General features: G+C 30.4%; 1 protein-coding gene across 1 annotated transcript; it reads right to left on the reverse strand.

Moving 5' to 3' along the window:
* Nucleotides 1–13,282: 13,282 nt before the first annotated feature.
* On the reverse strand, nucleotides 13,283–48,782 carry LOC135132819 (runt-related transcription factor 3-like). The gene is made up of 4 exons (XM_064061020.1): nucleotides 48,351–48,782; nucleotides 35,918–36,118; nucleotides 14,488–14,661; nucleotides 13,283–13,895 (listed from the first exon to the last, which is right to left on the reverse strand). The coding sequence occupies exons 1-4, from the start codon at nucleotides 48,709–48,711 to the stop codon at nucleotides 13,318–13,320; spliced, it is 1,314 nt and encodes a 437-aa protein (XP_063917090.1). The 5' UTR covers nucleotides 48,712–48,782; the 3' UTR covers nucleotides 13,283–13,317.
* Nucleotides 48,783–72,089: the final 23,307 nt, after the last annotated feature.

Raw genomic sequence — 72,089 nt, forward strand, 5'->3', positions numbered from 1 at the left:
ATCGAAACATCGAAAATTCGAGAACGCGAAATATGGATGCTTAAAAAACGAAAAAATCGAAAGGTGGAAAAGTCTAAGAATAAAGAAAAAATCGAAAAATCGAAAAGCCGAGGAATCGAGAAATGAAAAAATCCAAAAATCGAAAATTTTGGTAAAATGAATAATTGAAAAATCGAGTAATCGAAAATTCGAGAAATCCAGACATCAAAAATTCGGGAAATCGTGAATGGGAAATTCAAATAACTGAAAAATCTAAAAGTCCAAGAATTGAAAAATCAAAAAAAACAAACGAGATATTAAAAAATTGTGTATTCGAAAAATTGAAAATTGAAAAAAATCGAAAAATTGAGGAAACAAAAACATGAAAAATGGAAAAATCGAAAAATTGAAGAGTTGATAAAAAAAGTCAAGAAATCTAGATGTCAAGAAATAGAAGCATCGAAAATTCGAGGAATCAAAATTTTGATAATTTAAAAAACTGAAAAATCGAAGAGTCGAAAGGTCTAAAAATCAAGAAATCTAAAAGTCGAAAAATCGAAAAAACGACAAATTGAAAAATCGAAAAATTAAAAATTTAGGAACACCGAAAAATGAATAATTATAAAATAGAGACATTGAAAAATGAATAATTAAAAATTCGGGAAATCGTGAATGGAATATTCAAAAAACTGAAAAATCGAGCAATCGAAAAATCAAAAATTTAGAAACGCCAAAAATTGCAAAATTGTAAAATTGAGAAATTACATAATCAAAAAAAGCAAAGATCAAAAAAATAAATATACGAAAAATTGAAATTTGAAAAAATCGAAAAATTGAAGAAATAAAAACCTGAAAAATGGGAAAATCGAATAATTGGAGAATTGAAAAAAAGTCAAGAAATCTAGATGTCCAGAAATCCAAATATCGAAAATTCGAGAAATCGAAGTATGGATAATTTAAAAAATCGAAAAATCGACAAGTCTAAGAATCCAGAAACCTAAAAGCCGAAAAATAAAAAAGTGACTAATCAAAAAACGAAATATTAAAAACTTGAAAATTAAAAATTGAAAAACTGACAAATTGAAAAATCGAAACATTGAAGAATCGAAAAACTGAAAATCCTAAATAAAGTTAGAAAAAATTTGATTTTTCCTTCATAAGCGACAAATTCAAGATTGTTACTTTTTAACATTCAAATAACATTTATTTGACAACATTCCATTGTTTTTCCCAATTTTGGTTACAATACTTTCTTAGCTTACGCTCGACAAGTGAAAATACCTACCATGTGGATGAACTGGTCTTTGGTCCTTCGTCATTTTATCAATTAATTTTTAGAAAACGATCTTTGTATCTTAATCTATACATATAAAATTGTTTGTCCTGACTGACTGATTCATCAACGCAGAGCCTAAACTACTGCAGCTAGAAACATGAAATTTGGACAATAGTTTGCTTTTGTGATGTAAACACCCACTAAGAAAGGAACTTGGGAAATTCCACCCCTAAAAGGGTGAAAAGGGGTGGTAAAGTTTGTACAGGAAGACTATTTCCTAACCATTTCTGTTGTAAATATTTACATGAAACTTGGTATTAATGCTTTTCAACACAAATAACGAAACACGTATTTCACCATTTTTCGAAATTCAACCCCTAAGGGGGTAAAAAGTGGTGGATAAGTTTGTACGGGAAAACTACTTCTGTTGCACATTTTCACGTGTAACTTGGTATTAGTGCTCTTCAACACATATAATGACACACGTATTTCAGCATTTTCCGAGATTCAACCCCTAAGGGGGTAAAAAGTGGTAACTAATTGTGTATGGGAAAAATATTTCTATTGTAAATTTTTGCTTGGAACTTAATATTAATGCTTTTCAACACAAACAATGTAATGCGTATTTCAGCTGTTTTTGAGATTCTACCCCTAAGAAGATCAAATGAGGTGACAAAGTTTATATGAGAAAAAATATTTGTATGGCGATGTTTACTTGAAATGTTGTATTAATACCCTCCAACACATTTGTTACTTGAAATTTGGTAATCATGTAAAATTGTTTGTCTTGACTGTCTTTAAATTTTTTTTTTTTGATATTCATCCCCAACGGAATATAATTTGGGTGGAAATGTGAGAAACAGGAGAAGTTAAGTATTAATCCAAAAGTGGTTAAAAATCAAAGTTTAAAATAGTTAAATATGTTTTTCGCATATTAGAGGCAGTAGGATTATTGGAAAAATCAGTCCTAAGCGTTTGAAATTTAAGAAGTTGTATGGAAATAGGGAGGGCGCGACGTCACCGAGTAAGCGACTGCGAAGCGAACGAGGTCTGCGGTCGGACGCGTGAGGCCAAAACGGCATTGACGGTTGTGTTTTATGTCACGAATTGTATGAGTATTTCTCATATAAGTATTCTAATTTTGTGTTTCCGTGTATAAAATGAGGTAACTATACCAAAAAATATCCTTGAATTCTCCTGAAAGAAAAAATCTAATAAATATATATGCAAATGTGTTAATAAAGGATCCAACCAGGATTATTTGCTCTTGAAAATCACATTGATGAGGTCAAATTATATGAAAGTGGTCGATATATTAGCAGCTGGAGAATCTTGGCCTTTCCTATACATGAACAATTTCCAGCGGTTTTTCATCTCGCAGTGCACTTGGAAAATGGCCTGCTGTCTATTTTAATCCTAACGACTTTAATAATGTAACTGAAAAGGTAAATAATTCACAGAAAACTACTCCTCTATCATTTTTTGAGCTTTGCAAAGTGGATACTTTTGCAAAAATCTTTCTTTATGTTGAAGTACCTTAATACTATGTGTGGAAAAGTACCAAATTTGAGAGATGAAAAAGTGGAAACAATGTTGATGGTTCGCCGGGAGTCAAAAGAGATCAAGCTTTGACCGGAGTGTACACCGTTCACCCTAATAACGCGGAATGTTTCTACCTTGATCCTCTTCTTCATGCGATGAGAGGGCCAACATAATTCTCGGATTTAAAAACTGTTGGTAGTGTCGTTTATTTCACATACCAGTCATTATGCAAAGCTGTGGGTTTGTCAAGTTAAGTCAGACTGTCAAGAGAGTGTTCAGATTATAAATGAAGTGTACAACAAGTGTCTGATTTCCATTAAAGACACGGTGCTGTCTTTAGGAAGACAATGTTGAGAGTACTATGGTTTGCCTGTAAGACGTGAAGAAGTCATACAAAACAGAGACTATCTCAGAGAGATTAGCTATGACATACTTTTATAGGCACAACGAAACTTTATTAACAACAGAATAATATCAAATTTACAACCAAGTTAGATAGGTCAGGTAAATGTTTGTTTTTACATAGCTGCCTACAACTATTAGCGACAAAAATATCCAAATATTTTAAATCTTTACTCAAACATATGTTAACATGGGGTATAAAATTTAACATGGGAATCCTTATGGCCACTTATAAAAAAAAGATGTATTGTATTATACTCCTATGTTATAGAATAACTTTGTTTCACCCCCCCCCCCCCCCCTCCGTCGTATTTAAAAATTCACGGGACTCTAACTCCAAACTTTCAGTCCTTATTTCATACACCTAGGGGTAATGGATATTACGAAAGGAACCTTCTGTCCAAATTTCGTGTTTCTATAGCTCCAGTAGTTATGTTGATTTGTCAAGCGGAGGATAAACACTTTTATATATTGTTATTAATGAAGACTGCACAAACTTAAAAAGTAATAAAATTGAAATCAAAAAATAAATCAGGGGATGAAAAATAATGTGCCCTAATTGCAAAATCCACGCAAGCGGAGCTGCGGGTAACAGCTAGTAATGTATAAATCAAGTAGCTGCAACCCCTATAGCATATCAATAAAATATCAATATTGCCCCACCACATGGATAAACTTGTCATTTATGAGGGCTCAAAATACTTACACATAATTTACATACTAAATTATACTGACTTTATACAAGAGGGCACATTGTGTCTCTATTAAAAATTTAAACTTGCTAGAGCCAAATTAAACCAACAAATCAGACCTCTAATGAACTTCGTTACAGTTAATCAAAACAATTTTAATAAAAATACGTTCGACTTGAAACGTACAAAAGCGACGTGGAGAAACCCAGAAGCAGCTATTTTTCCACAACTCCCTCCCCTCCCCCCTTGCGCCCTCCCCACGTCTTCCCGTCGTAAACAAATTTATTTTAATTAATGATCGACTACCCCCGTTTATAATGAGCCCTGTAGGTGGCCGTATTTCTCGTTCCTGCCATATAATTGTAACTTGGGGTCTTCATTGTGATGTCACCTAGGTGATCCGGCGAGGTGAAAGGTTGCCATAGAGGTGCTCTCTCAGTCGTAAAGTGGATGTCGCCAGATGCCTCTAAATATCATTAGGAGCACTGATCCGAAAAAGAGTCCGACTCGGCTCAAATAAAGTCTCGAATTAATTTTTCCTTGGAAATCCTCAAGGACGAGGACCCATGTGCGAGTGTGACTCTAATTTGCTTAGCTGGGCAGCGATCATTTGTTCAAATTACGCAGGGACGAGGGTGGAAGGACCCCAAACTCGGAATTAATGATGGCTTTTATTGAATGTTCAATTTCTTGATTAGAAGAGAGACGGGTTTTGTACAACAAGTTTATTGGTATTTACAAACGAAACGGTTTACAGCAAGTAAAAAGTGGTAAAAACTAAGTAGACTCTGAATGTACATAGAGGTGTGTATGTACAAGGGGTGGGTGACATGTAATCGTGGAACTATATGATATCCATTCACTAGATTATGTACATAGAGATTTACCATAGAACCATGATGGGTGCGTTCGGGATGTGGATGACGAAAATTTGAGAAAGGGGCTTACTTGACCACATTTTTTTACGATTAATTTTTTTTTTTTTCTTCTACTTACTTGAACTTTTTTAAATATTTTAGCCAATTTGGGAAATAAAAAAATACCACAGTTGTTTTTCTTTTAAATCATGTATCTATAACTGACCTTTCAACCTTGCTTGACTACGTTTCGCAGAATTTTTATTTTTTAGTAAAATTAAGACTATTTTATTATTTTCCAACAACTTCAATTATGATTTAAAAAAAAGTAGAGAACTCAAAACACGATTTCACTAAATATTTTATGTCATAATTTTTTGACATTTGAATATTCTTGTCGAGTTATACATACATTTTTATTTTCTTCATCTTTTCTTTTAACATTTTTTTTATCTTGTATTTTCAATATTAATCGGAATATTTATATTGTTTTGTAATTGGAGTTCTTTTATTTTGATTTTTTCATTTTCACGTTAATTTTCTTGTTTAATTCAACTGTCAAAATGGAACTTTTTTCAATTTTTTTGGCCATTTTGGAAAATAAAAAATTACCACAGTTGTAACAACGAATTAACAAACTCAAAAAAAAAAATCACAAGGAAACTACTTAAATTCCATTTTTTTTTTTTTGAAAAACGTGTCTATATTGAAAAAAGTCCATCTGAATGTATTTCTTAAACACATACCTGACAATTAATTTCCATAGGTCAAAAGGTGATAAAACTGTTTTCAAAAAGCGGTCTTACATAAGCGCTCTCATAAAACGAATTTCAACCTTGCTTGACTACGTTTCGCAGAATTTTTATTTTTTAGTAAAATTAAGACTATTTTGTTATTTTCCATCAAATTCAAGTATGATTTAAAAAAAAGTAGAAAACTCAAAACACGATTTCACTAAATATTTTATGTCAAAATTTTTTGACATTTGAATATTCTTGTCGAGTTATACATACATTTTTATTTTCTTCATCTTTTCTTTTAACATTTTTTTTATCTTGTATTTTCAATAGTAATCGGAATATTTATTTTGTTTTGTAATTGGAGTTCTTTTATTTTGATTTTTTCATTTTCACGTTAATTTTCTTGTTTAATTCAACTGTCAAAATGGAACTTTTTTCAATTTTTTGGCCATTTTGGAAAATAAAAAATTGCCACAGTTGTAACAACGATTTAACAAATTCAAAAAAAAAAAAAATTCACAAGGAAACTACTTAAATTCCATTTTTTTTTTAAACGTGTCTATATTGAAAAAAGTCCATCTGAATGTATTTTTTAAACACATACCTGACAATTAATTTCCATAGGTCAAAAGGTGATAAAACTGTTTTCAAAAAGCGGTCTTACATAAGCGCTCTCATAAAACGAATTTCAAGCTTGCTTGACTACGTTTCGCAGAATTTTTATTTTTTAGTAAAATTAAGACTATTTTGTTATTTTCCAACAATTTCAATTATGATTTAAAAAAAAGTAGAGGACTCAAAACACGATTTCACTAAATATTTTATGTCAAAATTTTTTGACATTTGAATATTCTTGTCGAGTTATACATACATTTTTATTTTCTTCATCTTTTCTTTTAACATTTTTTTTTATATTGTATTTTCAATATTAATCGGAATATTTATTTTGTTTTGTAATTGGAGTTCTTTTATTTTGATTTTTTCATTTTCACGTTAATTTTCTTGTTTAATTCAACTGTCAAAATGGAACTTTTTTCAATTTTTTTGGCCATTTTGGAAAATAAAAAATTACCACAGTTGTAACAACGAATTAACAAACTCAAAAAAAAAAATCACAAGGAAACTACTTAAATTCCATTTTTTTTTTTTTGAAAAACGTGTCTATATTGAAAAAAGTCCATCTGAATGTATTTCTTAAACACATACCTGACAATTAATTTCCATAGGTCAAAAGGTGATAAAACTGTTTTCAAAAAGCGGTCTTACATAAGCGCTCTCATAAAACGAATTTCAACCTTGCTTGACTACGTTTCGCAGAATTTTTATTTTTTAGTAAAATTAAGACTATTTTGTTATTTTCCATCAAATTCAAGTATGATTTAAAAAAAAGTAGAAAACTCAAAACACGATTTCACTAAATATTTTATGTCAAAATTTTTTGACATTTGAATATTCTTGTCGAGTTATACATACATTTTTATTTTCTTCATCTTTTCTTTTAACATTTTTTTTATCTTGTATTTTCAATAGTAATCGGAATATTTATTTTGTTTTGTAATTGGAGTTCTTTTATTTTGATTTTTTCATTTTCACGTTAATTTTCTTGTTTAATTCAACTGTCAAAATGGAACTTTTTTCAATTTTTTGGCCATTTTGGAAAATAAAAAATTGCCACAGTTGTAACAACGATTTAACAAATTCAAAAAAAAAAAAAATTCACAAGGAAACTACTTAAATTCCATTTTTTTTTTAAACGTGTCTATATTGAAAAAAGTCCATCTGAATGTATTTTTTAAACACATACCTGACAATTAATTTCCATAGGTCAAAAGGTGATAAAACTGTTTTCAAAAAGCGGTCTTACATAAGCGCTCTCATAAAACGAATTTCAAGCTTGCTTGACTACGTTTCGCAGAATTTTTATTTTTTAGTAAAATTAAGACTATTTTGTTATTTTCCAACAATTTCAATTATGATTTAAAAAAAAGTAGAGGACTCAAAACACGATTTCACTAAATATTTTATGTCAAAATTTTTTGACATTTGAATATTCTTGTCGAGTTATACATACATTTTTATTTTCTTCATCTTTTCTTTTAACATTTTTTTTTATATTGTATTTTCAATATTAATCGGAATATTTATTTTGTTTTGTAATTGGAGTTCTTTTATTTTGATTTTTTCATTTTCACGTTAATTTTCTTGTTTAATTCAACTGTCAAAATGGAACTTTTTTCAATTTTTTTGGCCATTTTGGAAAATAAAAAATTACCACAGTTGTAACAACGAATTAACAAACTCAAAAAAAAAAATCACAAGGAAACTACTTAAATTCCATTTTTTTTTTTTTTGAAAAACGTGTCTATATTGAAAAAAGTCCATCTGAATGTATTTCTTAAACACATACCTGACAATTAATTTCCATAGGTCAAAAGGTGATAAAACTGTTTTCAAAAAGCGGTCTTACATAAGCGCTCTCATAAAACGAATTTCAACCTTGCTTGACTACGTTTCGCAGAATTTTTATTTTTTAGTAAAATTAAGACTATTTTGTTATTTTCCATCAAATTCAAGTATGATTTAAAAAAAAGTAGAAAACTCAAAACACGATTACACTAAATATTTTATGTCAAAATTTTTTGACATTTGAATATTCTTGTCGAGTTATACATACATTTTTATTTTCTTCATCTTTTCTTTTAACATTTCTTTTATCTTGTATTTTCAATACTAATCGGAATATTTATATTGTTTTGTAATTGGAGTTTTTTTATTTTGATTTTTTCATTTTCACGTTAATTTTCTTGTTTAATTCAACTGTCAAAATAGAACTTTTTTCAATTTTTTTGGCCATTTTGGGAAATAAAAAATTACCACAGTTGTAACAACGAATTAACGAACTCAAAAAAAAAATTCACAAAGAAACTACTTAAATTCGATTTTTTTTTTTTTTGAAAAACGTGTCTATGTTGAAAAAAGTCCATCTGAATGTATTTTTTAAACACATACCTGACAATTAATTTCCATAGGTCAAAAGGTCAGAAAACGAATTTCAACCTTGCTTGGCCATGTTTCGCAGAATTTTTATTTTTTAGTAAAATTAAGACTATTTTGTTATTTTCCAACAATTTCAATTATGATTTAAAAAAAAGTAGAAAACTCAAAGCACGATTTCACTAAATATTTTTTGTCAAAATTTTTTGACATTTGAATATTCTTGTCGAGTTATACATACATTTTTATTTTCTTCATCTTTTCTTTTAACATTTTTTTTGTCTTGTATTTTCAATATTAATCGGAATATTTATATTGTGTTGTAATTGGAGTTCTTTTATTTCGATTTTTTCATTTTCACGTTAATTTTCTTGTTTAATTCAACTGTCAAAATGGAACTTTTTTCAATTTTTTTGGCCATTTTGGAAAATAAAAAATTACCACAGTTGTAACAACGAATTAACAAACTCAAAAAAAAAACTCACAAGGAAACTACTTAAATTTCATTTTTTTTTTTTGAAAAACGTGTCTATATTGAAAAAAGTCCATCTGAATGTATTTTTTAAACACATACCTGACAATGTTTTCAAAAAGCGGTCTTACATAAGCGCTCTCATAAAACGAATTTCAACCTTGCTTGAATACGTTTCGTAGAATTTTTATTTTTTAGTAAAATTAAGACTATTTTGTTATTTTCCAACAATTTCAATTATGATTTAAAAAAAAGTAGAGAACTCAAAACACGATTTCACTAAATATTTTATGTCAAAATTTTTTGACATTTGAATATTCTTGTCGAGTTATACATACATTTTTATTTTCTTCATCTTTTCTTTTAACATTTTTTTTATCTTGTATTTTCAATATTAATCGGAATATTTATTTTGTTTTGTAATTGTAGTTCTTTTATTTTGATTTTTTCATTTTCACGTTAATTTACTTGTTTAATTCAACTGTCAAAATGGAACTTTTTTCAATTTTTTTGGCCATTTTGGAAAATAAAAAATTACCACAGTTGTAACAACGAATTAACAAATTAAAAAAAAAAATCACAAGGAAACTACTTAAATTCAATTTTTTTTTTTGAAAAACGTGTCTGTATTGAAAAAACTCCATCTGAATGTATTTTTTAAACACATACCTGACAATTAATTTCCATAGGTCAAAAGGTGATAAAACTGTTTTCAAAAATCGGTCTTACATAAGCGCTCTCATAAAACGAATTTCAACCTTGCTTGACTACGTTTCGCAGAATTTTTATTTTTTAGTAAAATTAAGACTATTTTGTTATTTTCCAACAATTTCAATTATGATTTAAAAAAAAGTAGAAAACTCAAAGCACGATTTCACTAAATATTTTATGCCAAAATTTTTTGACATTTGAATAATCTTGTCGAGTTATACATACATTTTTATTTTCTTCATCTTTTCTTTTAACATTTTTTTTATCTTGTATTTTCAATATTAATCGGAATATTTATATTGTTTTGTAATTGGAGTTCTTCTATTTTGATTTTTTCATTTTCACGTTAATTTTCTTGTTTAATTTAACTGTCAAAATGGAACTTTTTTCAATTTTTTTGGCCATTTTGGAAAATAAAAAATTACCACAGTTGTAACAACGAATTAACAAACTCAAAAAAAAAAATCACAAGGAAACTACTTAAATTCCATTTTTTTTTTTTGAAAAACGTGTCTATATTGAACAAAGTCCATCTGAATGTATTTTTTAAACACATACCTGGCAATTAATTTCCATTGGTCAAAAGGTGATAAAACTGTTTTCAAAAAGCGGTCTTACATAAGCGCTCTAATAAAACGAATTTCAACCTTGCTTGACTACGTTTCGCAGAATTTTTATTTTTTAGTAAAATTAAGACTATTTTGTTATTTTCCAACAATTTCAATTATGATTTAAAAAAAAGTAGAGAACTCAAAACACGAATTCACTAAATATTTTATGTCAAAATTTTTTGACATTTGAATATTCTTGTCGAGTTATACATACATTTTTATTTTCTTCATCTTTTCTTTTAACATTTTTTTTATCTTGTATTTTCAATATTAATCGGAATATTTATTTTGTTTTGTAATTGGAGTTCTTTTATTTTGATTTTTTCATTTTCACGTTAATTTTCTTGTTTAATTCAACTGTCAAAATGGAACTTTTTTCAATTTTTTTGGCCATTTTGGAAAATAAAAAATTACCACAGTTGTAACAACGAATTAACCAACTCAAAAAAAACATTCACAACGAAACTACTTAAATTCCATTTTTTTTTTTTGAAAAACGTGTCTATATTGAAAAAAGTCCATCTGAATGTATTTTTTAAACACATACCTGAGAATTAATTTCCATAGGTCAAAAGGTGATAAAACTGTTTTCAAAAAGCGGTCTTACATAAGCGCTCTCATAAAACGAATTTCAACCTTGCTTGACTCAGTTTCGCAGAATTTTTATTTTTTAGTAAAATTAAGACTATTTTGTTATTTTCCAACAATTTCAATTATGATTTTAAAAAAAGGAGAAAACTCAAAGCACGATTTCACTAAATATTTTATGCCAAAATTTTTTGACATTTGAATAATCTTGTCGAGTTATACATACATTTTTATTTTCTTCATCTTTTCTTTTAACATTTTTTTTATCTTGTATTTTCAATATTAATCGGAATATTTATATTGTTTTGTAATTGGAGTTCTTCTATTTTGATTTTTTCATTTTCACGTTAATTTTCTTGTTTAATTCAACTGTCAAAATGGAACTTTTTTCAATTTTTTTGGCCATTTTGGAAAATAAAAAATTACCACAGTTGTAACAACGAATTAACAAACTCAAAAAAAAAAATTCACAAGGAAACTACTTAAATTCAATTTTTTTTTTTTTGAAAAACGTGTCTATATTGAAAAAAGTCCATCTGAATGTATTTTTTAAACACATACCTGACAATTAATTTCCATAGGTCAAAAGGTGATAAAACTGTTTTCAAAAAGCGGTCTTACATAAGCGCTCTCATAAAACGAATTTCAACCTTGCTTGACTACGTTTCGCAGAATTTTTATTTTTTAGTAAAATTAAGACTATTTTGTTATTTTCCAACAATTTCAATTATGATTTAAAAAAAAGTAGAAAACCCAAAGCACGATTTCACTAAATATTTTATGCCAAAATTGTTTGACATTTGAATAATCTTGTCGAGTTATACATACATTTTTATTTTCTTCATCTTTTCTTTTAACATTTTTTTTATCTTGTATTTTCAATATTAATCGGAATATTTATATTGTTTTGTAATTGGAGTTCTTTTACTTTGATTTTTTCATTTTCACGTTAATTTTCTTGTTTAATTCAACTGTCAAAATGGAACTTTGTTCAATTTTTTTGGCCATTTTGGAAAATAAAAAATTACCACAGTTGTAACGATGAATTAACAAACTCAAAAAATAAAAATTCACAAGGAAACTACTTAAATTCCATTTTTTTTTAACGTGTCTATATTGAAAAAAGTCCATCTGTATGTATTTTTTAAACACACACCTGACAATTAATTTCCATGGGTCAAAAGGTGATAAAACTGTTTTCAAAAAGCGGTCTTACATAAGCGCTCTTATAAAACGAATTTCAACCTGGCTTGACTACGTTTCGCAGAATTTTTATTTTTTAGTAAAATTAAGACTATTTTATTATTTTCCAACAACTTCAATTATGATTTAAAAAAAAGTAGAGAACTCGAAACACGATTTCACTAAATATTTTATGTCATAATTTTTTGACATTTGAATATTCTTGTCGAGTTATACATACATTTTTATTTTCTTCATCTTTTCTTTTAACATTTTTTTTATCTTGTATTTTCAATATTAATCGGAATATTTATTTTGTTTTTTAATTGGAGTCCTTTTATTTTGATTTTTTCATTTTCACGTTAATTTTCTTGTTTAATTCAACTGTCAAAATGGAACTGTTTTCAATTTTTTTGGCCATTGTGGAAAATAAAAAATTACCACAGTTGTAACAACGAATTAACAAACTCAAAAAAAAAAAAATTCACAAGGAAACTACTTAAATTCAATTTTTTTTTTTTTTTTGAAAAACGTGTCTATATTGAAAAAAGTCCATCTGAATGTATTTTTTAAACACATACCTGACAATTAATTTCCATAGGTCAAAAGGTGATAAAACTGTTTTCAAAAAGCGGTCTTACATAAGCGCTCTCATAAAACGAATTTCAACCTTGCTTGACTACGTTTCGCAGAATTTTTATTTTTTAGTAAAATTAAGACTATTTTGTTATTTTCCAACAATTTCAATTATGATTTAAAAAAAGTAGATAACTCAAAACACGATTTCACTAAATATTTTATGTCAAAATTTTTTGACATTTGAATATTCTTGTCGAGTTATATATACATTTTTATTTTCTTCATCTTTTCTTTTAACATTTTTTTTATCTTTTATTTTCAATATTAATAATTAATCGCAATATTTGTTTTGTTTTGTAATTTGAGCTCTTTTCCTTTGATTTTTTTATTTTTACTTTAATTTTCTTGTTTAAATCAACTGTCAAAATTTTTGACCATTTTTTTTTTAAACATGTGTCTATACTGAAAAAAGTCCCTCTGAATGTATTTTTTAAACACATACCTGCCAATTAATTTCCATAAGTCAAAACGTGATCAAGTGTTTTCAAAAATCGTTCTTACAAAAACATCTTCAAAACCCCCTCCTCTCCTCAAATTTTCGCCACCCTTCCCCCTTTCTCTCCACCCCCAATTCGGCGAAAGGACTACCATGAACCTCAAACACCTCTAAAAAAATCTACTCCTACCCCTAACTAATACGGCCTCCACACATCCCCCAGCCTGTTGCACTTCAGGTCCTTATCACTCGAACTGACTTCCTCCTTCTGCCGCACCAGCGTGACCGCCGCTCTCCTGCACTTATTCAGCGACAGGTTCATCCCTTCGTCCTTGTCCTTCGCCTCCTTCTCGTCGTCGTCCACCGCCTCCGACCTCCCGGAGCTGTCCGGGTTCTGGGCCGCCTCCTGCGGCGAGCCTCTCGGCAGCAGCGAGTGCTGCCGCAGGTTCATCCAGGCCCAGTCGTGGGGGTAGAACTGCGAGTAGAACCACTGGCCCGGGGGCGGCAGCAGGGGGGCGTTCAGGAACAGGCTGGCGGCCAGCGCGTTATTGAACAATTGATTGCTCTGAATGGGGGGCGGCGGCGCCCCGGGGAACGCCGGCGGTGGCTGCGGGGACGGAGTCGGCGACGCCGTTACGGATATGTCATCTTCAGGTGGCGACAGGGGCGCCGTCGTCAGCAGGCCGACCTGGCCGGGGGAGGTCTTGGGGGAGGTGGTGCTGTGGGCGGTGGTGCAGTTGATGGAGATGGGGCCCAGAGAGGTAGATGAGGGCTCTGGAAGAACACAAAAATGGCTATCTAAATACATTTTTGGATTGTCTGAAATCAAGGTTAATATTTTAGTGGTTTGTTTGGACAAGACCGCACAATTCGTACAGGAAAATCGTATTTTACAAGTTATAACAAATTTATGGGAATGGAGCTCTGCACGAGTTTATTAATTCTGTATCGTTGTATTTTCATCATGAATACATTATTGACATTTTGGTTATAATTAACAATTAATTGTTGTCGATTGAAATGGGGGTTGTTAACAATGTAATGAAGAATTCAACGTTTTGGTTTAATTGAGTGAACTGAATGTTAAGCACTCTATGTGAGTTGGGTCATATAATATAGTGCGAAGATTTTTCTCGAAGTGATTGATTATTTTGATAATTATTTCAAACCAAAATTTTCTTATTTCTTCAGAAACTGTGTCATTTATGAATGAAATCAATCATAACCTCACTTCTTCAAACTTTTTCACAATTTTTGCTCTTGACAGATAGGCAACCAATAATTTAGCTCGAATGATAGATTGCTATCGGTTTTTTTAATTGTTTTTGCGCTTTTTCACAGGTAACTTGACGGAAACTAAACTTACCGTTTGCTATTCGCGGTGATGTATTTACTGGACGGTCAAGCGCTGCAAACATATGATGTGGAAAATGGGGGTGGTGGTGGGGCACGAAGGGGCCCGGGGGGTAGGGGTGGCGACCTCCCAACATCGCCCAGTCGGGTGGAGGTCCCGGAAGTCCAGCCAAATGGTGGGCTATACCTGAAAAAATACACATCCTGTATATAGTGCAATCGTTTAAAACTTATATATCTAGATATTTTTGCTAGACATTTTAAAGTCTCTAGAAATATTTTACAACAAAAAAGGACACTATTTCCTCTCTATTTAGTCTTCCAGGAAATGTATAATGTATATCATATACAAACTTAAGTTAAGTTAAGTCAGGTCAGGTAGGTTCAGGTCAGTTAAGGTCAGGTCAGGTCAGATCGTTATTTTAGCAACTTCTAGCCCCATCTATCCGCCTTATATTTCCTTATGGGTATAAGTCATTTACCAAAATTCGTCTTATCTTAGTAAGTACTAGCCCTGCCCACCCATCCGTTTTTAGAGGATATGTACTTACCAAAATTAGTTAAGTCCTTAGCAAATACTAGCCCCACCCACCCACCCTTTATTTTTGTAAAGGATTTGCATTTACCAAATTCAGTGTTATGTTAGCAAATTTTTTTCCAAAAATCTATAGACATTTAAAATCTTTTTAACGAAAGGTTTATCTGTAGAAAAAACCAAAATTGACCACATTCTTAAAAATTAGTGGTTTAGATGGCAACTTATATATCTAGATATTTTTGCTGGACGTTTTAAAATCTCTAGAAATATTTTACAACAAAAAAGGACACTCTTTCCCCTCTGTTTAGTCTTCCAGGAAATATATAGTGTATTTCATAGACAAATTTTAGTTAAGTCATTACATGTACTTGCTAAGATAAGACTGATTGTGGCACATAACATAATCTGTAACAAATAGAGGGCGGGTGGGCGGGGCTAGTATTTGCTAAGATAAAACTGATTGTGGCAAATAACATAACCTCTAACAAAAGAGAGGGCGGGTGGGCGGGGCTAGTAGTTACTAAGGTAGGACTAATTTTGGTAGATGACTTACCTTCTAAGGAAATAGAAGGCGGATAGATGGAGCTAGAAGTTGTTAGAATAACGACCTGACCTAACCTGACTTGATGTGACCTGACCTGAACTGATCTGACCTGAACTGACCTGAACCGACCTAACCTGACTTATCTTATCTAAGTAGTACAAGCCCCGCCCACCCGCCCTCTATTTTGTTAGAGGTTATGTTATTTGCCACAATCAGTCTTATCTTAGCAAGCACAAGGTCCGCCCACCCACCCGTTTTTTAAAGGATATGTATTTACCAAAATTAGTCAAGTCCTTAGCAAATACTAGCCCCACCCACCCACCCTTTAGTTTTGTAAAGGATTTGCATTTACCAAATTCAGTGTTATCTTAGCAGATTTTTTTTCCAAAAATCTATAGACGTTTAAAATCTTTTTAACGAAAGGTTTTTCTGTGGAAAAAACCAAAATTGACCGTATTCTTAAAAATTAGTGGATTAGTTGACAACTTGTATATCTAGATATTTTTGCTAGACGTTTTAAAATCTCTAGAAATTTTTTACAACAAAAAAGGACACTCTTTCCTCTCTGTTTAGTCTTCCGGGAAATGTATAGTGTATTTCATAGACAAATCTTAGTTAAGTCATTACATGTACTTGCTAAGATAAGACTAATTGTGGCACATAACATAATCTGTAACAAATAGAGGGCGGGTGGGCGGGGCTAGTATTTGCTAAGATAAAACTGATTGTGGCAAATAACATAACCTCTAACAAAAGAGAGGGCGGGTGGGCGGGGCTAGTAGTTACTAAGATAAGACTAATTTTGGTAGATGACTTACCTTTTAAGGAAATAGAAGGCGGATAGGTGGAGCTAGAAGTTGCTAGAATAACGACCTGACCTAACCTGACTTGATGTGACCTGACCTGAACTGACCTGAACTGACCTAACCTGACTTATCTTATCTAAGTAGTACAAGCCCCGCCCACCCGCCCTCTATTTTGTTAGACGTTGTTATTTGCCACAATCAGTTTTATCTTAGGAAATACTAGCCCCACCCACCCGCCCTCTATTTTGTTAGAGCTTATGTTATTTGCCACAATCAGTCTTATTTTAGCAAGTACAAACCCCGCCCATCCACCCTTTTTTTTAGAGGATATGTATTTACCAAAGTCAGTCAAGTCCTTATCAAATACTAGCCCCGCCCACCCACCCTTTATTTTTGTAAAGAATTTGCATTTACCAAATTCAGTGTTATCTTAACAGATTTTTTCCAAAAATTTATAGAAGTTTAAATTTTTTTAACGAAACGTTTGTCTTTAGAAAAAACCAAAATTGACCGCAATTCTTAAAAATTAGTGAAACAGTTGACAACTTATATATATCTAGATATTTTGCTAGACGTTTTAAAAACTCTAGAAATATTTTACAAGAAAATGGACACTCCTTTTTCTCTATTTAGTATTCCGGGAAATGTATAATGTATTTCATACACAAATATTAGTTAACTCAGGTCAGGTCAGGTTAGGTCGTTATTTTAGCAACTTCTAGCACCACCTATCCGCCTTCTATTTCCTTAAAGGGAATAAAATCATTAACCAAAATTAATCTTATCTTAGTAGGTACTAGCCCTGCCCATCCGCCCTTTATTTTGTTAGAGTTTATCTTATTTGCCACAATCAGCTTATTCTTAACAAATACAAGCCCCGCCCACCCACCCTTTATTTTTTTAGAGGGTTTGCATTTACCAAATTCAGTCTTATCTTGGCAGATTGTTTTCAAAAACCTATAGATGTTTAAACATTTTTTAAAGAAACGTTTATCTTCAGAAAAACCAAAATTGACCGCATTCTTAAAAATTAGTGGAAGAGTTCACAACTTGTATATCTAGATATTTTTGCTAGACGTTTTAAAATCTCTAGAAATATTTTATAATGAAAAAGGACACTGTTTCCTCCCTATTTAGTCTTCCAGGGAATGTATAGTGTGTTTCATAGAAAAATTTTAGTAAAGTCAAGTTTAGTTAGGTCAGGTCAGCTTAAGACGTATCAGGTTAGGACAGCTCAAGTCAAGTTAGATCAGATCAGATCGAAAAGTTGCATATTTTGACTTAAGGTGTGGCTGTGACGATAAAACACAAGTGTAGAATAAAATTTATGTGCCAAAATTTTTAAATGACGTCATCATGATTTAAGAGGGGATAAACAAATCAATTGTTTTCAGTGATTTTTAAAACGTTTCAAGGATTTTAGAGCACTCGGTTTTGTAATTTCTAACGGAGTTTTCATTTGTTTTGTACTATATCGATTTTTTTCCAAAAATCTATAGACGTTTAAAAGATAGACAGACGGAAACGGGGAAGCGACACTTTCGTGTCGGAGAAAACATGAAATGAGTGTTTCTCAGAGTCGGACTTAGTTTGGCTTTATTTTAAGCTTCACTCGACAGGATCTTAATCCTGATTTGTCAAACAAAGTCCGAAATCGCTTAACCGAATTGCTTGGAAGTAGTCAGGACACAAAAAGGGTGTTTTTCTCCGTCCGTCTTGTCGGTTCTCTTTTGAGATTTTCTCTTCGGCTTCCTCGTAGGTGAGTTGTGGGTGTTGTCCGTGCTAAGGCGAAGATTTACGAAGCGGTCGGCCTTAGCCTGCACCCCTTTAATACGACTCCGGCATTAGTCTTGCTCCATTTTAAAGGGTTTGAATAATCGCGGCCCCAACACCTAGCTAAACCCTTGCAAGATAAATGTCATTCCGCCCCTCATTACGGCGGCAATCAAGTGAACCGGGAATCTATCCGAGCCTCGGTAAAAATCCCCCGTATTGTTAACACCGAGTCCGGGCTAACGAAGTTTTTCCTTGAAGGGATCCTAACGAAGTTTTTCGCTTGTAAAGGGATGTTTTTTACGCGCCGAGCTTATCTTTAAGGGCTGTTTTAATTCGTCGCCCCTGCCTTCGAATTGCCGTATTTACTCCTCGCTAAGCCGCTTCTTTTCGGAATTAGCCGTTACTCGGCCGGCAGTCGATTTTTAATTAAGGCCGGATTTTTCCGGTCGATGGCGGGGCACAAACAAGACGTTACCGTAAGTGGAGACGTAAACCGAACGCAAAGCCGCCTGAAACTGTAACCTCGAACGTATCGCATGATATTGCAGCGGACCAGCGGAGTTGCGGTGGCGGCGGTGAGGCAAGATTGCTAATGAGGGAAAGGGTTGATTCCAAGACGCCTCATTGGTCGGGCGGGGCTGCCTCAGACCTCATTGGTGCGCCGCAGGACTGCTGCTAACCTTTAGTATCAAGATCTATACCGAGATCCTGGTCGCTGCCTTCTCCCAGGATTCTAGTTCGCAACTTATTGTTTGCAGGAAATATGGGATTACGAGGGTATTATTGAATACGGCGCGAGAGGATGATGCCGGTTTTTCCTGGAAGCGCAGGAAGCCGACGGAAAAACGAGATTTATGGACAGGGAAAAAATCAAGCGGTTTTTAAACAGGTGTCACGGAATTAAAAAAAATCAGGAATCGTCGGACACGCTTAAAAATAAAAAAAAAACACTTTTTCTCAGCTTGTCGTAATAGTTTTTGCTTATATTAAATTGTTTAGCTAGAAAATATGCTACTTTAATAAAAAATTATCGTCAACTTTACAGAACCGAAAGAAAATTGAAGAAAAATAAATGGAATTAAAACATTTATCACACGATCTGTAGCCACTCGTGAACTGAAACTTAATATTTTTAGTATAATTTCATGTTTGATTCATTAAATAGAGAGTGAAAATGTAATAAAAGCGATGATTTTGCCAGAAGTCTGGTAGCTCCTTCTGATTTTACCTTAAATCGAAGACTATATTTAAAGTAGCCATCAAATGGCGTGTTCTACTTCTAAAAAACTCTAATTTTAATAGGATTTTCGTCACCCTTTGTATTTTTTATCAGAAATTTCAAGTTTTTACAAGATTAACAGGGCCAACTTCAGTTTTATCTTAACAAGTACTAGTCCCACCCACCCGCCCCCTATGCTCTCAAAAGATCTGTCATCTGCCAAAACAAGACTTATATGTTAGCAAGTTCTATATCCGCCCACCCACCCTTTACTTAGAGAGTAATACTTGTTGCTACTTGCTAAGATAAGTCTTACTTTGGCAAACGACAAATCCCCTAAGAAAATAGGGGCGGGTGGGCGGGGCTAATACTTGCTCAGATAAGACTGATTTTGGCAAACCTATATCCTCTGAGAAAAAAACGGGTGGGTGGGCGGGCGGGGCTAGTCCTTGCTAAGATAAGACTGATTTTGGCAAACCCATATCCTCTGAGAAAATAACGGGTGGGTGGGCGGGGCTAGTCCTTGCCAAAATAAGACTGATTTTGGCAAATGCCATGCCCTCTGAGAATTGAAAACTTGATATTTTTATTACAATTTCATGCTTGGCTCATTAAATAGACAGTGAAAATATGGAAAAAGTAATATTTTATGCCCGACGATTGGTAACTCCTTCTGATTTTACCTTAAATCTAAGACTATGCTTAAAGTAGCCATCATATGGCATGTACTACTTTTAAGAAACTCAAATTTTAATTGAATTTTCGTCACGTTTTTGTATTTTTTATTAGAAACTGCTTCCTTCAAGAAATTATTTTATGATTTCAAAATGATTTGTTTCAAATACAAAAGAAAAACAGGATAAATCCACTATTTCAAATTTAGAGTTATATCAGCTTATAGATTTCATATGAGCTCACCTTAAGAAAAATAAATGAAAATAAAGGATTCATCACACGATCTGTAGGCGACTCACTCATGAACTGAAAACTTGATATTCTTATTACAATTTCACGTTTCGCTCATTAAATATACAGTGAAAATGTGAAAAACGTAATATTTTTTGCCCGACGATTGGTAACTTCTTCTGATTTTACCTTAAATCGAAGACTATGCTTAAAGTAGCCATCATACGGCGTGTACAACTTTCAAGAAACTCAAATTTTAATTGAATTTTCGTCACATTTTTGTATTTTTTATTAGAAAATGCTTCCTTCAAGAAATTATTTTATGATTTCAAAATTATTTGTTTCAAATACAAAAAAAAAACAAGATAAATCCACTATTTCAAATTTACGGTTATATCAGCTTGTAGATTCCGTATGAGCCCACCTTAAGAAATATAAATGAAAATAAAGGATTCATCACACGATCTGTAGGCGACTCGTGAACTGAAAACTTGATATTTTATTATAATTTCAGGTTTCGCTCATTAAATAGACAGTGAAAATGTGAAAAAAATAATATTTTTTGCCCTACGATTGGTAACTCCTTCTGATTTTACCTTAAATCAACGACTATGCTTAAAGTAGCCATCATACGGCGTGTACTACTTTTAAGAAACTCAAATTTCAATTGAATTTTCGTCACATTTTTGTATTTTTTATTAGAAACTGCTTCCTCCAAGAAATTAATTTATGATTTCAAAATGATTTCTTTCAAATACAAAAAAAAAACAGGATAAATCCACTATTTCAAATTTACGGTTATATCAGTTTGTAGATTTCGTATGAGCCCACCTTAAGAAAAATAAATGAAAATAAAGGATTCATCACACGATCTGTAGACGACTCGTGAACTGATAACTTGATATTTTTATTACAATTTCATGTTTTGCTCATTAAATAGATGGTGAAAATGTGAAAAAAGTAATATTTTTTGCCCGACGATTGGTAACTCCTTCTGATTTTACCTTAAATCGACGACTATGCTTAAAGTAGCCATCATACGGCGTGTACTACTTTTAAGAAACTCAAATTTTAATTGAATTTTCGTCACACTTTTGTATTTTTTATTAGAAACTGCTTCCTTCAAGAAATTAAATTATGATTTCAAAATGATTTGTTTCAAATACAAAAAAAGAACAGGATAAATCCACCATTTCAAATTTACGGTTATATCAACTTGTAGATTCCGTATGAGGCAACCTTAAGAAAAATAAATGAAAATAAAGGATTCATCACACGATTTGTAGACGACTCATGAACTGAAAACTTGACAATTTCATCTCTAACTCATTAAATAGAGAGTGAAAATGTAATAAAAGTGATGTTTTTTGCCAGAAGTCTGGTAGCTCCTTCTGATTTCACCTTAAATCGAAGACTATATTTAAAGTAGGCATCAAATGGCGTGTTCCTCTTCTAAAAAACTCTAATTTTAACAGGATTCTCGTCACCCTTTGTATTTTTTATCAGAAATTTCAAGTTTTTACAAGATTAGTAGGGGCAAATTCAGTTTTATCTTAACAAGTACTAGCCCCGCCCACCCACCCTTACTTTCTTAGAGGGTATATAATTTGCCAAAATCAGTCTTTTCTTACCAAGTACTAGTCCCACCCACCCGCCACCTATGCTCTTAGAAGATTTGTCATCTGCCAAAACAAGCCTTATGTTAGCAAATTGTAGCCTCGCCCACTCACCCTTTATTTCCTCAGAGAGTAGTACTTGTTGATACTTGCGAAGATAAGTCTTATTTTGGCATATAACAAATCCCCTGAGAAAATAGGGGCGGGTGGGCGGGGCTACTACTTGCTCAAATAAGACTGATTTTGGTAAACCCATATCCTCTGAGAAAAAAACGGGTGGGTGGGCGGGCTAGTCCTTGCTAAGATAAGACTGATTTTGGCAAACCCATATCCTCTGAGAAAATAACGGGTGGGTGGGCGGGGCTAGTCCTTGCTAAGATAAGACTGACTTTGGCAAATGCCATGCCCTCTGAGAATTGAAAACTTGATATAATTATTACAATTTCATGCTTGTCTCATTAAATAGACAATGAAAATATGGAAAAAGTAATATTTTTTGCCCGACGGTTGGTAACTCCTTCTGATTTTACCTTAAATCGAAGACCATGCTTAAAGGAGCCATCATACGGCATGTACTACTTTTAAGAAACTCAAATTTTAATTGAATTTTCGTCACATTTTTGTATTTTTTATTAGAAAATGCTTCCTTCAAGAAATTATTTTATGAATTCAAAATGATTTCTTTTAAATACAAAAAAAAAAACAGGATAAATCCACTATTTTAAATTGACGGTTATATCAGCTTATAGATTCCGTATGAGCCCACCTTAAGAAAAATAAATGAAAATAAAGGATTCATCACACGATCTGTAGACGACTCGTGAACTGAAAACTTGATATTTTATTATAATTTCAGGTTTCGCTCATTAAATAGACAGTGAAAATGTGAAAAAAGTAATATTTTTTACCCCACGATTGGTAACTCCTTCTGATTTTACCTTAAATCGAAGACTATGCTTAAAGTGGCCATCATACGGCGTGTACTACTTTTAAGAAACTCAAATTTTAATTGAATTATCGTCGCATTTATGTATTTTTTATTAGAAACTGTTTCATTCAAGAAACTATTTTATGATTTCAAAGTGAATTGTTTCAAATACAAAAAAAACAGGATAAATCCACCATTTCAGATTTACGGTTATATCAGCTTATAGATTCCGTATGAGCGCACCTTAATAAAAATAAATGACAATAAAGGATTCATCACACGATCTGTAGACGACTCGTGAACTGATAACTTGATATTTTTATTACAATTTCATGTTTTGCTCATTAAATAGATGGTGAAAATGTGAAAAAAGTAATATTTTTTGCCCGACGATTGGTAACTCCTTCTGATTTTACCTTAAATCGACGACTATGCTGAAAGGAGCCATCATACGGCGTGTACTACTTTTAAGAAAATCAAATTTTAATTGAATTTTCGTCACACTTTTGTATTTTTTATTAGAAACTGCTTCCTTCAAGAAATTAAATTATGATTTCAAAATGATTTGTTTCAAATACAAAAAAAGAACAGGATAAATCCACCATTTCAAATTAACGGTTATATCAACTTGTAGATTCCGTATGAGCCCACCTTAAGAAAAATAAATGAAAATAAAGGATTCATCACACGATCTGTAGACGACTCGTGAACTGAAAGCTTGATATTTTTATTACAATTTCATGTTTCGCTCATTAAATATACAGTGAAAATGTGAAAAAAGTAATATTTTTGCCCGACGATTGGTAACTCCTGATTTTACCTTAAATCGACGACTATGCTTAAAGTAGCCATCATACGGCGTGTACAACTTTCAAGAAACTCAAATTTTAATTGAATTTTCGTCACATTTTTGTATTTTTTATTAGAAAATGCTTGCTTCAAGAAATTATTTTATGATTTCAAAATTATTTGTTTCAAATACAAAAAAAAAAACAAGATAAATCCACTATTTCAAATTTACGGTTATATCAGCTTGTAGATTCCGTATGAGCCCACCTTAAGAAAAATAAATGAAAATAAAGGATTCATCACACGATCTGTAGGCGACTCGTGAACTGAAAACTTGATATTTTATTATAATTTCAGGTTTCGCTCATTAAATAGACAGTGAAAATGTGAAAAAAGTAATATTTTTTACCCCACGATTGGTAACTCCTTCTGATTTTATCTTAAATCGAAGACTATGCTTAAAGGAGCCATCATACGGAGTGTACTACTTTTAAGAAACTCAAATTTTAATTGAATTTTCGTCAGTTTTATGTATTTTTTACTAGAAACTGCTCCTTCAAGAAATTATTTTATGATTTCAAAATGATTTGTTTTAAATACAAAAAAAAAAACAGGATAAATCCAACATTTCAAATTTACGGTTATATCAGCTTCTAGATTCCGTATGAGCCCACCTTAAGAAAAATAAATGAAAATAAAGGATTCATCACACGATCTGTAGACGACTCGTGAACTGAAAGCTTGATATTTTTATTACAATTTCATGTTTCGCTCATTAAATATACAGTTAAAGTGTGAAAAAAGAAATATTGTTTGCCCGACGATTGGTAACTTCTTCTGATTTTACCGTAAATCGAAGACTGTGCTTAAAGTAGCCATCATACGCCGTGTACTAATTTTAAGAAACTCAAATTTTGATTGAATTTTCGTCACATTTTTGTATTTTTTATTATAAACTGTTTCCTTCAAGAAATTATTTTATGATTTCAAAATGATTTGTTTCAAATACAAAAAAAAAAAACAGGATAAATCCACTATTTCAGATTTACGGTTAAATCAGCTTGTAGATTCCGTATGAGTCCACCTTAAGAAAAATAAATGAAAATAAAGGATTCATCACACGATCTGTAGGCGACTCGTGAACTGAAAACTTGATATTTTTATTACAATTTCATCTCTAACTCATTAAATAGCGCGTGAAAATGTAAAAAAAAGCGATGTTTGTTACCAGAGGTGTGGAAGCTCCTTCTGATTTTACCTTAAATCGAAGACTATATTTAAAGTAGCCATCAAACGGCGTGTTCTACTTCTAAAAAACACAAATTTTAATAGGATTTTCGTCACACTTTGTATTTTTTATTAGAAACTGCTTTCTTGGACAATTTCTTTTATTTAATGTCAAAATGACACTTTTCAAATAATAAAATAATTCGAATAAATTTACTATTTCAAAGTCGCGATTGTTTCAGCTTATAGAATCCGTATGAGTTCACCTTAAGAAAAAAAAAGGAATTAAAGGATTCATCACACGATCTGTAGCGGCTCGTAAACTAAAAACTTGATATTTTTATTACAATTTCATCTCTAACTCAATAAATAGAGAGTGAAAATGTAAAAAAAGTGATGTTTGTTACCAGAGGTGTGGAAGCTCCTTCTGATTTTACCTTAAATCGAAGACTATATTTAAAGTAGCCATCAAACGGCGTATTCTACTTTTAAAAAACACAAATTTTAATAGGATTTTCGTCACCCTTTGTATTTTTTATTAGAAACTACTTTCTTCGACAATTTCTTTTATTTAATGTCACAATGACACTTTTCAAATAAAAAAATAATGCGGATAAATTCACTATTTCAAGGTCGCGATTATATCAGCTTATAGATTCCATATGAGTTCACCTTAAGAAAAAAAAAAGGGAATTAAAGGATTCATCACACGATCTGTAGCGGCTCGTGAACTGAAAACTTGATATTTTTATTACAATTTCATCTCTAACTCATTAAATGGCGAGAGAAAATGTAAAAAAAGTGATGTTGGTTACCAGAGGTGTGGAAGCTCCTTCTGATTTTACCTTAAATCGAAGACTATATTTAAAGTAGCCATCAAACGGCGTGTTCTACTTCTAAAAAACACAAATTTTAATAGGATTTTCGTCACCCTTTGTATTTTTTATTAGAAACTACTTTCTTCGACAATTTCTTTTATTTAATGTCACAATGACACTTTTCAAATAAAAAAAAATGCGGATAAATTCACTATTTCAAAGTCGCGATTATGTCAGCTTATAGATTCCGTATGAGTTCACCTTAAGAAAAAAAAAGGAAATTAAAGGATTCATCAGACGATCTGTAGCGGTTTGTGAACTGAAAACTTGATATTTTTATTACAATTTCATCTCTAACTCGTTAAATAGAGAGTGAAAATGTAAAAAAAAGTGATGTTTGTTACCAGAGGTGTGGAAGCTCCTTCTGATTTTACCTTAAATCGAAGACTATATTTAAAGTAGCCATCATACGGCGTGTTTTACTTCTAAACAACACAAATTTTAATAGGATTTTCGTCACCCTTTGTATTTTTTATTAGAAACTACTTTCTTCGACAATTTCTTTTATTTAATGTCACAATGACACTCTTCAAATAAAAAAATTATTCGGATAAATTTACTATTTCAAAGTCGCGATTATGTCAGCTTATAGATTCCGTATGAGTTCACCTTAAGAAAAAAAAAGGGAATTAAAGGATTCATCACACGATCTGTAGCGATTCGTGAACTGAAAACTTGATATTTTTATTACAATTTCATCTCTAACTCATTAAATAGAGAGTGAAAATGTAAAAAAAGTGATGTTTGTTACCAGAGGTGTGGAAGCTCCTTCTGATTTTACCTTAAATCGAAGACTATATTTAAAGTAGCCATCAAACGGCGTATTCTACTTCTAAAAAACACAAATTTTAATAGGATTTTCGTCACCCTTTGTATTTTTTATTAGAAACTACTTTCTTCGACAATTTCTTTTATTTAATGTCACAATGACACTTTTCAAATAAAAAAATAATGCGGATAAATTCACTATTTCAAGGTCGCGATTATATCAGCTTATAGATTCCATATGAGTTCACCTTAAGAAAAAAAAAAGGGAATTAAAGGATTCATCACACGATCTGTAGCGATTCGTGAACTGAAAACTTGATATTTTTATTATAATTTCATCTCTAACTCATTAAATAGCGAGTGAAAATGTAAAAAAAGTGATGTTTGTTACCAGAGGTGTGGAAGCTCCTTCTGATTTTACCTTAAATCGAAGACTACATTTAAAGTAGCCATCAAACGGCGTGTTCTACTTCTAAAAATCACAAATTTTAATAGGATTTTCGTCACACTTTGTATTTTTTATTAGAAACTGCTTTCTTCGACAATTTCTTTTATTTAATGTCAAAATGACACTTTTCAAATAAAAAAATAATGCTGATAAATTCACTATTTCAAAGTCGCGATTATATCAGCTTATAGATTCCGTATGAGTTCACCTTAAGAAAAAAAAAGGGAATTCAAGGATTTTACCTTAAATCAAACACATTTATCCCTTGAAAAAATCTGGAAAAATCAACAAAATTCATGCAGTTTTTCCAGACGAGATTATTGTTACCATATTAAGAAGTACATAAATAAGGCATTTTAATTAAAAAACGTCGCACCTGTTCAAATTCTGACCGGTCACATATGCAACCAACCTTGCACGTCCGCTCCATCCCGCTCTCCCTTTCATCCCTAAATATTTGCAAGTGTCAGTAGCCGGCACCCCCACAGCGCCCGAGATATCAACTCCCCAAGATATCAGCAGCAACAGAAGGCAAGACTATAACTCAATTACACACTTTCCCACCTCCCTTCCGCGGCTCAACTCTCACCCTTATCACACCTCGGAACTATTCTCGCCACGTCCCGAATTCCACGCAAAATTTCGCATGTCATGTCATATACTTTTTCGCTTTTTTCACAGCGACATCTCGCATGCGTATATTTACGACATCCTCGGCAACATGATTGCGAACGTGAAAAATTCGCGCGCCTTTAAATTCGGGACGAATTTCGAAAGCCATCACTATTCATCAGGGGTGCTTTTATGACGTAATAAAGTGTGTCCTCGACTGTTAATACCCTGAATTTATCCACGTCTTAAGGAGGGTGCTTGAGAAGTGGGCCATCATCGCAGACTTATCCCTGCCATTCTGTTAATGTATTCTCTGTGTGAGTGGGATTTTACCTTCGAAAGCCGAGTCCGCAGATGGAGCGGAGGAAGATCAAAACTCGGGAGGTGGAGGCTGCTAATTGGTTTTTTTGTTAGAGGAAGGTGGTTTTGGTGTGTGGGAGGCCGAAACAGGGAATAAGTCGCACGACCACTTGGTGGTGCATGTAATAAATTTAATCAAGCACTACAACAATATATTTTTCGGTTCGAGCCAAATTATAATCCTGCGCCAGCAGGATTCGCGTGTTTGAGACACTTCTCGTTGAAATTACAAACATCACGAAGTTTAATTCAATTAACTTTTTTAAAAAGTGTGATTTCCTGCAAAATTGGACGGCTGCGCCACCTAGCGGTACGTGTATGAAGTCCGTGTGAATCCAGCTCGCGTGTTAATTCGTGACTACTGTACAGAAAGGGTTGAACGGTTGGGAGAAATCAATAGAGGGTGTTCGTTGGAGTTACTTGTTGGATATTGTGTAATTGGATAAAAGAGTTGTTATTTTTAGCCACAGATTGAGCGACTTAAATTAGAGCAATGCTTTTTCAAGAAAAGAAACGCGTGTTGTTGTGGACTTTGAATTAAAACTGCGGTGAAAAATGCGCATTATTTATAAAAATTGAATTAAAATTTGAAAAGAATTGATGATAAGAAAAATTAAATTGTGGTCACGTCTGAAGTGCATGTCTCACCCCCTTAAGATAATACGAATGAAGTCCTACGTGAGCCCTAGCAAGCTGACACAGATAGTGTGCTTTTCATAAGAGCGACCTTTTGTCAATATATCAGCCGTCGTATATTCCGTCGCTTCGTACCTTCGGTTGTCTCACCACTTTTCGCATGAAATGTTGACGTCTACATCAATATGTTTTGTTCAAGAGAGGAAAATTGGATTCCTGGGTAATTTCTATGTTCGTGGGAGTTATTTACGCAACAAGTTGTAAAATGGCGTTTTTATGCCACTTATGAATTTAAAGATTTTAGAAAAGTCTTGGATGCTTCCACTGGCTTTAATTTAATATTTGAAAAAAATCTTAGAACTCTCTATTGTCTTTTTTTCTCGGAGATTTCTACTGCTTAATTTTTGAAACAATTTGAAAGAATCTTGGGAGTCCTTGGCGATTTTTTTAATACGTGAAAAAAATCTTTGGGATTCGTTGTGTTTTATCCTTGAAAAAAAATCTCGGGAAACTCATCTGTGGGATTTTAGGGGGCGAACCTAGTTTCTGTTTTAATAGGTGAAAGAATCGTTAAAGTGCCCCTTTTTTATGTAAGAAATTACAAAATATTTCACGAACTCCTCAAAAAAAAAAAAATCTTGAGGTCTTATCTTTAATATTTGAAAAGAGACTTAAGGGTCTTTTGTGTTTTATATGTGAAAGAATAAAAAAAAATCGAAAATCTCTGGTCATTCATTTTTTAAAGAGTTTGAAAAATCTTAAGGGCTCTAGATGTATTTTTTTTTTATAATATGTGGAAAATTTAAGGGTTCGTTGTTTATATTCTTCAAAAAATTTCAAAAATTCTCAGATATTTTTAATGTTTAGGATTTGAGGATTATGGTGTTCTCAGGATTTCAGGATTTTGATGTTTTGAGAATTTGAAGATTTGAGCATTAAGATGTGGGAATTTGGTGATAATGGTGTCTGGAGTGTTTGAGGAATATGTTGTTCTGAGGAATTGAGGATTACAGTATTTTGAGGATTTGAGGCTTTTGATGTTTTAAGGATTTAAGGATTATTGTGTTCTGAGAATTTGAGGATTATGGTATTTCGAAGATTTGAGGATTACGGTGTTTTGACGATTTGAAGGTTAAGACGTTCTGATGCTTTGAGGATTGCGGTGTTCTGAGAATTTGAGAACTATGGTATTCTGAGGATTTGAGGATTATTGTGTTCTGATGATTTGAAGACTATTGTGTTCTGCAAATTTGAAGACTATTATGTTCTGTGGATTTGAGGATTATGATGTTCTGACCATTTGAGGATTATAGTGCTTTGAGGATTTGAGGATTTTGATATTTTGAGCATTTGAGTATAACGGTGTTTAGAAGATTTGAAGATTACTGTGTTCAGATAATTTGAGGATTATGGTGTTTTGAGGATTTGAGGATTATGGTGTTTTGAGGATTTGAGGATTATGGTGTTCTGAGGATTTGAGGATTATGGTGTTTTGAGTATTTCAAAATTATGGTGTTCGAAATATTTCGGGATTATGGTGTTTTCAGTATTTGGAAATTAGTGTATTGAGGATTTAAAAATTTTGATATTTTGAGGATTTGAGGATTATGGCGATCTGAGGATTTGAGGATTATTGTGTTCTGATGATTTGAAGACTATTGTGTTCTGCAAATTTGAAACTATTATGTTTTGTGGATTTGAGGATTATGGTGTTCTGAGCTTTTGAGGATTATAGTGCTTTGAGGATTTGAGGATTTTGATATTTTCAGCATTTGAGTATAACGGTGTTTAGAAGATTTGAAGATTACTGTGTTCAGATAATTTGAGGATTTGAAGATAATTGTGTTCTGGTGATTTGAGGATTATGGTGTTCTGAGCATTTGAGGATCATAGTGTTTTCAGTATTTGAGGATTATAGTGCTTTGAGGATTTGAGGATTTTGATATTTGAGGATTTGAGTATAACGGTGTTTAGAAGATTTGAAGATTACTGTGTTCAGATAATTTGAGGATTATGGTGTTTTGAGGATTTGAGGATTATGGTGTTTTGAGGATTTAAGGACTAGTGTTTCGAAAATTTGAGGACAATGGTTTTCTGAGGATTTGAGGATTACGGTGTTTTGACGATTTGAAGATTAAGAAGTTCTGAGGAATTGAGGATTATGGTGTTCTAAGGATTTGAGAACTATGGTGTTTTGATGATTTGAAGATAATGGGGTTTTGAATATCTCAAAATTATGGTGTTCGGAGGATTTGAGGATTATGGGGTTTTCAGTATTTGTGGATTAGTGTTTTGAGGATTTAAAGATTTTGATATTTTGAGGATTTGAGGATTATGACGTTCTGAGGATTTGAGGATTATTTTGTTCTGATGATTTGAAGACTATCGTGTTCTGAAAATTTGAGGACTATTGTGTTCTGTGGATTTGAGGATTATGGTGTTCTGAGCATTTGAGGATTATAGTGTTTTGAGGATTTGAGGATTATTGTGTTCTGATGATTTGAGAACTATGGTGTTTTAAGGATTTGAAGATTATTGTGTTTTGAGAATTTGAGGAATATAGTGTTTTGAGTATTTCAAAATTATGGTGTTCTGTGAATTTGAGGACTATTGTTTTGTTAAGATTTGAAAAGGGCGAAAAGAAAGAAAAAGGACGACAAGAACCAAATGGCCGACAAAGGACGATAAAGGACGAAAAAGGAGGAAAAAAGACGAATAGGACGAAAAGGACGAAAAAAGACGAAAAGGACGAAAAAGAACGAAAAGGACGAAAAAGGACGAAAAGGACGAAAAAGGACTAAAAGAGCGAAAAAGGACGGAAAAGGACGAAGGGGAGGAACGTACGAAAAAGACGAAAAAAACGAGAAAGGACGAAAAGAACGAAAAAGGACGAAAGAGGACGAAAAGGACGAAAAGAACAAAAAAGAACGAAAAAGGATGACAAAGGGCGAAAAAGGACGGAACAGGATGAAAAAGGACGCAGAATGGACGAAAAAGGGCGAAAAAGATGAAAAATAAATAAATAAATAAATAAATAAATAGGTATATATTTGCCAAACAGCATAAACCACAAGTAGGCAAAAGAGAATAAATACAAAATACATATATGAACAGGAAATTACAATTAAATTACATAAGTTACAAAACATAGGGATGCAATTTTCCAGACAAAATCTTAACAATAAAGTGCAAAGAAAAGGAGGAAAATGGACGAAAAGGTCGAAAATGACGAAAAAGGAGGAAAAGGACGAAAAGGACGGAAAGGAGGAAAATGACGATAAGTTCGAAAAGGACGAAACATTATGAAAATGACGAAAAAGGACGAAAAGGGCAAAATATTACGAAAAGGACGAATAAGGACGCAAAGGATGAAAAAGGACGACAAGAACGAAATGGACGACAAAGGACGAAAAGAACGAAAAAGAATGGAAAAGGACGAAAAAGACGAAAAAGGACGAAAAAGGAGGAAAAAGACGAAAAGGACGAAAAAAAAGGAAAAGGGCGATAAAGAGGAAAATGAGGAAAATGGACGAAAAGGTCGAAAATGACGAAAAAAAAAGGAAAAGGACGAATACGACCGAAAAGGAGGAAAAAGGAAAAAGGACGAAAAGGTCGAAAATGACGAAAAAGGAGGAAAATGACGAAAAGGACGAAAAAAGACGAATAAGGACGAGAAGGACGAAAAGGACGAAAAAGGACGACAAGAACGAAATGGACGACAAAGGACGAAAAGGACGAAAAAGGACGGAAAAGAACGACATAGGACAAAAAAGGACGAATAAGGACGAAAAAGACGGAAAGGAGGAAAAAGGACGAAAAGGTCGAAAAGGACGAAATATTACGAAAATGACGATAAAGGACGAAAAACGACGAAAAAGGCGAAATATTACGAAAAATGACGAAAAGGGCGAAATATTACGAAAAGGACGAATAAGGACGAATAGGACGAAAAGGACGCAAAGGATGAAAAAGGACGACAAGAACGAAATGGACGACAAAGGACGAAAAGGACGAAAAAGGACGGAAAAGGACGAAAAAGAACGAAAAAGGAGGAAAAAGACGAAAAGGACGAAAAGGAGGAAAATGGACGAAAAGGTCGAAAAGGACGAAAAAAAAAGGAAAAGGGCGAAAAAGATGAAAAGGAGGAAAATGGACGAAAAGGTCGAAAATGACGAAAAAAAAGGAAAAGTTCGAATAGGACCGAAAAGGAGGAAAAAGGACGAAAAGGTCGAAAATGACGAAAAAGGAGGAAAATGACGAAAAGGACGAAAAGGACGAAAAATGACGAAAAGGACGAAATATTAAGAAAAAAGGACGAATAACGACGAGAAGGACGAAAAAGGACGACAAGATCGAAATGGACGACAAAGGACGAAAAGGACGAAAAAGGAAGAAAAAGACGAACAGGACGAAAAGGAGGAAAATGGACGAAAAGGGCGAAATATTACGAAAAAGAGGACTAAGAACGGAAAAGGACGAAAAGGACGAAATACAACGATAAAGGACGAAAAAGGACGAAGAAGGACGAAAATGGATGAAAAAGAACGGAAGAGGACAAAAAATAACGAAAAAGGAGGAAAAGGACGAAAAAGGACGAAAAATAACGAGAAGGACGAAATATTACGAAAAGGACGAATAAGGACGAAAAAGACGAATAAAGACGAAAAGGACGAAAAAGGACGGAAAAGAACGAAAAAGGACGAAAAAGGACGAAATGGATGGAAAGAAGGAAAAAGGACGATAAGGTCGAAAACGACGAAATATTACGAAAATGACGAACAAGGACGAAACATGACGAAAAGGGCGAAATATTACGAAAAGGACGAATAAGGACGAAAAGGGCGAAAAGAAAGAAAAAGGACGACAAGAACTAAATGGACGACAAAGGACGAAAAGGACGAAAAAGGACGGAAAAGGACGATAAAGGACGAAAAAGGAGGAAAAAAGACGAATAGGACGAAAAGGAGGAAAATGGACGAAAAGGACGAAATTTACGAAAAGGACGAAAAAGACGAAAAGGACGAAATAAAACGAAAAACGACGAAAAAGGACGAAAAAGGACGAAGAAAGACGAAAAAGACGAAAAGGACGAAATATTACCAAAAGGACGAATAAGGACGAAATAGACAAAAAGGACGAAAAAGGACGACAAGAACGAAATGGATGAAAAAGAACGACATAGGACGAAAAAGGACGAATAAGGAAGAAAAAAGACGAAAAGGACGGAAAGGAGGAAAAAGGACGATAAGGTCGAAAAGGAGGAAATAATACGAAAAGGACGAAAAAGGCGAAATATTACGAAAAATGACGAAAAGGACGAAATATTACGAAAAGGACGAATAACGACGAAAAGGACGGAAAGGATGAAAAAGGACGACAAGAACGAAATGGACGACAAAGGACGAAAAGGATGAAAAAAGAGGAAAAAGACGAAAAGGACGAAAAGGAGGAAAATGGACGAAAAGGGCGAAATATTACGAAAAAGAGGACTAAGAACGAAAAAGGACGAAAAGGACGAAATACAACGATAAAGGACGAAAAAGGACGAAGAAGGACGAAAATGGATGAAAAAGAACGGAAGAGGACAAAAAATAACGAAAAAGGAGGAAAAGGACGAAAAAGGACGAAAAATAACGAGAAGGACGAAATATTACGAAAAGGACGAATAAGGACGAAAAAGACGAATAAAGACGAAAAGGACGAAAAAGGACGGAAAAGAACGAAAATGGACGAAAAAGGACGAAAAGGATGGAAAGGAGGAAAAAGGACAATAAGGTCGAAAACGACGAAATATTACTAAAATGACGAACAAGGACGAAACATGACGAAAAGGGGGAAATATTACGAAAAATGATGAAAAGGGCGAAATATTACGAAAAGGACGAATAAGGACGAAAAGGGCGAAAAGAAAGAAAAAGGACGACAAGAACCAAATGGCCGACAAAGGACGATAAAGGACGAAAAAGGAGGAAAAAAGACGAATAGCACGAAAAGGAGGAAAATGGACGAAAAGGTCGAAAAGGACGAAATTTACGAAAAGTACGAATAAGGACGAAAAAGGACGAAAAAGACGAAAAGGACGAAATAAAACGAAAAACGACGACAAAGGATGAAAAAGGACGAAGAAAGACGAAAAAGACGAAAAGGACGAAATATTGCCAAAAGGACGAATAAGGACGAAATAGACAAAAAGGACGAAAAAGGACGCCAAGAACGAAATGGATGAAAAAGGACGAAAAGGACGAAAAGGACGTGTTTTGAAGATTTGAGGATTACAGTGTTTTAAAGATTTGAGGACTATGGTGCTGTGAGGATTTGAGGATTATTGTGTTTTGCGGATTTGAGGATTATAATGTTTTGAGAATTTGATGGTTTTGATGTTTTGAGGATTTAAGGGTAAGTGTGTTCTGAAGAATTGAGGATTATGGTGTTCTGAGGATTTGAGGATTTTGGTGTTTTGCCATGCGTCTTATTTGTCAGAATTTAAAAAATATCTCGGAGACCCTTGGTGTTTTATTTTTAAGCATTTTGAAAAAATCTCGACGGTTCTAGCGGGTTCTATTTAATATTTGAAAAAAAAATCATTGAGGTCCATTGTGTTGTTTTATTTTTGAAAGGGTTTTAAATTATCTTAGAGCTCCCAACTGTTTTTTTTTTTTTTGTAATATGTGGAAACAACAAAATCTCGGAGATCTCTGATATTAAATTTTGTAAAAACTTTCCTCAACTAGTTCCAAAGTCTACAATCGAATGAGAAATCAGATGACCCAGAATTTCCAAGGAAACCCATTTAAAAGTTATGAATCCGCGCAAACAAAAACCACCCTCTAGAGATTATTTTTCTGTCTTTAAATGATTCTTAACCCCTCATCTTCCAATTTCCCGGTGATTTGTCCCTCAGCCCCGATCTTAAATCCGCCCTTAATTGGCAATTCATCCCGACTTATCCATACGTATATGGCCATTTAAATCTTTACGATCGCGTTTACCTATTAAGCCCCAATTCCGACCGTTACGTGAAGTAAGGCAATACAACAAGCTCATTAGCTGGAAGCGGGGAGCGTTTTGCTCTAATCTCGCTATGAGGATAATAACGAACTACCCTCATGCACCAGTAGTTCGCCTCCGAACCCACCCCATTAATTACATCAGCTAATTATCAATTAAAGCTGCGACTGTGAGAATAACGGCTCATCCCTTAATTGGCACGCAAAAATGCGTTTTTATTGTTTTCGGCGGCAACCACCACGTGAGCACTGATATCGCTATGGCAACCGCACCACTAGACAAAATATTCAATCGGGGAAACTGATTTGCAATCCGCTTTGCCAAGATTAAATAGAATAATGGCCCCGATATCAACGCCGGTTTCAAAGTATGCGCGCCGCTTACCGCTGAGCTTGAAGGGCAGGCTGCCCGTCAAGGGGTCGGGCGCGAAGTGCCTCGGCCCGAAGGGGAAGTGGTGGAAGCCCTGCTGGCGCGTCTTCGACCGCGGCTCCCTGGGCCCGTCCACCGTGACCTTGATGGCCTTGTTGTAGGTGGCGATCTGCGGCGGCGACGTCGACACGATGATCGTCAGCGTGAAGCTCTTGCCTGGAACAAGGAAGAGGGCGTCGATATAAAAAAGGCGCATGGTGTGTTACCCTAAACGGCGCGTCGTAAACGCAAACGACGCGCAAAATGGCCGAATTATGCAAAAGCTGTCATAAGACGGGCGCCGCGGTGCCGACGACGCCTCGCTCGACAGACCTGCAGATATGGCCCAATTCCGCAACAGTTTGAACAAATTCGATTCCGATCGCGGGAGGCTGCGGATGACGGTTTTGACAAATGTGGGTGTCGGGGCAAATGCGATTTTAAAATGGGGGGAGGGAGGGTGGCTGCGTTGAAGATGGGACGGTTGGGGGTGAGGGATGAGGGGTGGAGTGATGGGTCGGGTCGGTGCATGTAGCTGTTTTAATGTGAGTAGCGTGTTAGACGGTCAGTAGTCATGCTAGAATTTCATCTACAAATCAAATTCAATTAATTTCGCAACTTTTCTAGTTTTCAATATTTCAGTTTTTATGAAGTTTCAAGACTTCCTGGATTTCACGATTTTTGATTTTTATTCTACTCTTAATTTTCTCGACTTTCACATATGAAATTGATTTTAAGGATTTTTCACAAGTTTTGTTTGTCAAATAGACAAAAATGCAATATTTTTCGAACCCGCACGCCAAAATTTTAGAACCCAGAATTTTTTGTGAATTTTTAAACTACAAGGTTTTCTTCTAGATTTCGACTTCCAGAAGTCATTTTCGGCTTTTTTTCTTCGAAAATTTTTACTAAACGAATATTTTGAAAAATTTTCCTCCAGCACTAAAAACACGCTATATTTTTTTGATCAGAACGTCGAAATATAAATCCCAGGATTTTTTATGGACTTTAGTCAAATTTTCCAAAAATGTCCTTATAAAATATCGCAATTTTTAGGATTTTTTAAATAATTACTGATTTTCTATTTTAGATTTGTCAGTGTTTGTTTTTTCCTATTTTCGTTTTCGAATTTTTTGACATTTTCATTTTTCTAAATTTTTCTTATACCTATTAATTTTGCAATTACATACTTAATGTCTAGAATAATCTTGGATTTTTTATTTTTTTATTTTTCAGTTAATCACAGATTTTCCATTTCTGATTTTTCAGCTTTCGTTTTTTTAAATTAAGATTTTTTTATTTTTCGGTTTCTTAGTTTTTCGATTTTTTAAATTTTCGGTTATTAATTTTTGACTTTTCAATTATTACTGTTTTACATTTTGGGTTTTTCAGTTTTTCGTTTTTTCAAATTGTTGTTTTTGAATTTTTTGAATTTTTAGTTTTTCAGTTTTTACTTCACGAGCGGCAACGAAGTCCTTCGGACGAATGGCCACTTTTATTTCTTGTTTGAATTCTTCAATCATTTAATTTTTGGAATTTTCAAATCTTGGATTTTTAAATTTTTGATTTTTTATTTATTCAAATTATGATTTTTGAATTTTTAGATTTCTTAGTTTTTCGATTACCCCCTTTTCAATTTTTTGTTTATTCAGTTTTACAATTTTCAAGTTTTGTTTTTTTAGTCTATTTTTCATCTAAACATGTTTATTTTTCGATGTCTCGATTTTTCGATTTTTCATGCATATTTCATTTGTTAATTTTACGTTTTCTCAAATTTTCGGTTATTAATTTTTGATTTTTCAATAATTACTGTTTTACATCTTGGATTTTCCAGTTTTTCGTTTTTTCCAATTTTCATTTATGAATTTTTCAATTTTTTCTTATTTTAATTTTTCAGTTATTTAATTTTTAGAATTTTCAATTCTTGGATTTTTAAATTTTTGATTTTCTATTTATTCAAATTATGATTTTTGAATTTTTAAATTTCTTACTTCTTCGATTACCCCACTTTCAATTTTTCGTTCAGTTTTACAATTTTCAAGTTCTGGTTTTTTAGTCTATTTTTGGTCTAAAAATTTTTATTTTTCGATTTCTTGATTTTTCGATTTTTCATGCACATTTCATTTGTTAATTTTACGTTTTCTTAAATTTTCGGTTATTAATTTTTGATTTTTCAATTATTACTGTTTTACATTTTGGATTTTCCAGTTTTTCGTTTTTTCCAATTTTAATTTATGAATTTTTCAATTTTTTCTTATTTTAATTTGTCAGTTATTTAATTTTTAGAATTTTCAATTCTTGGATTTTTAAATTTTTGATTTTTTATTTATTCAAATTATGATTTTTGAATTTTTAGATTTCTTAGTTTTTCGATTACCTCCTTTTCAATTTTTCGTTTATTCAGTTTTAGAATTTTCAGGTTTTGGTTTTTTTTGTCTATTTTTCGTCTAAAAATGTTATTTTTCGATTTCTCGATTTTTCGATTTTTCATGCACATTTCATTTGTTAATTTTACGTTTTCTCAAATTTTCGGTTTATAATTTATGATTTTTCAATTATTACTGTTTTACATTTTCGATTTTCCAGTTTTTCATTTTTTCCAATTTTCATTTAAACATTTTTCAATTTTTTCTTATTTTAATTTTTCAGTTATTTAATTTTTAGAATTTTCAATTCTTGGATTTTTAAATTTTTCATTTTTTATTTATTCAAATTATGATTTTTGAATTTTTAGATTTCTTAGTTTTTCGATTCGTTCAGTTTACAATTTTCAAGTTTGAGGTTTTTTAGTTTTTGAGTTTTTGAATTTTCTACTGGTCTATTTTTTATTTAAAAATTTTCAGTTTTTCGATTTTTTAATTGTTCGATTTTTCGATGTTTCTGTTTTTTATTTTTCGGTTAATTACTACTTTCCACGTTACTTTTCTCAATTTATCGTGATATCAAATTTGGATTTTCGAATAAGTATTTGAATTTGTTCTTATTTCAATTTTTCGATTCTTTCATTTTTAGAATTTTTAGTTCTGTGTTTTTAAATTTTTGATTTTTCACGCAGAGTAGGTACATTTTTTAGTTTTTCGTTTTTTCAAATTTTGGTTCTGGAATTTTTTTCTGTTTTTCAGTTAATCCTTCTTCTAAATTTTCGAGTATTTCATTTTTACAAGTTTCAATTTTTCGATTATTTGAGTTTTCTAGTTTTAATTTAGATTTTTTAGTTTTTGTCTCTGTTTTTGCAAATTGTAATTTCAGAAATTTTGCAATTTTAAATTTTTTAAATTTTCAATTGTTACTAAATTTATGTTTTGGATTTTTAATTTTGTTGTTATTTCAGATTTTGAGTTATGAGTTTTTTGTTTTTTGGTTTTTAATTTTGTTTTTTCAATTATTACTTATTTTCCATTTTAGATTGTTCTATTTTTTGTATTCTCAAACTTAAGAATTATAAATTTTACAATTTCCTACTTTTCGATTATTTAATTTTTAGGATTTTCAATTCCTGCTTTTTTAAATTTTTTATTTTTCAGGCACATTCCATTTTTCAGTTTTTCGTTTTTTCTAAATTTGATGGTTCAGTTAATCCTTCTTTTAATTTTTTGGTTATTTATTTTTACAGGTTTCAATTTTTCGATACTTAATTTTTCCATTTTTTGAGTTTTTTAGTTTTAGTTTTACTCCACTTTTCATTAAAAATTTTTCAGATTTTTGATATTTCAGTTTTTCGATTTTTGATTTTTCGAATAATTACTAATTTTCCAATTATATTATCCAGGTTTTCGAGGTTTCAGATTTTGATTTTCGAAATTTTCAATTTTTTTATTTAAATATTGCGAGTCTTTGAGTTTCAGAATTTGTAATTTTTGCATTTTTAATTTTTGATTTCTCGTATAATTAACGATTTTTTACATTACACTTTTCAGTTATTCGTCGAAATTTTCAATTTTTTTATTTAAATATTTGAGTTTTAGAATTCGTAATTTTTGCATTTTTAATTTTTGATTTCTCATATAATTAACGATTTTTTACATTACACTTTTCAGTTATTCGTATTTCCAAATTCTGGTTTTTGAATTTTTAGATTTCTTAGTCTTTCAATTAATTCCCTCATTTTTCGATTATGAAATTTTAACAGTTTTCAATTTTTCGATTTATCAAATTTTTTAAGTTTCTGTTTTTCTTTTTCAAAATCATGATTTTAGAAATTTTCCATTTTTCGATTTTTTTTAATTCATCGGTTTTTTGTTTTTGATTTTTCAATTGTTACTGATTTTACGTTTTAGATTTTTCATTATTTTGTTATTTCAAATTTTGGTTTTTGAATTTTCTCATTTCTTAGTTTTTCAATTATTCCTTGTTCCAATTTTTGGATTATTTAACTTTTACAAGTTTCAACGTTTCGATTTTTCTGTTTTTTGTTTTTTCAAACTTTGATTTATGAATTGTGCGATTTTCTACTTTTTCAATTATTTCTTATTTCAATTTTTCGATTATTTAATTACCAGGATTTTCAATTCTTGCTTTGATTTTTTCCTTAAATACTGATTTTCCATTTTAGATTTGTTAGTCTTTCGTTTTTTCAAATTTTGATTTTTAAATTTTTAAAATTATTTTATAATTTTCAGGTTCCCGATTATATTCAATTATTGATTTTTCAAACTTTAGTTTTTTAGTTTTTAAGTTATTGAAATTTAATAATTTCCGAGTTTTTTGATGTTTCAATCAAATGAAAAAAAAATCGAGAAACTGGAAATACTGGAAAATAAAAAAAATCAAATAAGTGAAAAACCGACAAATCGAAATAGCGGAAAAATAAAAAAGTGAAAAATTAAAATGTTAATAGGATTTGATTAAGTCAACACTATTGGTGTAAAATTTAAATTTTTAGCAAAATTGGCAAAATAATTTTGTTTAAGCCATTTTTGAGACCATTAGAAGATTTAAGATTTTCTGTAGAGATTGTATCAAAAAAGTTTTGTTTTTTGAAAATTATCAAATGAAATTTCCTGTAGATTCCGCCCTCCAAAAGTTATTTTCGGCGTTATTTCTGGCCATTTTTCCAGATTTTTTTAATTTATCGGTTTTTAGTTTTTGATTTTTTAAATTTTTACTGATTTTACGTTTAAATTTTTTAATTTCTTAATTTTTCAACTATTCTTTATTTCAATTTTTGGATTATTTAACTTTTACAAGTTTCAATGTTTCGTTTTTTTCATTTTTTGGTTTTTAATTTTGTTTTTTCAGCTATTATTACTTGTTTTCCATTTTTTTTATTATATGAGGATTTTACCTTTTCCGGTTTTTAAAATTTTTCGAGTTTAATTTTTGATTTTCCAGTTTTCGTATTGATTTTTGAAATTTTCGATCTTTTACTTTTTAGTTTTTTTTTTTATATTTTCAATGTTGGGTTATTTCATTTTTAGAATTTTAATTCTTGGATGATTAAATTTTTGATTCTTCAATTAATTACCGATTTTCCTTTTTATGTTGTTGACGTTTTCGATTTCTTACTTTTTCAATTTTCCGATTATTTAATTTTTAGAATTTCCAGCATTTTTAAATTTTTGATTTTTTACTAAAATACTGATTTTCCATTTTGGATTTTTCGGATTTTTGTTTTTGCAAAATTTTGATTTTTGAATTTTTGATTACTTGCCTTTTCAGTTATTCCTTATTTCAGTTATTTAATTTTTTCAATTTTCAATTTATTCCTCTTTTAATTTCCCGGTTTTTAATTTTTGATTTGAAAATCTAAAATTTCAAAACTTTTAATTCTTCAACTTTGATTTTCGGATTTTTCAATTTTACAATTATTTGTTTCCCGAATTTTTCAGTTTCTCAATGCCTCAATTTTTCAGTTTCTAAATTTCGTCCCATTTTTCAATATTTGTTTCTTCGATTTTTCTATTAATGAATTACTCGATTTTTTTTCGATTATTTGATGTATAGGTCTATCAGTGAAAATATTAATTTAAAAACTTGAGAAACTAAAATTTTGAAAAATCGATTAGATAAATGAAAAATAAAAAATGAGGAAAACGAAAAATTGACAATTCGAAAAACTGAAAAATCCAAATTGAAAACTCGGAAACTCAATATCGAAAAGTTGGAAATTCTAAAATTGATTTTTCAATTTTCCAATTTCATATACCAGTTTTTAAGATTTTTGAAAAAGTTTCTTTGAACCGAATTTTTGGAAAATCTTGCTTCATAAATAAACACCCTATTTTGAAAATGATTTGAAGAGCTTTTTTGTGGATTTCCACATCCAGAAGTCATTTTGAAATCGGATGTTACAATTATTCTTATGATTTAGTGACAAATCCGGCCAGAAAAATTATCGTTGATGAGACTTTGAAACCACATAAATCAAAGCGTATTTATACGAACGAATATCTTCTTTAAGTTTAGACGGAAAAAATAAGCTCGGAACACCCTCTGAAAATCAATTTAGGTCAGAATTTTCCAGAATAAATAAAATTTTCCATCCTTAAATTTCAGCAAACATTTTTACGTTTTTTCGCAAGTAATTATTCCGCGACTTAACGAAAGACGAACTCCGGCACTCAATCGAAACCCCGTCGGCCGATTTTCCCGCACACGCCCGCCGAATTTCGGCGCGTCCATAAATCCGGCAATATTTATCACGATAACAATTCCCAGCAGCGTCCGCGGCTAATTTCGCCCTCCAGAAGTGCCAACCTAATCTCGCAGCGCTCCCTAAAGCCGCCGCTTGCGGCCACGATCCGGAGATGAACAGGTAAGTTTACACCCTTGCCGAGCTTTTACATCAAGTTTTTAATGTTTTCGTGATATAATGTTGCGGCTATCCGACCTCCGCGTTCCCCCGGCGAAAAAAGCGCGTAAAAGTACGAAATTACAAATGGAAATATTAATGGAATCTTAGGGCCTGTGCTCTCCTCCAGCAGGTATCGCTTACACGAGGAAAATCGCAGCAACAAAAACGCCCGGATTATTGATTCCAGGAATTAAAATATTGTGTTTGCATTTAAACAAATCGCCGATAAATAATAAAAACGCGTCACCGAAACATCGCGGTCATAAATAAAAATAAATCCGGACTAACGGAATTTCATATAAATTCGAAAATATTTTCGCAGAGGGCATCAATCACGAGGGGGGGGGCTTTAATATGGAATAGATTGGGAGCGTTCTTTAATCCAAAATGGCCGGATAGTGGGGCACGGTTCAGTTGGTAATGCTGGGAAATATGGACGCACTGTCGATAAATCAGGGATTACAGGGACGCCAACATAATTCATAGATTAGAGACGCTGCGATCGCGAAAGCAAATAACTTAAATAGTCGTGTTTACTTTGCGATGTTGGTATTTAATTAAGGTCGGGCGGCGACGTGTTCATCGCTTCCGGCGGCCACCGGAAGCGGGAAAAGGACGCCGCAGGAGAGGGGAAACGCCAAAACGTCGACGGCAAGATTTTCGAAATACTCGATTTGAAAGATAAAAATCCTAAAATTTGACGAATTAGGCGTCTGTGAATCTAAAAAGATGGTCAGAAATAACGCCGAACATAACTTTTGGACGACGGAATTTACAGGAAATTTCATTAGATAATTTTCAAAAAACATACATTTTTTTTTATACAATCTGTACAGAAACTCTTAAATCTTCTACTGGTCTCAAAAATGGCTTCAACAAAATTATTTTGCCAATATTGTGAAAATTTAAATTTTACACCAATGGTATTATTTTAATTTTTCACTTTTTGATTTTTCCGTTATTCAATTTTTAACTTCTGATTTTTCGATTTGTCGATTTTTCAATTATTCGATTTTTTTTTATTTTCCAGTATTTCCAGTTTCTGGATTTTTTTTCATTTGAATGAAACATTAAAACACTCGGAGATTAAAAGATTGAGAGATTCGAAAATTGGAAAATCGGATAGTTGAACAATCGAAAATTTCAATAATTTAAAAACTAAACAACTAAAGTTTGAAAAATCAAAAACTGAATATAATCGAGAACCTGAAAATTATGACATAATTTTAAAAATTTAAAAATAAAAATTTGGAAAACCGAAAGACTAAAAAATCTAAAATGGAAAATCAGTATTTAAGCAAAAACTCAAAGCAAGAATTCAAAATCCTAATAATTAAATAATCGAAAAATTACAATAAGGAATAATTGAAAACGTAGAAAATCGTACAATTCAGAAATCAAAGTTTGAAAAAACAAAAAACAGAAAAATCTAAAATGGAAAATAAATAACTGAAAAAATTTCATAATCGAAAAATTCAAATAGGGAATTAGTTGAAAAACTAAAAAATCTAAAATTTCGAAAATCAAAATTTGAAACCATGAAAAACTGAAAAATATAATTGGAAAATTAGTAAATATTCGAAAAATCAAAAATCGAAAAATTGAAAAATCGAAAATCTGAAGAATTTTAAATGAAAAATGAAATATAAATAGAGTAAACAACAAAAAAAATCTAAAAATTTAAAATAGAAAAAATAAAATAATCGAAAAAAAATTTAAAGATCCAAGAATTGAAAATTCTAAATATAACATAACTGAAAATAAGAAAATATTAACAAATTTAAAAATCAAAAATTAAAACAAAAAAACCCAAAAAAGGGAAAAATTAAATATCGAAAAATTAAAACCTGTAAAAATTAAATAATCGAAAAATTAAAAGCAGGATTAACTGAAAAACAGACAAAAAAATTCAACCATCAAATTTTGTAAAAACGAAAAACTAAAAAATGTAATGTGCCTGAAAGATAAAAAACTTAAAAAAGCAAGAATTGAAAATCCTAAAAATTAAATCATCGAAAAATTGATAAAGATATAAAAGTAGGAAATCATAAAATTTAACAATCTAAGTTTGAAAAAACAAAAAATAGAAGAATCTAAAATGGAAAATAAGTATCTAATAATTGAAAAAACAAAATTAAAAACCTAAACCAAAAAATCGAAACATTGAAAGTTTTAAAAGTTAATAATTCAAAAATTTAAATAAGCAATAACTGAAAAAGTAAGAAAAAAAATCATAACTCAAAATTTGAAACAACAAAAAAAATTATAAATCCAAAACGTAAAATCAGTAACAACTGAAAAATCAAAAATTAAAAACGGATAAATTAAAAAAATGGAAAAATGCAAAATTTCTGAAGTTACGATTTGTAAAAACCAAAACTTTAAAAATCTAAATTGGAAAATCAATATAAACAAACTGAAAAACCGCAAATTAAAACTAAAAAACCCAAAAAATCGAAAAATTATAAACCGAAAAACTGAAACCTGTAAAAATGAAATAATCGAAAATTTAAAAGAAAATTTCAAGAATCTAAACTTTAAAAAAGAAAAATAGAAAAATCTAAAATGGAAAATACCTATATAAGTACTAAAAGTAATTGAAAAACCAAAATTTAAGAAAATCGAAAAATTGAAATACTGAATAACTGAAAAACTGAGAAACCGAAAAATTGTAAAATCATAATTTGAAAAACAAAAAACTAAACAATCTCAAGAATCAAAAAGCGAAAAATGAAAAAAATCGAAAAAATCGTAAAATCCTAGTATTTAGAAAAACAAAACAAAAATTTGAAAAGTCTAAACTTAAAAATTGATAAAACTTCATTGAAAAAGCAGAAACCTGAAAATTGTAAAAAATTGAAAGCCAGCATTGAAAAAGGAGGAAATCGAAAAATTCCAAAAATTAAAATTTGGAAGAAAGACAAACTGAAAAATCTAAAATGGAAAATCAGTATTTAAGTAAAAAATAAAAAATTTTAAAATACCAGAATTAGAAATTCTAAAAATTAAATCATCGAAAAATTGATAAAGATAAAAAAGTAGGAAATCATAAAATTTAACAATCTAAGTTTGAAAAAACAAAAAATAGAAGAATCTAAAATGGAAAATAAGTAATAATTGAAAAGACAAAATTAAAAACCAAAACCAAAAAATCGAAACATTGAAAATTTTAAAAGTTAAATAATCCAAAAATTTAAATAAGCAATAATTGAAAAACTAAGAAAAAAAAATTCATTTTTGAAATAACAAAAAAAATTATAAATCCAAAACGTAAAATCAGTAACAATTGAAAAATCAAAAATTAAAAACGGATAAATTAAAAAAATGGGAAAATGCAAAATTTCTGAAGTTACAAATTGTAAAAACAAAAACTTTAAAAATCTAAATTGGAAAATCAGTATAAACTGAAAAACCACAAATTAAAACTAAAAAACCCAAAAAATCGGAAAATTATAAACCGAAAAACTGAAACCTGTAAAAATGAAATAATCGCAATTTTAAAAGAAAAATTCAAAAATCGAAATTTTAAAAAAGAAAAATAGAAAAATCTAAAATGGAAAATAAGTACTAAAAGTAATTGAAAAATCAAAATTTAAGAAAATCGAAAAATTGAAATACGGAATAACTGAAAAACTAAGAAACCGAAAAATTGAAAAATCATAATTTGAAAAACAAAAACTAAACAATCTCAAAAATCAAAAGTCGAAAAATTAAAAAAATCGAAAAAATCGTAAAATCCTAATATTTAGAAAAACAAAACCAAAATTTGAAAAGTCCAAACTGGAAAATTAGTAAAACTTCATTGAAAAATCAGTAACCTGAAAATTGTAAAAAATTGAAAGCCAGAAATGAAAAAAGAGGAAACAGAAAAATTCAAAAATTAAAATTTGAAAAAAAGAAAAACTGAAAAACCTAAAATGGAAAATCAGTATTTAAGTAAAAAATAAAAAAATTTAAAATACCAGAATTAGAAATTCTAAAAATTAAATAATCGAAAAATTGAAATACCTAAGCAAAAATTTAAAACGTCATAACGGAATACAATTATTAATTGAAAAATAAAAAATCTAATCATTTAAGAATTAAAATTTCTAAAAATAAGATAATCATAACATTAACAATAAAAAAAGCTGAAAAATTAAAATATCGAAAAATTCAAAAATCAAAATTTGAAAATACGAAAACTGAAAAGTGTGAAATGGAAAATCAGTAATAATTGAAAAATCAAAAATCCAAAATTGAAAAATTGTAATCGAAAAATTTAAAAATAAAAATTTGGAAAACAAATATCGAAAAATGGAAATTTTCTAAAATCATAAATTGGAAAAACAGAAACCTGAAAATTCTAAAATGGCAAATCAGTAGTAATAAAAAAATCAAAATTTAAAACTGGAAAATTTTTAAAATCGAAAATTGAAAACTGTGAAAATTAAATAATAGAAAATTTAGAAAACAAAGAAATTAGAATCTGAAAAAACGAAAAACGGAATTATATAATATACAAAATCATTATTAATTAAACGAGAAATCAAAAATTAAAAAATGCAAGAACTGAAAATTTTTAAAAATCGAAAAATTGAAATAAGAAGAAATTGAAAAGTTCGAAAATCAAAATTTAAAACTACGAAAAACTGAAAAATATAACAATGAAAATTAAGAATTAATCGACAAATCAAAAATCGGAAAATCGAAAAACTGAACAATTTTAAATAAAAAATAGAGCAGCAGAAAAATAAAAAAACAAAAGCAAAAAAATCTGAAAATTGAAAATCGAATAAATAAAACAATCGAAATTGAAGTATGTATTGAATAACCGGAAAACTAAGAAATTGAAAAATTCAAAAATTATAATTTAAAAAAACGAAAAAGTGAAAAATCACGAATGCAAATATAGTGATTAATTGAGAAATTAAAAATTCCAGAATTGAAATAAAAATTTTAAAAATAAAAGAACTGAAAATTAAAATAAAAGAGCATTAAGACATTAATAAATCGAAAAATTCAAAAATGGAAATTTGAAAAAACGAAAAACTGTAAGATCCAAAATAGAAAATCTGTATTAATTGAAAACTCAAAAATTAAAAACCGAAAAGTTTAAAAATTTAAAAATTAAATAATCAAAAAAAAAAGTTGCGGTATTTCTTAGGGAAGATTCTGGAAAAAGTTGCCTAAAAATCCACAAAAAATTCTAGGATTTAGATTTCGACGTGCTGATCCCAAAAATAAGTATATCTGTAGTCCTGGGACAAGATTTTCTAAATATTCGTTTTGAAAGACAAAATTTGTAAAAGTCCAAAATTTTTTTTAAATAAAATAAGAGAAGCCCCTTGTTAGAAACCGGAGTAATACCAGTTTTTTTTAAATGCACAAATACATTTATTACATTAAATGTAATATAGGAATCCCATCTTATACTACCGTTAACGAATTTTTACTCAATTTCAATGATTTTAAAAAGCGCAGAAAACTAAGTCAATTTTTTTTACATTAAAGGGCGACTTCATTCTATGTACTAAATTTATCCGAAACAAATCGGTAGTAAAAACTGTTTTTGTCCCAGCGTGACTACTCGTCGTCGCGCACGCCACTCATACACCACCTTCTCTCCTTACTCACCTCGTCCGCTCCTTCCCACGAACCTCAAATCGTTGAACTTGGCCACCTGGTTCTTCATCACCGCCGTGCAGTTCCGCAGCTCGGCGCAGTAGTTCTCGTCGTTTCCCGCCCGCACCGTGACCACCGTGCCGTCGCCGACGTCGCCCAGCGCCACCACCTTGAACGCCACCGGCAGCGTCTTGTTGGAGCGCCAGTGCGGCGGCAGCACCGTGCACACCACGTGGGGGCTGCCGGTGCGCACCAGCTCGCCCGGGTGCTCGGCGAGGAGGCCGTCGATGGTGCGCTCGGCGAGCATCTCGGCCGTGAGGGCGCCGAGGCGCTCGTAGCCCGTGGTCGAGGAGACTTCGCCGGCGAGGTGCATCCTGGCCGTCAACTGCGGTTTCGGGCGCGGCCGGGCATCTTCAGGGACGGAGCCGCGATGGGGCGCGCCGCGCGAGTGTGGCGGCGGAAAAATCAAGGCCGCCTGCGACGCTGTGCCGTGCTGGTGACCACAGCGGGAAAAGTGCGCGTGGGGGGGCTGCGGGAGGCGGCGGGGGCGGCCGCTGGCGGCGACCTGCGGAGAAAAAGAGGCGTGAGGTGCGGAAGATGAAGAGACGAAGAGCAAACATTTTTTTCACCTGGCGACGATCTCACTGTTAATTGCAATAATTATGACAATTTTATTGGAAAGTGGGGCAGTCCGAGAATGGTTCCTTGAAGAACAAGAAAGTTAAACAACCTTAAAGCAACCCAAATTTTTTTAGGAATGCTATTATCTTACAGTACAAACAAAAAAAAAACTGCTGTTATCTGAGGACCAGAAAAATATTCATTCCATTAAAATAAAACTAAAAATGAAAAATAGTCGGTTAGAGCTAATGTGTTTTCCGTCGGCAACTGTTGAATATTTTCAAATATTTAAAATACGTTTCCTCTTATTTACATCACGAACAATTTATAAAACACTTCTTAATGTTAATTTTCTTTCACGATTTCTCGCTCATACTTTTACACAAAATATTTCAAAGAAGGTTCAAAAACCAAAATTTGTCAATCCATGAAAATTTTGAAATTTGTAGACCGAAATTCAAATACTTGAACAATAATTAAATACTTAATTACAAACCTGTGAGATAAAAAAAAAATTGGCCAAAAGCAAGTTTGTGTGTCATTATGATTTTTCGAAAATTCATAGCTATTTATGTAAAAATAAAATTAATTTTATAAAAAATTTAAACTAAGTAAATATGTATTTTCAAATTTTGAAAAATTCCAATGTTGTAAGAAGTCGTAAACCAATTTAGAAATTTTGAAAAACAAAATTTGAAGAACTTTCATAACCAAAATTCGCAAATACAAGAAATCTTAAATCTATAAACAAATATCCAAAGACTTGAACAACAAACTAAAGTAAAAATATTCTGAAAGGATTCTAAATTTATTGTCAAGATATCAGAAAATTACTAAGGCCATTGAAACATTTCGACGTTTTAAAGTTTCTATAAAACTCAGCACCTTAAAAAATCATGTGATTATAAATTTATGAAATCAAAAAGAAAATAAAAAATCGGCAACTATTAAGCAAATATAATTTTGTGAAATGAACTTCGAATTTTTAGACTACGACAACAAACAAAATTTAAATTTGAAGTTGTTATATTCTGAATTTTGAGTTAATAAATTCACTGTTTTGAGACTTGGAACTGTGTAATTTCAATATTCGATTTAAACAAGCGTTGAGAATTTATTTCCAGCCGATTATTCCTAAGAAATATGAAAAGTTTCTACGAAATTTAAGAATGTTATCTGGATTCACAAATTAAACACAAAGCTCTAAATATATTTGTGAAAAAATATCTAAATGCTTTTCAAAATAGATGTCATTTTGATTTTTCGAAAATTCATAGCTATTTATGTAAAAACAAAATGAATGTTATAAAAAATTTAAACTAAACAATATTTTCAAAATTTTTAAAAATCCCAAAATTGTAAGAAGTAGTAACCCAATTTCGAAATTTTGAAAAATTTTAATGTATACCTGATGAGAACGCCAGAGCAGTCTGCATCCTTTTAATAGTCAAAACTACGTCGTCACTTTTGACTACCATAATTCTGCAATCTATTTCAAAGAAATCAAAATTTGACGAAGTTTCATAACCAAAATTCGCAAATACAAAAAATCTTAGAAATCTGTAAACAGATATCCAAAGACCCGAACAAAAAATTAAAGTAAAAATATTCTGAAAGGATTCTAAATTCATTGTCAAGATATCAGAAAATTACAAAGGCCATTAAAACATTTCGACGTTTTAAAATTTCTATAAAACTCAGCGCCTTAAAAAATCATGTGATTATAAATTTATGAAATCAAAAAGGAAATAAAAAATCGGCAACAATTAAGCAAATATAATTTCGTGAAATGAACTTCGAATTTGTAGACTACGACAACAAACAAAATTTAAATTTGAAGTTGTTATATTCTGAGTTTTGAATTAATAAATTCACAATTTTGAGACTTGGAATTGTGTAAGTCCAATATTCGATTTAAACAAGCGTTGAAAATTTATTTCCAGCCGATTATTCCTAAGAAATATGGAAAGTTTCTACGACATTTAAGAACGTTATCTGTATTCACAAATTAAATACAAAGCTCTAAATATATTTGCGAAAAAATATCTAAATGCCTTTCAAAATAGATGTCATTTTGATTTTTGGAAATTCACAACTATTTATGCAAAAACAAAATTAATTTTATAAAAAATTTAAACTAAATAATATTTTCAAATTTTGAAAATTCCCAAAGTTTTGAGAAGTCGTAAAGCAATTTAGAAATTTTGAAAAATTTTAATGTATACCTGATGAGAACGCCAGATCAATCTGCATACTTTTGATAGTCAAAATTACGTGTCAATTTTGACTATCATGATTCTACAAGCGATTTCAAGAAAACTAAATTTGAAAAAATTTCATAACCAAAATTCGCAAATCCAAGAAATCTTAAAAATCTGTAAACAGATATCCAAAGACTTGACAAAAAATTAAAGTAAAAATATTCTGAAAAGATTCTAAATTCATTGTCAAGATATCAGAAAATTACAAAGGCCATTAAAACATTTCGACGTTTTAAAATTTCTATAAAACTCAACGCCTTAAAAATCATGTGATTATAAATTTGTGAAATCTAAAAGAAAATAAAAAATCGGCAACTATTAAGCAAATATAATTTTGTGAAATGAACTTCGAATTTTTAGACTACGACAAGAAACAAAATTTAAATTTGAAGTCGTTATATTCTGAGTTTTGAGTTAATAAATTCACAATTTTGAGACTTGGAACTGTGTAATTCCAATATTCGATTTAAACAAGCGTTGAAAATTTATTTTCAGCCGATTATTCCTAAGAAATATGAAAAGTTTCTACGAAATTTAAGAATGTTATATGGATTTACAAATTAAATACAAAGCTCTAAATATATTTGCGAAAAAATATCTAAATGCTGTTCAAAATAGATGTGATTTTGATTTTTCGAAAATTCATAGCTATTTATGTAAAAACAAAATTAATTTTATAAAAAATTTAAACTAAATAATATTTTCAAATTTTGAAAAATCCCAAAGTTGTAAGAAGTTGTAAACCAATTTAAAAATTTTGAAAAATTTTAATGTATACCTGTGATAAGAACGCCAGATCAATCTGCATACTTTTGATAGTCAAAATTACGTGTCAGTTTTGACTACCATGATTCAACAATCGATTTCAAAGAAAACGAAATTTGAAGAAGTTTCATAACCAAAATTCGCAAATCCAAGAAATCTTAGAAATCTGTAAACAGAAATCCAAAGGCTTGAACAAAAAATTAAAGTAAAAATATTCTGAAAGGATTCTAAATTCATTGTCAAGATATCAGAAAATTACAAAGGTCATTAAAACATTTCGACGTTTTAAAATTTCTATAAAACTCAGCGCCTTAAAAAATCATGTGATTATAAATTTGTGAAATTAAAAAGAAAATAAAAAATTCGGCAACAATTAAGAAAATATAATTTTGTGAAATGAACTTGGAATTTTTAGACTACGACAACAAACAAAATTTAAATTTGAAGTCGTTATATTCTGAGTTTTGAGTTAATAAATTCACAATTTTGAGACTTGGAACTGTGTAATTTCAATATTCGATTTAAACGAGCGTTGAAAATTTATTTCCAGCCGATTATTCCTAAGAAATATGAAAAGTTTCTACGAAATTTAAGAATGTTATCTGAATTTACAAATTAAATACAAAGCTCTGAATAGATTTGCGAAAAAATATCTAAATGCTGTTCAAAATAGATGTCATTTTGATTTTTCGAAAATTCATAGCTATTTATGTAAAAATAAAATTAATTTTATAAAAAATTTAAACTAAATAATATTTTCAAATTTTGAAAAATCCCAAAGTTGTAAGAAGTTGTAAACCAATTTAAAAATTTTGAAAAATTTTAATGTATACCTGTGATAAGAACGCCAGATCAATCTGCATACTTTTGATAGTCAAAATTACGTGTCAGTTTTGACTACCATGATTCAACAAGCGATTTCAAAGAAAACTAAATCTGAAGAAATTTCATAACCAAAATTCGCAAATCCAAGAAATCTTAGAAATCCGTAAACAGATATCCAAAAACTTGAACAAAAAATTAAGGTAAAAATATTCTGAAAGGATTCTAAATTAATTGTCAAGATATCACAAAATTACAAAAGCCACTAAAACATTTCGACGTTTTAAAATTTCTATAAAACTCAGCGCCTTAAAAAATCATGTGTTTATAAATTTGTGAAATTAAAAAGAAAATAAAAAATCGGCAACAATTAAGCAAATAAAATTTTGTGAAATGAACTTCGAATTTTTAGACTACGGTAACAAACAAAATTTAAATTTGAAGTCGTTATATTCTGAGTTTTGAGTTAATAAATTCACAATTTTGAGACTTGGAACTGTGTAATTTCAATATTCGATTTAAACAAGCGTTGAAAATTTATTTCCAGCCGATTATTCCTAAGAAATATGAAAAGTTTCTACGAAATTTAAGAATGTTATCTGTATTCACAAATTAAATACAAAGCTCTAAATATATTTGCGAAAAAATATCTAAATGCTGTTCAAAATAGATGTCATTTTGATTTTTCGAAAATTCGTCGCTATTTATGTAAAACAAACTTAATTTTATAAAAAATTTAAATTAAATAATATTTTCAAATTTTGAAAAATTCCAAAGTTGTAAGAAGTAGTAAACCAATTTAGAAATTTTGAAAAATTTTAATGTACACCTGATGAGAACGCCAGATCAGTCTGCATCCTTTTAGTAACCAAAATTACGTCGTCACTTTTGACTACCATAATTCTACAATCCATTTCAAAGAAATCAAAATTTGACGAAATTGCATAACCAAAATTCGCAAATACAAAAAAATCTTAGAAATCTGTAAACCGATATCCAAAGACTTGAACAAAAAAATAAAGGTAAAAATATTCTGAAAAAATTCTAAATTCATTGTCAAGATATCTGAAAATTACAAAGACCATTAAAACATTTCGACGTTTTAAAATTTCTATAAAACTCAGCGCCTTAAAAAATCATGTGATTATAAATTTGTGAAATTAAAAAGAAAATAAAAAATCGGCAACAATTAAGCAAATATAATTTTGTGAAATGAACGTCGAATTTTTTGACTACGACAACAAACAAAATTTAAATTTGAAATTATTATATTCTGAGTTTGAGTTAATAAATTCACAATTTTGAGACTTGGAACTGTGTAATTCCAATATTCGATTTAAACAAGCGTTGAAAATTTATTTCCAGCCGATTATTCCTAAGAAATATGAAAAGTTTCTACGAAATTTAAGAATGTTATCTGGATTTACAAATTAAACACAAAGCTCTAAATATAAGGTATTTGCGAAAAATATCTAAATGCTGTTCAAAATAGATGTCATTTTGATTTTTCGAAAATTCATAGCTATTTATGTAAAAACAAAATAAATTTAAACTAAATGATATTTTTAAATTTTAAGAAATCCCAAATTTGTAAAAAAAAATTAAGTGAAAATATTCTGAAACTATTCTAAATTCATAGTCAGAATATAAGAAAACCATCCAATAAAATAATTTCTATAAAACACAAATTCAAAATTATAAAAATGTCATAACTGCCAGCAAATTTCTGGCCTCCACCTCCCCCAAAATCCAAGAAACTCAAACATAAATCATCCATCAAAAAACCGCCACAACTAGCGAACAATCCAAATCTCGTCATTACTTATTTACCCCTCACCCCTCACTCGCACCACCATAAAGCACAAAGCAATTCCCTCAAAGAAAAAACATCGAAGGGTGCGAAGATGAATCAGAAATCAGCTGATTCTCACCCTCCTAAACTGGACCAAAACGTGCTTCGCCTGCACCCTCGAGAACAGACAAAAACGCGCTAAAAGCCGCAAATTCACATCTAGAGCAAACGAACGCAGACACACGCACACACGCACACCACCCGAAGATCATCGATACCGTTGCCAAGAATAGCGCTATATTAATATTAAAAAAAAAAAATTAATCTTCGCGCTATTTTATTTTTACTATTACCAAAAATATTATTATTATTGTGAATGATTTTGGACTGATTTGTTAAAAAACTTCCCGATGGGGGCGGCCGACCGCCGCCCCCACACACGCACAGACTGCCGCCGCCGCATTATCATAATTATTGCGAACAGTAGGCCCCGTCGCCACGGGGTGAGAATCGGGCCGGGGGCGGGTGCCTGCGTCCCGCTACTTACGTATGCGTCCCGATGCGTCCAAGTCCACAATCACTCGAGTGGTCGTCGCGACGCGCGGCGTCGACGGCGTTCTTTTCGCGTCGCGAGTTATTCTGACATTAAGAAAGAGTATAAAAGTTGGCGGTGGGTCGTTGTGGGGTGGCCGGGGAAGTGGGCGGGGCGTGTTGAGGTAGACCGCCACCGCTGTCGCCGCCGCCAACCAGGAAAGACGCCGGATTTTTACCCTCAAACCAGCGTCGTTTCTTAGAGGTTTACCAAGGGTAGAACTCGAGCGCGCGCAACTTCTAAACGTCTTTTCGGTTTTTTGCCGCCGCGGTCTCTGTCGGGCGCGTGGGGGCGGCGTAGCGGCGGCTCTGTCGGCCGTCTTGAAAGAATCACGTAGACGGGTTTTTTGATGATGCCACCTTTCTCTAGCGGCGGTCCTTGTTGCCGGAAGGGTAGGGAGCGGGTGGGGCGGCGCGGGGACGGCGGGAAGTATTAATTAAGGTGACGGGGACGGCGATTTCGGGTTTGAGAGTGGACGCTGGGCGGGGGGTTAGTGCGGTTGAGTGAGTTGATTTTTTAGATTTAATTTAATTTAATCGGGGTTTCGATTTTATCGATTATTTTCACATTTAAATAATATTTGCAGGGGTTATTTTCAAGTTCAAATTCGGGTTTTACCTGCTTTTATAGTAAAAAGAATATTGAAAAAATTGATCATGAGTTTTCACAACTTGAAACACAAAAATAGTTTTCAAAACCTTCATTTTTTTTATCCATTTCCTCTCAAAATACTAACTAATAACTGAAGAAAAAAATCAAATCTGATTAATAGTTGAAAATGAAAATTTATTGTCTTATTATTTTTTGAAATTTTTCAAATAATCTTCATTTCTCAGTTTTTTCAAAACTCTGAAACTTTCTCAAAGTACAAATTTTTAATTTTATACTAACAAAACATATATACCGTATGTTTATTTTTAATCGATATTTTTCTATTTCGAGCCGCCGCCACCCATCCTCCAACTATCCACAACACCCCCACCCCTCATCAAACTTGCCATTCGCAGGCTAACACCACTCCAAAACTTGGCGAACTGCACCCGCCCGCAAAACCCCCAATAAACAAAAAACCCCGCCGCCCCCGCCCCGCAAATCTTCGCGCTTTCAATAGCCGCCTCATCGCGTTTTGTCATTTGACATTTGTAGCCGCGGCATCCCGTCAGCGCCGTCGACGGCGGCGGCGACCTGCCGCCGACAGAAACCGCCGCCGCCAACCGGCACGCAAATACACGGGGGATGGTGGCGGCAACGTGCTCGAAGCTCGAAAGGTTATCCTCCGAGAACAAAAGGGTTAAAACGAAACAAAAGAGCTTTTAAGCGGGGATTAGAAGGAGGAGGATTAGGGCGGCGGAGGGAGGGGGACTCCGTATGTCTTATCGGCTTAAGACGGGGCTTTACACGCCGGAAGAAGAAGGAGAACGAGGTGATATTATGTGACAAATTGCGCGTTATTGGAGCGGGGGCGGCGCGGCGGGGGCGCAATGGGGCATTTAGCGGGATCAAGGGTTGATAATGTCGATGAGGGCGAGGGGCGTAACAGGTGACAGGGCGCGGAACGTCGATAAATTAAATATTTGATTTGGAGTGTGTTGGAAGGTGACAGGTGATTGGTGGAACTAGCGAACCGACGACTTTGACCTTCAAACTAAAAGTGGGTGTTTTTGACAATCGCTTCAGAGTTAAATTTTCACTTCCCTCGCCTCTGATGTGCAGAGTAACAAATTAGATTCCTCTTTTTTGAAAAATTACAAAAACTCTGTGTGATTTTTTTTATGATAATCTATAAAGTATGTTTAAAAATTTAAACATAAAAACTGGAAAATTTGCTTACAAGTTTTCAATTTTCCAATATTTCAATTTTTACATTTTGCAATTTTTCCTTTGTCTAATTTTTCATTTCTTCAATTTGTGAATTCTTCAATAATTCGATTTTTCATTTTTTTTGTTTCTTCAGTTTCACGTTTTTTTAGTTTTTCAATTTTTAATATTTCAATTTTTGAATTTTTCGTTTCTTCAATTTTTCAATTTTTCATTTTTTTTTTTTGTTTCTAGCAGTTTTTCGCTTTGCAATTTTTCAAATTTGTCAATTTTTCAACTTTTGAATTTTTTAGTTTTTAAATTCTACGGTGATCTGATTTTATAAATTTTTTCAATGTGAAATTTTTCAATGTTAGAGTTTTTAATTTTTCGTTTTTTCAATTTTAGATTTTTCACTTTCCCAATTTTTAATTTTTCAATTCAATTTTTCAATTTTTCAACTTTTCAATTCTTCAATTTTTCAATTGTTCAGTCCCTGAATTTTCTTTATTTTTTAAATTTTAAAGTTTTGCAGTGATCTGACTTTATATATTTTTTTCAAAATGCTTTTTTTTAATTTTAGAGTTTTCAATTTTCCAATTCTCCAATTTTTCAATTTTTCAACTTTTCAATTCTTCAACTTTTGAATTCTTCAATACTTCGATTTTTGATTTTTTTTTGTTTCTTCAGTTTTTGTTTGTAATTTTGCGAGTTTTCAAGTTTAAATTTTTCAGTTTTTCAATTTTCCAACTTTCGAATTTTTCAGTTTTTAAATTTAGCGGTGATCTGATTTTATAAATTTTTTCAGTGTGAAATTTTTCAATTTTAGAGATTTTAATTTTTCGTTTTTTCAATTTTAGATTTTTCAGTTTCCCAATTTTTAATTTTTCAATTCAATTTTTCAACTTTTCAATTCTTCAATTTTTCAATTGTTCAATCCTTGAATTTTCTTTATTTTTTAAATTTTAAAGTTTTGCAGTGATCTGACTTTATATATTTTTTTCAAAATGCTTTTTTTAATTTTAGAGTTTTCAATTTTCCAATTCTTCAATTTTTCAATTTTTCAACTTTTCAATTCTTCGATTTTTGAATTCTTCAATACTTCGATTTTTGTTTTTTTTGTTTCTTCAGTTTTTCGCTTTTAATTTTTCGAGTTTTAAGTTTACATTTTTCAGTTTTTCAATTTTCCAACTTTTGAATTTTTCAGTTTTTAAGTTTTGCGGTGATCTGATTTTATAATTTTTTTCAATGTGAAATTTTTCAATTTTAGAGTTTTTAATTTTTCGTTTTTTCAATTTTAGATTTTTTAGTTTCCCAATTTTTAATTTTTCAATTCAATTTTTCAATTTTTCAATTCTTCAGTCCTTGAATTTTCTTTATTTTTTCAATTTTAAAGTTTTGGAGTGATCTGACTTTATATATTTTCTTCAAAGTAGCTTTTTTTAATTTTACTGTTTTCAATTTTGCAATTCTTCAATTTTTCAATTTTTCAACTTTTCAAACCTTCAATTTTTGAATTCTTCAGTACTTCGATTTTTGTTTTTTTTTCTTCATTTTTCGCTTTTAATTTTTCGAGTTTTTAAGTTTACATTTTTCAGTTTTTCAATTTTCCAACTTTTGAATTTTTCAGTTTCTAAATTTTGCGGTGACCTGATTTTATAAATTTTTTCAATGTGATATTTTTCAATTTTAGAGTTTTTAATTTTTCGTTTTTTTTATTTTAGATTTTTTTGTTTCCCAATTTTTAATTTTTCAATTCAATTTTTCAATTTTTCATTCTTCAGTCCTTGAATTTTCTTTATTTTTTCAATTTTAAAGTTTTGGAGTGATCTGATTTTATATATGTTTTTCAAAGTAGCTTTTTTTAATTTTACTGTTTTCAATTTTCCAATTCTTCAATTTTTCAATTTTTCAACTTTTCAATTCTTCAATTTTTGAATTCTTCAGTACTTCGATTTTTGTTTTTTTTTTTCTTCAATTTTTCGCTTTTAGTTTTTCGAGTTTTTAAGTTTACATTTTTCAGTTTTTCAATTTTCCAACTTTTGAATTTTTCAGTTTCTAAATTTTGCGGTGACCTGATTTTATAAATTTTTCCAATGTGAAATTTTTCAATTTTTGAGATTTTAATTTTTCGTTTTATCAATTTTAGATTTTTCAGTTACCCAATTTTTAATTTTTCAATTCAATTTTTCAACTTTTCAATTCTTCATTCTTTCAATTTTTCAACTTTTCAATTCTTCAATTTTTCAATTGTTCAGTCCTTGAATTTTCTTAATTTTTTCAATTTTAAAGTTTTGCAGTTATTTGATTTTATATATTTTTTTCAAAGTTCTTTTTTTTTTAATTTTAGAGTTTTCAATTTTCCAATTCTTCAATTTTTCAATTTTTCGCCTTTCCAATTTTTCAATTTTTGAATTCTTCAATACTTCGATTTTTGTTTTTTTTGTTTCTTCAGTTTTTCGCTTTTAATTTTTCGAGTTTTTAAGTTTCAATTTACAGTTTTTCAATTTTCCAACTTTTGAATTTTTCAGTTTTTAAATTTTGCAGTGACCTGATTTTATAGATTTTTTCAATGTGAAATTTTTCAATTTTAGAAATTTTAATTTTTCGTTTTTTCAATTTTAGATTTTTCAGTTTCCCAATTTTTAATTTTTCAATTCAATTTTTTCATTTTTCAACTTTTCAATTCTTCAATTTTTCAATTGTTCAGTCCTTGAATTTTCTTTATTTTTCCAATTTTAAAGTTTTGCAGTGATCTGACTAAATATTTTTTCAAAGTGCTTTTTTTTAATTTTAGAGTTTTCAATTTTCCAATTCTTCAATTTTTCAACTTTTCAATTCTTCAATTTTTAAATTCTTCAATACGATTTTTGTTTTTTTTTTTGTTTCTTCAGTTTGTCGCTTTGTAATTTTGCGACTTTTTAAGTTTAAATTTTTCAGTTTTTCAATTTTCCAACTTTTGAATTTTTCAGTTTTTAAATTTTGCGGTAATCTGATTTTATAAATTTTTTCAGTGTGAAATTTTTCAATTTTAGAGATTTTAATTTTTCGTTTTTTCAATTTTAGATTTTTCAGTTTCCCAATTTTTAATTTTTCAATTCAATTTTTTCATTTTTCAACTTTTCAATTCTTCAATTTTTCAATTGTTCATTCCTTGAATTTTCTTTATTTTTCCAATTTTAAAGTTTTCCAGTGATCTGACTAAATATTTTTTTCAAAGTGCTTTTTTTTTAATTTTAGAGTTTTCAATTTTCCAATTTTTCAATTTTTCAACTTTTTACTTTTTCAATTTTTGAATTCTTCAATACCTCGATTTTTGTTTTTTTTTGTTTCTTCAGTTTTTCGCTTTTAATTTTTCGAGTTTTTAAGTTTAAATTGTTCAGTTTTTCAATTTTCCAACTTTTGAATTTTTCAGTTTTTAAATTTTGTGGTGATCTGATTTTATAAATTTTTTCAGTGTGACATTTTTCAATTTTAGAGATTTTAATTTTTCGTTTTTTCAATTTTAGATTTTTCAGTTTCAAAATTTTTAATATTTCAATTCAATTTTTCAATTTTTCAATTCATCAATCTTTCAATTTTTCAACTTTTCAATTCTTCAATTTTTCAATTCTTCAGTCCTTGAATTTTCTTTATTTTTCCAATTTTAATCTGACTTTATATGTTTTTTTCAAAGTGCATTTTTAATTTTAGAGTTTTCGATTTTCCAATTCTTTAATTTTTCAATTTTTCAACTTTTCAATTCTTCAATACTTCGATTTTTGTTTTTTTTTGTTTCTTCAATTTTTCGCTATGTAATTTTTGGAGTTTTTAAGTTTAAATTTTTCAGTTTTTCAATTTTCCAACTTTTGAATTTTTCAGTTTTTAAATTTTGTGGCGATCTGATTTTATAAATTTTTTTAATGTGAAACTTTTCAATTTTAGAGATTTCAATTTTTCGTTTTTTCAATTTTAGATTTTTCAGTTTCCCAATTATTAATTTTTCAATTTTTCAATTCGTCAATCTTTCAATTTTTCAACTTTTCAATTCTTCAATTTTTCGATTTTTCAGTCCTTGAATTTTCTTTATTTTTCCAATTTTAAAGTTTTGCAATGATCTAACTTTATTTTTTTTTCAAAGTGATTTTTTTTTAATTTCTGAATTTTTAATTTTCCAATTCTTCAATTCTTCAATTCTTCAATTTTTCAATTTTTCAACTTTTCAATTCTTCAGTTTTTTAATTCTTCAATACTCCAATTTTTCATTTTTTTTGTTTCTTCAGTTTTTCGCTTTGTAATTTTTCGAGTTTTTAAGTTTAAATTTTTCAGTTTTTCAATTTTACAACTTTTGAATTTTTCAATTTTTAGGTTTTTGCAACTTCTCGATTTGAGTTTCCCGAGCGTTTAATTTTTAATCTTCCAGTTTTTCGATTTGCAATTTTTCATTTCGGTTTTTAATTTACTTTTTTTCATTGCGAAATTATCCAATTTTAGACTTTTTAATTTATCGTTTTATCAGTTTTAGATGTTGGAAATGACGTCTACGATTACCATTTGACAACAATCGGTCCAGTAGTTTTGGAGATTATATATCTAATAAAAATTGCCACAAACGACAAACAGACAGACAGATGGAAATCGGGGATCAACGTTGTCCTTAAAAATAATTTCAACGACGCTTCTAAAAGTACCGATCCTGCAGGAGCGCCAACCCTTTCCTATCGAATAAGCAGCCACCGCACCGCTCCCAAAACACCAAACTCATTTCATAAATAATTTCGTCCACGCTCTCAGTCCCCGTCAGCATTTCCAGGTGGTCTCGTATTCCATCGCAGACGATCATCCCTCGGGACCACCTCTTTGCATGGCACATGCGGTGAATACCCGAAAGCCCTCCTACGTATCCCGAAAGAATCCGGCCCCGAACATAACCCTAATCGACAAGTGCGCCATAAAAAGCCCATCGGACAGCTTCACCCAGAAACGCGAACAAGCGCATTTGCATACCAAAACACGTCAACGTCACTCGTGAAAACGCGGAAAAGGAGAGGAGTCCGGCCGGGTCCCGGCAAATTAACGCGAAAATGAGATATCGCGTTTTCAATCTCGCGTCGATAACACCCTCTTTCGTAACAACGACGTCAACTTTCCAATTTATTTACCCTTAAATTTCTCTTTCGTCGCGTCGCGGATACGGTGTAAGATTGGCCGAGTAAACAGCTCCCAGAAGGCACGTCAAAACTTAAATGTCATACGGCGGATTCCATATGTGGCCGGGTGGCGCAACCCCGAGGAGCTGCCTCTTTTTAGCTTAGTGTAAAAGTAACAAGGGTGAGAGAGAGGGTGGATGAGACGCCAGCGGACGGAATCTGTACGGTTGTTTTATGGCCAGTACGGAAGGAATATGTGTTAGGAGCAGACGCGGTATTTTGCCTTTTATGGATTTGAGGGGTTTATGGCTAAATCGGGGGCGGTTTAGTTAAGTGGATACTTGAGGGTGAATCGCGAAATATTTTTACTCAAATTTTTAGTTTGAAGGTCGAAGTAGTCTATTTTATTGGTTTGACACTTTTTCCGTGAGGGTTTTGTTAAGTTAAAGTAGAGTCTGCCAAATAGTGAATGCTGACTTTCTGAGTCACTGGTGGCCATCATTAGGATTATGACAAGCAAGCCTTGGAAATAATCACTACTTTTCCAATAAGCACTTTTGAAAAGTGAAAGTCACTGTTCACTATTTGGCCGACTCTAATTTAGCATATTATGATGGCTCCCCTGACTGTCAAATCCAAAATGTCAACTGATATTTTCTATTCACATTTGTTAGGCTTGCTCATTTCAAAATCAGGAATACCAACACAAAAATTTACTTCTGGTATTATCAGGAAGGTACATTGTGAAAAAAAGTTACTAAAGTCTATAGACCAAAAAATATTTCTAGGGTCAATTTTAAATTTAGTATTTTTTCACAGGGTGTTTAAAAATGGTCACTGTTTGGCGGATCCTACTTTGGCATGGACGAATGAAAATTATATTATACCGAGTGATTATTAATGTTTGTGATTTTTTTTTGTCAGGTTGACAACATATTTGAAATTTTACGATGGCATACCTGACTGTCAAATCCAAAATGTCAACTAAATCAGTAGCTGCCATCTTCTAATGACGTTTGTTAGGCGTGGTCATTTCAAAATTGACAGCTATGTACTGATTTGCTAACATTGCTACCAATTAGTCCGGAATACCAACACAAAAATTTGCTTCAATCATTATCAGGAATACCAACATGAAAATTTTCTCAATTTTTGATTTTTCAGTTTCCCAATTTTTAATTTTTCAATTTAGTTTTTCAATTCTTCAATTATTCAGTTTTTCACCTTATCAAGTCTTCAATTTTTCAATTCCTCAATACTTCAATTTTTCATTTTCTTATGTTTCTTCAGTTTTTCTATTTGCAATTTTCCGAGTTCAGTTTAAATTTTGAGTTTTTCAATTTTCCAAATTCTGAATTTTTCAATTTTTAGATTTTGCAACTTTTCGATTTGAGTTTCCGGGCTTTTAATTTCGAATTTTCTTTATTTTTTCAATTTTAAAGTTTTGCAGTGATGTGACTATAATTTTTTTTCAAAGTGAAATTTTTTAGTTTTAGAGTTTTCAATTTTCCAATTTTTCAGTTCTTCAATTTTTCAATTTGCGGATTTTCGTTTCAGTTTTTATTTTCTTTATAAATTCTTTATTTTTACAAATTTTTCGATTTTTTAGTTTTTCTTGTTTTTTTTTTGTTTCTTTAGTTTCACGTTTTGGAGTTTTTCAAGATCTGATTTTATAATTTTTTTTTTCAATATAAAATTATCCAATTTTAGAGTTTTTAATTTTTCCTTTTATCAGTTTTAGATTTCGCAGTTTCTCAATTTCTCGATTTATCAATTCTTCAATTTTTCTTTTTTTTTTTTCTTCAGTTTTACGGTTTTCAGTTTTTCCATTTTTAGCTTCAGGTTACAATTTTCGGATTTTGCAATTTTTCGATATGCAATTTCACCAGTTTTCAAATTTTCACTTATGCAATTTTTCAATTTTTCAGTTTTTTTTTGTTTCTTCGATTTGTCGTTTTACAATTTTTCAATTTTTAAATTTTGTAGTTTTTCGAATTGAGTTTCACAAGCTTTTTAATTTTTGTTTTCAAATTTTTCGGTTCTGCAGTGATCTGACTTTATAAATTTTTTCAATGTGAAATTTTTCAATTTTAGAGTTTTTAATTTTTCGTTTTCTCAGTTTTTGATTTTTAAGTTTCCCAATTTCCAATAGCTACGTGATACTTTATACCCTATGTATGGTAGGTAAATTGTGAAAAAAAAGTTACTAAAGTCTATAGACCAAAAAATATTTCTAGAGCCAATTTTAAATTTAGTATTTTTTCACAGGGTGTTTAAAAATGGTCACTGTTTGGCGGATCCTACTTTGGCATGGACGAATGAAAATTATATTATACCGAGTGATTATTAATGTTTGTGATTTTTTTTGTCAGGTTGACAACATATTTGAAATTTTACGATGGCATACCTGACTGTCAAATCCAAAATGTCAACTGAATCAGTAGCTGCCATCTCCTAATGACGTTTGTTAGGCGTGCTCATTTCATAATTGACAGCTATGTACTGATTTACTAACATTGCTACCAATTAGTCAGGAATACCAACACAAAAATTTGCTTCAATCGTTATCAGGAATACCAACATGAAAATTTTCTCAATTTTTGATTTTTCAGTTTCCCAATTTTTAATTTTTCAATTCAGTTTTTCAATTTTTCAATTCTTCAATTTTTCAGTTTTTCACCTTATCAAGTCTTCAATTTTTCAATTCCTCAATACTTCAATTTTTCACTTTTTTTGTTTCTTCAGTTTTTCTATTTGCAATTTTCCGAGTTAAGTTTAAATTTTGAGTTTTTCAATTTTCCAAATTCTGAATTTTTCAATTTTTAGATTTTGCAACTTTTCGATTTGAGTTTCCGAGCTTTTAATTTCGAATTTACTTTATTTTTTCAATTTTAAAATTTTGCAGTAATCTGAATTTATAATTTTTTTTCAAAGTGAATTTTTTTAATTTTAGAGTTTTCAATTTTTCAATTTTTCAGTTCTTCAATTTTTCAATTTGCGGATTTTCGTTTCAGTTTTTATTTTCTTTATTATTTCTTTATTTTTACAAATTTTTCGATTTTTCAGTTTTCTTTGTATTTTTTTTGTTTCTTCAGTTTTACGTTTTTTCAGTTTTTCCATTTTTAGCTTCAGGTTGCAATTTTTCGATATGCAATTTCACCAGTTTTCAAATTTTCACTTATGCAATTTTTCAATTTTTCATTTTTTTTTTGTTTCTTCGGTTTGTCGCTTTGCAATTTTTCAATTTTTAAATTTTGTAGTTTTTCGAATTGAGTTTCACAAGCTTTTTAATTTTTGTTTTCAAATTTTTCGGTTCTGCAGTGATCTGACTTTATAAACTTTTTCAATGTGAAACTTTTCAATTTTAAAGTTTTTAATTTTTCGTTTTCTCAATTTTTGATTTTTCAGTTTCCCAATTTACAATAGTTACATGATACTTTATACCCTATGTATGGTTGGCAAATTGTAAAAAAAAAGTTACTAAAGTCTATAGACCAAAAAATACTTCTAGGGCCAATTTTAAATTTAGTATTTTTTCACAGGGTGTTTAAAAATGGTCACTGTTTGGCGGATCCTACTTTGGCATGGGCGAATGAAAATTATATTATACCGAGTGATTATTAATGTTTGTGATTTTTTTTTGTCAGGTTGACAACATATTTGAAATTTTACGATGGCATTCCTGACTGTCAAATCCAAAATGTCAACTGAATCAGTAGCTGCCATCTCCTAATGACGTTTGTTAGGCGTGCTCATTTCAAAATTGACAGCTATGTACTGATTTACTAACATTGCTACCAATTAGTCAGGAATACCAACACAAAAATTTGCTTCAATCATTATCAGGAATACCAATATGAAAATTTCCCCAATTTTTGATTTTTCAGTTTCCCAATTTTTAATTTTTCAATTCAGTTTTTCAATTTTTCAATTCTTCAATTTTTCAGTTTTTCACCTTATCAAGTCTTCAATTTTTCAATTCCTCAATACTTCAATTTTTCATTTTTTTTGTTTCTTCAGTTTTTCTATTTGCAATTTTCCGAGTTAAGTTTAAATTTTGAGTTTTTCAATTTTCCAAATTCTGAATTTTTGAATTTTTAGATTCTGCAACTTTTCGATTTGAGTTTCCGGGCTTTTAATTTTGAATTTTCTTTATTTTTTCAATTTTAAAGTTTTGCAGTGATCTGACTTTATAATTTTTTTTCAAAGTGAAATTTTTTTATTTTAGAGTTTTCAATTTTCCAATTTTTCAGTTCTTCAGTTTTTCAATTTGCGGATTTTCGTTTCAGTTTTTATTTTGTTTATTATTTCTTTATTTTTACAAATTTTTCGATTTTTCAGTTTTTCTTGTTTTTTTTTTGTTGCTTCAGTTTTACGTTTTGGAGTTTTTCAAGATCTGATTTTATAATTTTTTTTTCAATGCAAAATTATCCAATTTTAGAGTTTTTAATTTTTCCTTTTCAGTTTTAGATTTCACAGTTTCTCAATTTCTCGATTTATCAATTCTTCGATTTTTCTTTTTTTTTGTTTCTTCAGTTTTACGTTTTTTCAGTTTTTCCATTTTTAGCTTCAGGTTGCAATTTTCGGATTTTGCAATTTTTCGATATGCAATTTCACCAGTTTTCAAATTTTCACTTATGCAATTTTTCAATTTTTCATTTTTTTTGTTTCTTCGGTTTGTCGCTTTGCAATTTTTCAATTTTTAAATTTTGTAGTTTTTCGAATTGAGTTTCACAAGCTTTTAATTTTTGTTTTCAAATTTTTCGGTTCTGCAGTGATCTGACTTTATAAATTTTTTCAATGTGAAATTTTTCAATTTTAAAGTTTTTAATTTTTCGTTTTCTCAATTTTTGATTTTTCAGTTTCCCAATTTACAATAGTTACATGATACTTTATTCCCTATGTATGGTAGGTAAATTGTCAAAAAAAGTTACTAAAGTCTATAAACCAAAAAATATTTCTAGGGCCTATTTTAAATTTAGTATTTTTTCACAGGGTGTTTAAAAATGGTCACTGTTTAGCGGATCCTACTTTGGCATGGACGAATGAAAATTATATTATACCGAGTGATTATTAATGTTTGTGATTTTTTTTTGTCAGGTTGACAACATATTTGAAATTTTACGATGGCATACCTGGCTGTCAAATCTAAAATGTCAACTGAATCAGTAGCTGCCATTTTCTAATGACGTTTGTTAGGCGTGCTCATTTCATAATTGACAGCTATGTACTGATTTACTAACATTGCTACCAATTATTCAGGAATACCAACACAAAAATTTGCTTCAATCATTATCAGGAATACCAACATGAAAATTTTCTCAATTTTTGATTTTTCAGTTTCCCAATTTTTAATTTTTCAATTCAGTTTTTCAATTTTTCAATTCTTCAATTTTTCAGTTTTTCACCTTATCAAGTCTTCAATTTTTCAATTCCTCAATACTTCAATTTTTCATTTTTTTGTTTCTTCAGTTTTTCTATTTTTGCAATTTTCCGAGTTAAGTTTAAATTTTGAGTTTTTCAATTTTCCAAATTATGAATTTTTTAATTTTTCGATTTTGCTACTTTTCGATTTGAGTTTCCGAGCTTTTAATTTTGAATTTTCTTTATTTTTTCAGTTTTAAAGTTTTACAGTGATCTGACTTTAATTTTTTTTTCAAACTGAATTTTTTTAATTTTAGAGTTTTCAATTTTCCAATTTTTCAGTTCTTCAATTTTTCAACTTGCGGATTTTCGTTTCAGTTTTTATTTTCTTTATTTTTTCTTTATTTTCACAAATTTTTCGATTTTTCAGTTTTTCTTGTTTTTTATTTGTTTCTTCAGTTTTACGTTTTTGGAGTTTTTCAAGAACTGATTTTATAATTTTTTTTTCAATGTAAAATTATCCAATTTTAGAGTTTTTCATTTTTCCTTTTATCAGTTTTAGATTTCACAGTTTCTCAATTTCTCGATTTATCAATTCTTCGATTTTTCTTCTTTTTTTTTTGTTTCTTCAGTTTTACGTATTTTCAGTTTTTCTATTTTTAGCTTCAGGTTGCAATTTTCGGATTTTACAAATTTTCGATATGCAATTTTACCAGTTTTCAAATTTTCACTTATGCAATTTTTCAATTTTTCATTTTTTTTTGTTTCTTCGGTTTGTCGCTTTGCAATTTTTCAATTTTTAAATTTTGTAGTTTTTCGAATTGAGTTTCACAAACTTTTAATTTTCGTTTTCAAATTTTTCGGTTCTGCAGTGATCTGACTTTATAAATTTTTTCAACGTGAAATTTTTCAATTTTAGAGTTTTTAATTTTTCGTTTTCTCAAATTTTGATTTTTCAGTTTCCCAATTTACAATAGTTACATGATACTTTATACCCTATGTATGGTAGGTAAATTGTGAAAAAGAAGTTACGAAAGTCTATAGACCAAAAAATATTTCTAGGGCCAATTTTAAATTTAGTATTTTTTCACAGGGTGTCTAAAAGTGCTCACTGTTTGGCGGATCCTACTTTGGCAAGGACGAATGAAAATTATAGTATACCGAGTGATTATTAATGTTCGTGATTTTTTTTTGTCAGGTTGACAACATATTCGAAATTTTACGATGGCATACCTGACTGTCAAATCCAAAATGTCAACTGAATTAGTAGCCGCCATCTTCTAATGACGTTTGTTAGGCGTGCTCATTTCAAAATTGACAGCTATGCACTGATTTGCTAACATTGCTACCAGTTATTCAGGAATACCAACACAAAAATTTGCTTCAATCATTATCAGGAACACCAACATGAAAATTTTCTCAATTTTTGATTTTTCAGTTTCCCAATTTTTAATTTTTCAGTTCAGTTTTTCAATTTTTCAATTCTTCAATTTTTCAGTTTTTCACCTTATCAAGTCTTCAATTTTTCAATTCCTCAATACTTCAATTTTTCATTTTTTTTTTGTTTCTTCAGTTTTTCTATTTGCTATTTTCCGAGTTAAGTTTAAATTTTCAGTTTTTCAATTTTCCAAATTCTGAATTTTCAATTTTTAGATTTTGCAACTTTTCGATTTGAGTTTCCGAACTTTTAATTTTGAATTTTCTTTATTTTTTCAGTTTTAAAGTTTTATAGTGATCTGACTATAATTTTTTTTTCAAAGTGAAATTTTTTATTTTTAGAGTTTTCAATTTTCCAATTTTTCAGTTCTTCAATTTTTCAATTTTCGGATTTTCGTTTCAGTTTTTATTTTCTTTATTATTTCTTTATTTTTACAAATTTTTCGATTTTTCAGTTTTTCTTGTTTTTTTTTGTTTCTTCAGTTTTACGTTTTGAAGTTTTTCAAGATCTGATTTTATAATTTTTTTTTTCAATGCAAAATCATCCAATTTTAGAGTTTTTAATTTTTCCTTTTATCAGTTTTAGATTTCACAGTTTCTCAATTTCTCGATTTATCAATTCTTCGATTTTTCTTTTTTTGTTTCTTCAGTTTTACGTTTTTTCAGTTTTTCCATTTTTAGTTTCAGGTTGCAATTTTCGGATTTTGCAATTTTTCGATATGCAATTTCACCAGTTTTCAAATTTTCACTGATGCAATTTTTCAATTTTTCATTTTTTTTTTGTTTCTTCGGTTTGTCGCTTTGCAATTTTTCAATTTTTAAATTTTGTAGTTTTTTGAATTGAGTTTCACAAGCTTTTTAATTTTTGTTTTCAAATTTTTCGGTTCTGCAGTGATCTGACTTTATAAATTTTTTCAATGTGAAATTTTTCAATTTTAGAGTTTTTAATTTTTCGTTTTCTCAATTTTTGATTTTTCAGATTCCCAATTTACAATAGTTACATGATACTTTATACCCTATGTATGGTTGGTAAATTGTGAAAAAAAGTTACTAAAGTCTATAGACCAAAAAATATTTCTAGAGCCAATTTTAAATTTAGTATTTTTTCACAGGGTGTTTAAAAATGGTCACTGTTTGGCGGATCCTACTTTGGCATGGACGAATGAAAATTATATTATACCGAGTGATTATTAATGTTTGTGATTTTTTTTTGTCAGGTTGACAACATATTTGAAATTTTACGATGGCATACCTGACTGTCAAATCCAAAATGTCAACTATGTCAGTAGCTGCCATCTTCTAATGACGTTTGTTAGGGGTGCTCATTTCAAAATTGACAGCTATGTACTGATTTGCTAACATTGCTACCAATTAGTCAGGAATACCAACACAAAAATTTGCTTCAATCTTTATCAGGAATACCAACATGAAAATTTCCCCAATTTTTGATTTTTCAGTTTCCCAATTTTTAATTTTTCAATTCAGTTTTTCAATTTTTCAATTCTTCAATTTTTCAGTTTTTCACCTTATCAAGTCTTCAATTTTTCAATTCCTCAATACTTCAGTTTTTCATTTTTTTGTTTTTTCGGTTTTTCTATTTTTGCAATTTTCCGAGTTAAGTTTAAATTTTGAGTTTTTCAATTTTCCAAATTCTGAATTTTTCAATTTTTAGATTTTGCAAATTTTCGATTGAGTTTCCGAGCTTTTAATTTTGAATTTTCTTTATTTTTTCAATTTTACCATTTTGCAGTGATCTGACTTTATAATTTTTTTTTTTCAAAGTGAAATTTTTTAATTTTAGAGTTTTCAATTTTCCAATTTTTCAGTTCTTCAATTTTTCAATTTGCGGATTTTCGTTTCAGTTTTTATTTTCTTTATTATTTCTTTATTTTTACAAATTTTTCGATTTTTCAGTTTTTCTTTTTTTTTTGTTTTTACAGTTTTACGTTTTGGAGTTTTTCAAGATCTGATTTTATAATTTTTTTTTCAATGTAAAATTAGCCAATTTTAGAGTTTTTAATTTTTCCTTTTATCAGTTTTAGATTTCAGTTTCTCAATTTCTCGATTTATCAATTCTTCGATTTTTCTTTTTTTTTTTGTTTCTTCAGTTTTACGCTTTTTCAGTTTTTCCATTTTTAGCTTCAGGTTGCAGTTTTCGGATTTTGCAATTTTTCGATATGCAATTTCACCAGTTTTCAAATTTTCACTTATGCAATTTTTCAATTTTTCATATTTTTTTTGTTTCTTCGGTTTGTCGCTTTGCAATTTTTCAATTTTTAAATTTTGTAATTTTTTGAATTGAGTTTCACAAGCTTTTAATTTTTGTTTTCAAATTTTTCAGTTCTGCAGTGATCTGACTTTATAAATTTTTTCAATGTGAAATTTTTCAATTTTAGAGTTTTTAATTTTTCGTTTTCTCAATTTTTGATTTTTCAGTTTCCCAATTTACAATAGTTACATGATACTTTATACCCTATGTATGGTAGGTAAATTGTGAAAAAAAAGTTACTGAAGTCTATAGACAAAAAATATTTCTAGGCCCAATTTTAAATTTAGTATTTTTTCACAGGGTGTTTAAAAATGATCACTGTTTGGCGGATCCTACTTTGGCAAGGACGAATGAAAATTATATTATACCGAGTGATTTTTTTTGTCAGGTTGACAACATATTTGAAATTTTACGATGGCATACCTGACTGTCAAATCCAAAATGTCAACAAAGTCATTAGCTGCCATATTCTAATGACGTTTGTCAGGCGCGATCATTTCAAAATTAACAAATATACACTCACATGCTAACAGTGCTGCCAACAATTCAGGAATACCAACACAATAATTTGATTCAGTCATTAATAGTCACTCCGTAATCTTCCTCCATGGGTAGACAGATTGTGAAAAAAGTTACTAAAGTCTGTGGACCAAAAAATAGTTCTAGGGCAAATTTTAAATAAAGTGTTTTTTCACAGGGTGTTTAAAAATGTTCACTACTTAACGGACGAATGACTATTATACTATTCATAGTGATTATTAATATTTATGATTTTCTTTTGTCAGGTTGACAAGATTTTTAAAATTTTACGATGACATCCCTGACTGTCAAATCCAAAATGTCAACCAAATCAAAAGTTGTCATATTCTAATGACGTTTGTTAGGCGCGATCAGTTCAAAAC

This window comes from Zophobas morio, unplaced genomic scaffold (genome assembly GCF_036711695.1).
Source record: "Zophobas morio isolate AGI-343-1 ecotype UQ-CSIRO unplaced genomic scaffold, CSIRO_AGI_Zmor_V1 ptg000021l, whole genome shotgun sequence".
Lineage (NCBI taxonomy): Eukaryota > Metazoa > Arthropoda > Insecta > Coleoptera > Tenebrionidae > Zophobas > Zophobas morio.

What these genes read in the sequence shown, in the direction of transcription:
- LOC135132819 (XM_064061020.1), bottom strand. Translation starts at nt 48,711, where the DNA reads ATGCACCTCGCCGGCGAAGTCTCCTCGACCACGGGCTACGAGCGCCTC. An exon ending in CCTGCCCTTCAAGCTCAGCG is followed by an intron (nt 14,662 to 35,917) that starts GTAAGCGGCGCG and finishes GTATTTTTTCAG; the next exon opens with GTATAGCCCACCATTTGGCT. An exon ending in ATCACCGCGAATAGCAAACG is followed by an intron (nt 13,896 to 14,487) that starts GTAAGTTTAGTT and finishes GTGTTCTTCCAG; the next exon opens with AGCCCTCATCTACCTCTCTG.